This window comes from Mustela nigripes, chromosome 7, assembly GCF_022355385.1.
Source record: "Mustela nigripes isolate SB6536 chromosome 7, MUSNIG.SB6536, whole genome shotgun sequence".
Classification (NCBI taxonomy): Eukaryota; Metazoa; Chordata; class Mammalia; order Carnivora; family Mustelidae; genus Mustela; species Mustela nigripes.
In genome coordinates this window covers 91,192,881-91,264,969 of record NC_081563.1, presented here as the reverse complement: position 1 = coordinate 91,264,969, position 72,089 = coordinate 91,192,881, and the positions used below count along the sequence as shown (strand labels likewise).

Genomic DNA, 72,089 nt, shown 5'->3' with positions numbered 1-72,089 from the left:
TATCTGATATGTCGTTTGCAAATATCTTCTCCCATTCTGTCAGTTGTCTTTTGATTTTGTTAACTGTTTCCTTTGCTGTGCAAAAGCTTTTGATCTTGATGAAATCCCAGTAGTTCATTTTTTCCCTTGCTTCCCTTGCCTTTTGCGTTGTTCCTAGGAAGATGTTGCTGCGGCAGAGGTCGAAGAGGTTGCTGCCCGTGTTCTCCTCAAGGATTTTGATGGATTCCTTTCGTACATTGAGGTCCTTCATCCATTTTGAGTCTATTTTTGTGTGTGGTGTAAGGAAATGGTCCAATTTCATTTTTCTGCAGGTAAAGCTTTCTTAAGGAAAGAGAAAGAGAGGAAGAATTCCTTCATTCTCCTGTTTTTGCTTGTTAGGATCAGGTGCACATATCAGAAACCTTCTCCAGGAGGGAGGGGAGGAGGGATGAGGGTCGAGAAGTCCGGGGTGTGTGTGTGGGGGGGGGGAGTTGGAGGAGGTGTAAGGGCAAAGGATTGGTGTGGGAAGGATATTTGGGTTGGGAAAATGGGATTGGTGATGGAAGGGAGCGATGCTTCTGGCTGGATTCCTTATAATGCAAGGAACTTTAAGGTTTAAGAACTTTGGGTATTCAGTATTCGTTTCTATTCATAGTGTTTTCCCTCATTGGGCATTTCTTAACTAAATATTAAGTTGAACTCCATAAAATCGCTACTTTTGTAAGTCAAACAGGAAAGAACTATGGCAATTTCCTACAATTTGGCTCCAGTATCATTCTCTCCTATGGAAGGAAGGAGGGAATCCTGGTCCCACCAAGGCACCTGTGACCTCTTCACCCAGCCCTCTCCTGCCCTCTTTGATTCTTCTCCCTGAGATGCATCATGAAGTCTCCTGTCCCAACTGACAACTAGATCTCGTGCTTTATTTTCCAGAAAAGTTTGTTAAAGTGCTGAGTTTCCTCCTGCTTTTCCTCATGTCTTCATCTCATCTCTTCTAAGTTTTCTTAAGAATAAAATGTCACCTGAATGACTTTCCAGGATGAAAAATGATTATATTAACATTTGCCTGACATGTTGGCTTTATCTGTGGTTGTCCCTTTGTCACCATCCAGTTGGGCTCAAATGGCCCAGGGGTCAGAAGATGGATCAGAACAGAGAGGCCTCCTCACTACATGCCTTACTCCAAGACTGCAAACTAGCACAGGTAGATGTTACCTGTTAGGACCCCTTATGTCTGCTAGTGACCTTGAAAAGCCCCTGAGGTGGACACTGTTTAGAAAACGACCTTCCTCCTTTCTGGTAAAGTCATGATTTTACTTAAGTCCGCTCTTCATCCCCAGCTGCAGCAGGAATGGCTGATGGACCACGTTGATGTTCAGGCCCCATTTCCCTGGCTTTTGTCTGTTTCTGACCAATGATGTGCAAGAGGAAGTCAACAGGGAGTCCAGGGAATGGTCCCTCCTCCTAAAATGCTAACAGTGGGAAAAAATATCCCTTTCCTTCCTCTGGGCATTTTCATAAGTGCACTGCAGTCCTCAAGAGCACTGAGACAGTCTGCTCAGAAGTCAAGTCCAGGTCAGAGACTTGGGTCCTTGAATGGCCTGGTCAAGCCCCAGGGCAAGGAAGGGTTAACATTGTCACTTTCCTTTCTGAAAAAAAGGACACAGTAAATGTTTTTTTGTCTTGCCTGAAGAAAAACCAAGACAGTTTAATCAGAGTTAACTGAAAAAGCAAAAGGAAACTCAACAGATTGATGAGGATTTCTGGGATCCAACTACTGACTTCCTTTTATGTGAGATAATAAATTATCTTTCTCCTTAAGCCAATGTAAATTCACATTTTCAGTGACTTGCAGCCAAAGTCAATACAACTGAAAGTCCACTGATCCACACTTCTGCCATTAGCCAGACGTTCTTACAACCTCCAAGACCATGGAGAATCACCTCACTTTTAGAAGACCCTTTGGAATGGAACTCTACAATCAATTTCTACATCTCATTTCAATATTTAGGGGGATTTTTACACGTAGCCCAAACCTCCTGTGCTGCCATTCCAACCTGGCTCAGTTCTCAAAGTTAGGATCCTGGAGACAAGTTTATGTCCCTTCTGGCCAACTTTCCTGTACTTTTGAAACCCATTTGCTTCAAGCCATGAAACCTACCCTGGTTGTCAGACCAGTCTGTTCTACCATGTTATTTGCTTTCTTTTTTTCAAAGACATGTGCCTCAGCAACTGTTCTATTTCAAAGGATTTAAAACACCACTATTTTATGTACCGCTAAGTAAGAAATCCTTTACCAGGAAAGCTATGACATGCCATCAACTCTAAAGACTATCCTAATTCTGGAGAAGCTAAAATGTGTTTTTAAAACAAACTGAGGATGGCTGGAGGAGAGAGGGTTGGGGGAAAGGGGTAACTGGGTGGTGGGGATTAAGGAGAGCACATGATATAATGAACACTGGGTATTATATGCAACTGATGAGACACTGAATTCTACTTCTGAAACTAATAAAAAAATAAATAAAACAAAATAAGTTAAAGTTAAAAATAGAACTACCCTATGATCCAGCAATTGTACTACTAGGTATCTACCCACAGAATCCAAAAACAGTAAATCAAAGGGATACATGCACCCTGAGGTTTATATTAGCATTATCTCAATAGCCAAATTATGGAAACAGCCCAAGTGTCCATCACCTGATGACCTGATAAGTGGATGAAGATGTGATATATATATAGATATAGATATAGATATAGATATATACACACATACATACACACACACACACAAATAAACATACATACATATACATACACACACACAATGGAATATTAGTAATAAAATAATGAAATCTTTCCATTTGCAATAACATGGATGGAGCTAGAGAATATTATGTTAAGTGAAATAAGTCAGCCACAGAAAGACAAATAGCATATTTCACTCAGGTGAAATTTAAGAAACAAAGTCAACAAGCCAGGAACAAAAAGAGAAAGAGAGAGGAGCAAACCTATAGGTTTGCTATAGATCTATAGATCTTACTTATAGAGAATAAGCTATTGGTTACCCTAGGGGAGGTGGGTGGGGGGAATGGGTAAAATAGGTGAAGGTGGTTAAGGAGTGCACTTGTCATGATGAGCACAGCGTGATGTATGGAAGTGTTGAATTACTATATTGTACACCTGAAACTAATATCACACTGTATGTTTAACTGGATTTAAGTTAAAACTTCTAAAAATTAAAAAAGTTTTTTTAAAAAGTGCATCTCAAGAATCATTACAGAAATGATATTTTATATTTGCACAGATGCTTCCTTCCCCCCCCCCAAAAAAATCCACAAAGTATGTGGAGGAAGGATTTGCACCACATTGCTTCCTACGTCTTCCAGAGAACCCGGACCCAGTAAAATAACACTGTGTTGGGTGATGTGACATCTTTTTACCTTTGGTCATGGTCCTGAAGTTGAACATGCACTGAGCTTTTGCCTGGACCTCCTTGGGCCTATGACCACTGGAGGTCCCTGAATGCCTCTTCGGAATGTCATGATCCCAAGTGTGAGGATGTTCAAGAGGCAATGCAGAACGTCCAGGATAAGCTTTATGATGTAGCTATGTAGTTTCATGTTCCCAGCACCTCTCCTCCTCTGAAACTTTCCCTGTGCCCCTAACCCACCCCCTTTATCCATGTGTGTACACACGTGTGTGCGTATGTGTTACGTGTGTATGTGTTCACATGGGAGGGCATACAGGTCCAAGGCACTCAGCAGCCCTTGCCCCACAAAAATGGCTGGGCTCTCTGGGTGACTGAAGCTACAAGATGTAAAATATGCAGCACTCAGTGTTGAAAACTGGCTTCAGGAAGAAAAATGAAGCCAACATTCAAACAAAACAGGAAACTATATGGACACGAAGGACCGATGGAGCCTCTGTCTCCAGTTCCACTTCCATTTCATGAAGTGTGAAACCCAGCCACATTCCTGCACTCAGGTCCTGTGATACACTCCAAGATCCTTAAAATAAAACCCATGTTTTATTTTTATTTCAGTGGCTTCAGTGAGGATTCCATCTCTTACAACACAAATGTCTAAAAAGCATATCAACCATGTACCTGACCTGGTGGGCCAGTGTTCTATTGGGGCTCATAGATCCAAACTGCCAGAATTAGTCTCTGAACTTAATGCACCACACTTGAATTTTGAAGACCAACAGACTGGGCTTACATCCATGAGCTAGGGGACTCTGTTTCTCTGTTGCATCTCCAGTGCCTGGAACAGTGCCTGGCACAGAGCAGACACGCCATAGCAATTCACTGAATAATGAACCAGTGGAAAGAGCCACTTGTGCGGGAACAAGGTGTCTGCCTGCGATAAGTATGCAACATCAGGGGAGTATGTAAGCATACATCCCAGCTCTTCCACCCACTAGTGGAGAAAAGTTAGACAAGTCATCTCAGTCCCCACACAAAGGAGCTGAGGATGATGATGCCAGCTCTGGGACCATAAAGAAAGTCACAGCAGGTATTTCAAGAATTAGAAACAAAGAATAAATGCCCCCAAAGATAGATATGGGACAGGTTTTGGTTTGGGGAAAGTTTAGGGAGTAGGCATGATACTGTCACTAAGAAACGTCTTGAAAGGGTATTTTAATCAAATAACTGACTGGTAGAGCAAAGGCCTGAACTGGTGTTGTGAAGGCCGTGGTGTCTGTTACCATCTCACTGGGTAACCCATGAGTTCTTTACCGAGACTCTTTCTACTTCTGCTTTCCCAATGTAAGCAGAGAGGTTAAATGAACTCAGTGGTTTTCTAAAGTTTTTAATAGCAGAACTATGTTTTCAAACAATTCTGTGAACATATAAATGTTGAAATACCTAGGTAGTTTTTCTATGTGAACAGTCTATAGAAAATGCTCTTGTTGAGGTGAGGCTGGGGGCCCAGGACCAACTGTCCCCCAACCCACCCTCAGCCCAGCCTCGTTGGGGTTTCCTTCAGCACTCTGTAAAACATCAGACCCAGGGAACCCATCTGAAGTGGCTGAGCCAAACCGTCTCCCCAGTGGTGGCTTTGTGTTGCAGAAAAGCAGTAAGTGTGCCCCTAACCAGCCATTTCTCCATCTGCTCTTCTGTCCTGTGCCCCAGACATGGTCCAATGGTTCTTCAGAAATGTGCCTTTTACCGCCCTTGTTTGAGGGAGACAAGTTGAATGTATGTGTAAAATCAAAACTTAATAATTAAACCCTCTCCAGAAACCATCCTGCTTAATACGCAACAAGCCTTGGCTCAGTGATTGCAAAGAAAATTGTTGATTTTCATTGTTGAAATCACACATGGTGCAGCCACGGGAGCCCAAGGTGAGCCACTTCCCTCCTCCGAAACTAGTCCCGCCATCTGCTACCACCATCTGGCCATAAAGACTTCCCAGAACACACGGATGTTTAAGGCCGTCATCAACATGTGATAATACACTTTTTTTTTAAGATTTTATTTAATTATTTGACAGAGGGAGACACCGCAAAAGAGGGGATACAAGCAGGGGGAGTAGGAGAGGGAAAACAGGCTTTCTGAAGAACAGGGAGCCCAATGCAGGGGCTTGATCCCAGGACCCTGGGATCATGACCTGAGCTGAAGGCAGATGCTTAACAACTGAGCCAACCAGGCACCCCACGATAATGCATTTCTATTGGACAAGCCATTCTGTTGGTTCTGTTTGAGAGCATGTATATTTGCCAGCGTGGGTTGGCTTAGAAGAGATGGAGGATCCCTGCTTCTTTATGACTATTATTAAAGCTGTATCCACCTAAATCTTCCATGCCTACTATTGGATTATTTTCCCCAAGATTCAAAATATAAGTGTTAATCAACTCTAACTTGGAAAACATTTTCACAGTTGGCCATTACGGCAACAGTAGTTAGAAAAGAGAGGACCAGTCTCTTCAGGAGAAGACAATCTGAGTCAATTTTTTTACCCTGTTTCTGTGGTCAGAGATAGATATGACCCATGCAGGATGACATGGGACAAAACAGGTAACAGACAGCTTAGTAAGCCAGGACTAACTCCACCTTCCTGCACCAGCTTTTATCTACCAGAACTGGCCAAATCAGAGTCAGAAGAAACCTGGAAGAGCAGTTGGGAAACCGAGGCTCAGAAAGGGGGCATCTTGTGCCAGGTCACACAGCACACTCAGGCAAAACAGAAACAATCCAGGACCCCTGGGCTTGACCCCAGGTTAGATCTTCCATGGCCCTCTCTGTGCTCAGAAAACAAGCTACTATTTGAGGTTCAGAGTTTGACGCAGACCAGTAGTGTGATCATGAGGGTTTTTCAAACGAAGACCCCTGGGATTTCCAGCGCAGTAAGACCCTTGACCAAACATGGGACTCACTCTGCCCCTACTGCCAGGCACCCTCCCCACCCCAGCCCGCATTTCAACACATTAAAGCTGACTCTTATTTTCCCCGTACCTGCAGTCATGAGCTTTGGAGTCCAAAGGTCCAAGTTCAGATGCACAGTACTTCACTAACCAGGTATCAGGGTAACTCTGGACTCATTATCTAAATTTGCTGAGTCTCAGTTTCTTCATCTGTGAATTGGAGAAATGTGGCCATCTTGCAGGCCAAGTTCGCCATGGGATCAGCCACATACTGACCCGCCTCTCCTCTCCCTGCTGTCTCCTCCTCTCCCTGCAGGCTTCACCTGGCAGCTCTGCCTTAGAAATCACCTGTGTGTGACTCTTCATCTCAGTGTGTTTCCAGGGACTGCTCTGCCACATCAACTACTGAGGGTCAGTGTCTGTGGATTTAGTTTATGCAGTCCCTGACATTGTATCTGCCTTAGAGGGACTGCACCGTGGGCAGACACAGCTGTAATTCTCTCTGTCTCCTCCCTGTGGCCCTACTGGCCGTGGGCATAAGCTCTGCTGTCCAGCAGCACAGGAGCTGTGGTGTCGTCTCATAGGCCCCAGGAAATCCCCCTACTCCCCCTTCAGTGAGGGAGCTCCCCCATTCCCTCCAGGCCTCTGGAGACAATAAAGGAGCTTCCCCTAGCATTCAGAGGTGTGGGGATCAAGGCCCTGCATGCTGGGATTCTTTGGTTAAAAACTCTGCAGAGAGAAGAAAATTGAACATAGATGAGGATTTATGGGGCTCTCCCCCCAGTCCCCATCCCACCCCTCTGTCTTCTGGGGGCTTCTTTTAGTGCCATTTTCATTGTTAAAGTGTAAAATGATAAAGGACTGGGCTGCAAAATTCTGCACTGCCTCCCCCTGTCTTCCCTGCAAGGCCCTCCAAGAGATCAGCCACATCTTTCTCCCCTCACAGGGTGTGCCGTTCCTTATTTTAATCAGAGGGCTTTGACTTTTGCATCATTTGTACACCTCCACAGGCTGACACAAGATTCTGTGAAGTGCAGACACATGAAAAGTCTGGTCCTGCCGGATCCAAACAGGAAACAACCAGAATAGATGCCTCTTTGGTAAGATGAGTAAATGGGAGGGCATCCCTGGCTCATGCCACAGGTTCCTTCCTGGATGTGTTAGGCCTTGTGGTCACTCTGGTCTCGGAATGAAGACATGAGGCAGAGGCCTTAAAGAGTAGACAGTGTATCTCACAAAGCTGGAGAGATGTGAAAAGTCAACGGCCATCTCCCAAAGTAAGGACAGAAATCAGGGTGGCTGCAGGGCAAGAAACTTGGTTTACCAAGCAAATGATGCCTTACCTTATTTGGGTCTCAGGAGCAACCACCCTATACTGGGCTGCCACACCAGGGGGGTCTCACTGTCATCAAATCCCCCACTGGAGGCCAGGTTATAAGTTTCCCGGACCTCAGACAGTCATCCAGAGGTCTGGGATGGGCTCCCCAAAATCTGTGTTTCAGCAAGTGTCCAGGAGTTGCTGCTGCTGCTGCTGCTCCAGAGTCCCCACTTTGAGAAGTACCAGACTACTCCAGACATGCCCATCAACCACACCTGGCCCACCCTCTGGTCTGTCAGGCTCATCACAGCTCATGATTGCTCCTATTGACCTAATCATCAGTCCTCCTGACCTGATGAAAACTCTGTACATGTTTACATAGGTCTGGATCCTTGGAAGGTGACTCCACATGCAGTTGAATGAATGACCTCAACATCTGGGCACTGGGGGGTCGCATTCCAGCAGACAAACTCAGCACATAAAAAGAATGAATATTTACTGAGTGGTTATCAAGTGCCAAGCATGCCACATGAGCCATCTCTCTAAGTTCTCACAGCAATCCTATGCAGAACATATTACCAATATTCTGTTTCCACAGAAGAAGGAACTGTAGCTCAGAAAGATTAAGTAATTGGCTAAGATCATGCAGCCATGAAGGAGCAGAACTAGAAGTGATTCTCAGTATGACACCCAAGCTGGTGTTCATAACTCTTACATCTCTACAGACAAAAATTAAGGGACCCTCCACTCATTCTCTCCTCTCCATCCATGTATCCTTCTCCTGAGAAGACTTCTCTGAGCTCTATGCCACATACAGCCCAGGCAGATTTCACTGCCATCCCCTTCGATGGGAGTTTCAAAACCACAATGAGATATCACCTCATACCAGTCAGAATGGCTAAAATTAACAAGTCAGGAAATGACAGGTGCTGGTGAGGATGCAGAGAAAGGGGAACCCTCCTACACTGTTGATGGGAAGGGAGCTTCAAACTCTGTAAAAGAAGTAGAGTGATGGTGGAAAAAAGGCAAAGGAGATGGTGGAGGGAGGATTGATGATAGAGGGAAACAGAATGGTGGGGGGTGATTCAGGGGTCATGAAGAAGGGAGGTATAGATAGTGACAGAGGGAAACAGGAGTTATGACAGGGGGAAACAGCAGGGGTGATGATGGAGAGAGGGTTTATGATGGAGCAAGGCATGGGTAATCATGATGGGAGGCAGACATTGGCAATGTTGAAAACAGATAAAGGCTGAAGATGGGGAGAGAGGTAGGAGCAATGATGGAGAAATGCAGGCAGTGGATGGGTCTGAAAGAGCCTGGTAGTTTGTGTTATAACACTGGCACATTGGTCTGAATATCGGGTCTGCCATTATAGGGCTTCTAACATGGAAGCAGTATCAGACACATATTTTCAAGATTGCCTGAGCCTGAATTCTCCAAATGCAGTGTCTAAGTCAAGGTCATGTGGGACTGTGACCCCAGAAATAAGTGTGAGGGATGGGGAGTGAAACACGGAAAAGAAATATCCTATCAAGGGTGCATTAGGGTGGTCTCAGCTAATGCCCACTGTCATTCAGTCTAGGAACACTGAGGGAGAAACACCTGACACTCTTCAGGACACCCTCAGGAGGAACAAAAGAAGAAGCATTTACCCATTGACTCCTTTGAAGGGTGACTATCCTCTACACCCAGGTAGGACATGTAAGTGCCACATGGGATCCAGCTGTCCCACACCAAGACATCAGAGAAGGACCAAGTAAGAAACAAGAGAGGCAAGTCCATTTCAGGTTTTGTAAGGCTGGTGGAAGCCTGTGTGGGACTGGCATCACAGCTACAGCTGCAGTAAAAGAGGGAACCTAGAGGATTTGAGGGGTGCCCAAGACTGTCTGATACAGAAATCAGCATGGACATGGGGAGTGGACACAAAGGAAGAAAGGAAGGAGAAAGCCCAGCACCACCTCTCACCTGAAAGGACACTGAGTGCGTGGATGGACGAGTAGTGGATAGATTGATGCACTGGATGGATGGATGGATGGATGGGTGGATGGATGTCATGCAAGGATTTTTAGAAGCATCTAAAAGGATGTGTTTTTTTTTTTAAGATTTTATTTATTTATTTGACAGAGAGAAATCACAAGTAGACGGAGAGGCAGGCAGAGAGAGAGAGAGAGAGGGAAGCAGGCTCCCTGCCGAGCAGAGAGCCCGATGCGGGACTTGATCCCAGGACCCTGAGATCATGACCTGAGCCGAAGGCAGCAGCTTAACCACTGAGCCACCCATGTGCCCTAGAAGCATCTAAGAATAGCCACAGATTAAAGAGGAGAGAATAACTGCAGATAGGTCTTGAAAAAAAAAAATAACTGAAGACAAGGTACAAAGAGCACTAAGACTAAAATTTCTCCAACTCTTGGTACTAACATATTTCTCCAAACTTCTTGCTGTCAGTACAAATTCACCACTAATTTTAGAATTCTGAAATTCTATTCAAGGAGGAACAGAACCCACACTAGGATTAAATGTGGAAAAAAAAGTGGCCAATGAGCACCAGGAGAACCTCACTGTCATCGGTGATCAGGAAATGCAAATTAAAACCACAGGGAGATACCACCACATGCCACCAGAGCAGCAAAAAAATGAAACCTGGCATTGTCAAATGCTAGCAAAGGTCCAGATCAAGAACTCTTGTGTTAGTGGGCAGCATGGTGACAGAACTGTGCTGGAAACTATTTGTCACTTTCTCATAAATTCAAACCTATATCTCAGCTATGACCTAATGACTCCACATTTGGAGAAGTGAAAGCTCATGTCCACAAACAGACTGGAACCTTGGTTCACAGTGCTCACCCATAACCATGAAAGTTGGAAATAACCCAACCATGCATTCATCTTGTGATGAATAAATAGCTGGTCATCTGTTCAGACCTTGGACTATTACACAGTCCCAGAAATAAGGGGATTCTAAGATAGGTCCAAGCATGGATGAGTCAACAAAACATTATATGGAGCAAAAGGGGCCAGACACACACAAAAAGTACATGCTGTATGTGAAGTTAAACAACAGGCAACAGCAATCTGTGCTGAAAGATCAGAATGGGTTTCCTGTGTAGAGAGCAGGTTGGGGGGATTGAGTGTGAAGGGTCACAAAGGAAACTCCTAGAATAATGACAATGTCCTAAATCTGTCTGGATGATGGTTACACAGAGGTATAGAATTACCAGAACTCATCAAATGGAAACTTAAGCATCTGTGTGTTTTCTTCAGTGTAGCTTATATCTAAATAAAGAAACAATGTAAATGTGGACATCTGATTGATAATAATCACTCCCCTCCACAGGCACAGATATTCCCAGAGACCTTTGAATGTGTCTTTCTGACAAAGGAGATGCAGGCAGTGAATTTTGCCTTGGTGTTCATTGAGCTATCCCAGATCCTAGAAGAACACCTTGATTTGTTGTGTGAATAAATGAAGTCATGATCAAACACATTGCACAGATTCAGTCATGGAATATTTGCTATGAGCTCAGATGAGAGATTCTTCCACAATGCCAAAGCTCAGGTGTTGGGGACAAGCCTGACCTTACCACCCTCAGCTTCAGTTGCCAGAAGACTTCAGACAGCAGAAAAATTTTGGTCCCCTTTGTGATGACTTTCTGGAAATCCTGGACCTTCTACAATTGTTTTGGCAGTGTCCCCAACAAATCTTCTTATCTCTGGTCGTGAATGTCATTGAAATGCTAAACTGGGGTCCTAGGGACATCTGGCAGCTAAAATAGTCAAGCCTCCCCTCCATCCCAGGGCTGAATAAAACCCAGGGTCCTGGAACCTGGGAGTCAGTACCTCTGTTAAAAGACAAGGGACACAGACCAGGAACTTAGGTGTCCCTGTCACCTCTGAGCTCCATTCAGCTCACTGAAGTGCCTCCCAGCTTGTCTCTTCCAGCATCCAAGGAAGGTAGAAGGTACAGGTGATGCAAGGAAACAACCCTGCAGATGCAAACTGACCAAGGCACAGGGGACCGCACAGTCACCTATCCTGTGGCTCCAGCCAAGTCCCATGCCAACCCACAGGCACACTCCTGAAGCCCAGGTCTCTGCTGGATCCAGGTGCCATGGTCTCTGGACACTCCCTCCTAGCTGCTTGGAGCATCATGGGGACTGTCAGCCCTGCTCAGGTGCTTTGAGACCCCTCACCAGCGAGACAGAATAGAACTAGCCATGGTTCCTTCATCACACCCTTCTGAAGGGAGACATTGGCCAGGCCCAGACCCAGTCAGATCAATGACCCTGGGGAGACTTGGAAGTCCAAAATAGATCACAGCAGACCTGTGCTGAGCATCTTGTCCTATTAGATGATACTTGAAGGCAGATTTTCCATAAGTCAACTGCATTTTACAGAATTCATAGAAATGAGTATTATCATCTTTGTTTTGTTCTCCAAATCCTGTATGGGGGTTGCTGCCCACAGAATGGCACCAGAAAATTAACCACACAAGATGAAGCATGTCTGTGAGTCTGGAAAGAACACCTGTCATCAGGGCTTTTTCCCTGGAGTTGCCCTACACACCCTATTAACAGTGACTTGTGTCCTGAATACCTCAGGGAGCTGGAGCTACATCTGGGACACTGGGGTGGAGTCTCCACTACACGGGGAAAGAACAAAAAGCAGCCCTCACCCATCTGTTCATCTGCCCAAAGAACTCTTGTTGAGCACCTACTACGTGGTGTATTTAATCCTTAGGCCCAGGCAGGGCACCCACAGGGTTGATTAAGAAGGCCTCAACAAAAAAGGGAATCCTCCTACACTGTTGGTGGGAATGCAAGCTGGGGCAGCCACTCTGGGAAACAGTATGGAGGTTCCCCAAAAAGTCAAAAATAGAGCTACTCTATGACCCCAAAATCACACTATTGGGTATTTACCCTAAAGATACAAGTGTAGTGATCTGAAGGGGCACATGCACCTGAATGTTTATAGCAGCAATTTCCACAATAGCCAAACTATGGAAAGAACCTAGATGTCCATCAACAGATGAACGGATAAAGAAGATGTAGTATATATACACAATGGAATACTATGCAGCCATCAAAAGAAATGAAATCTTGCCATTTGCAACGATGTGGATGGAACTAGAGGATATTACGCTGAGTGAAATAAGTCAATCAGAGAAAGACAATTATCATATGATCTCTCTGTTATGAGGAATTTGAGAGGTTGGGTGGAGGGTTGTAGGGGGGTAGGGAAAGAAAAAATGAAACAAAACGGGATCGGGAGGGAGACAAACCATAAGAGACTCTTAATCTCAGGAAACAAATTGAGGGCTGCTGGCAGCAGAGGCAGGATAGAGTGGCTGTGATATGGACCCTGGGGAGGACATGTGCTATGGTGAGTGCTGTGAATTGTGTTAAGATTGGTGAATCACAGACCTGTACCCCTGAAACAAATAACACATTAAATTTTTTTTTAATTTTTATTATTTATAAAAATATATTTTTATCCCCAGGGGTACAGGTCTGTGAATCGCCAGGTTTACACACTTCACAGCACTCACCAAAGCACATACCCTCCCCAATGTCCATAACCCCACCCCCCTTCTCCTAACCCCCCTACCCCAGCAACCCTCAGTTTGTTTTGTGAGATTAAGAGTCCACATTAAATTTTAATTTTAAAAGAAGAAGCCCTCTTCAAGGGGGTGGCATAGGAGTGGACACTGGAGTTAGGAAGAAGAGTCAGTCATACAGAGAAACAGGGAAGAAGCAGAGGGAGGAAATAGTACGACTACCTCCAGTGTGAATTTCTTCAAGCACATGAAGAAAGAGCCAGTCCTGTGTGGCTGAGGCTGTAACTGGGATGGGAGGGAGCTGGGATGGGGCTGAGGGTAGGCAGACACTGATCATACAGGACCTGATGCTGCCAGTGAGACTAGGGTTGATCTGAGTGCAATGGGAGGCCATAAGAGGTGGGAACATAACAAGATAGTTAATCAACAGATTTGTGGTTTCATTAACTCAGTCTTGGCTGCAAAGGGAGGACTGGGAGCAGGGACAGGAATGTGGGTGTTAATTATAGCACCCTCAGGAAAGACCTAATGGCTTGGTTTCTGGGAAGGCAGTGGAGGAACCAGAGGAAGGATTAGCTGCATGAGGAATTCTGAAGGCAGCATTCAAGGAGATGCTTGTGGATTGGGAGAGTGGTAAGAACAATGTGAAAAAATAAAGGCTAACTCCCAGGCTTTTGATATGAAATACTAGATAATCAGTAGTATATCATATTGAGATAAGGAAGTCCATGGCAGGAGTAGGGCCGAGGGCTCTGGTTGGGGGGTGGCGGGAGGGTGAGGTGTCGCAAAGCATAGGTTCTGTTTTGGCCAAGTTTCAAGAAACTGGTCAGACCTCAAGCATGATGCTGAGCAAGGAGCAGAGGCAGGCTGACTCCAGGAATGGGGCCAACATGGTATGAGATCCACCAACATTCTGAGAATGTTCACAACAATGAAGCAGTTAGACCACCTGGAAGTTGAAGGAAGATAGGAGAGCTGAGGAGTGAGCCCCAGGGAGGAGCCATCAGAGGAAAGCAGCAAGAAGAGGCTGGGTAGGGAAGAAGGAATCCAAATTTTCAAGAAGAAAGGGGAGGGAAAACCACTGTGTTCAGGAATTGGGCAACAAGTCTTGGAGTATGGACTGCCGGGGATAATTGGAAGTGGAGACAGTGGGTGATTTGACCTAAGTGGTTTCTGCAGGGTGCGTTTGGGGGAAGAGGTAAAACCTGATTGCATGGTTCTAGGTAGGTTGTGAGGTGAAAAAGTGGACATGGGCAGAACAGACCGTGGTTGAAGAAGTTTTCTTGGAAAACAGAAAAACGGAGTCATGGGAGGTATAGGACTCAGAGAGTTATTTTCAATATGTGTGACGCTCAAGTTTGATAAGAATGATCCAGAATGGAAGGGGAACTGATGATATAAGAGGGAGGGGAACATAGGGGCACAAACCTTGAGGATTTGAGGAGGCCTGGGATTCAGTGAGCATAGCAGGGATGCTTGCAGTGGGGGTGAGGCAAGAGGGTCAAAGGTGAGGCTATCTGGGCAAGCTTAGAGTGTGGGTCAGGATGGTGCACAATGGACATGCAGCTAGAAAGGAGGCAGGCTGCACCAGCCAGGGAAGGGCAGGCATCAGAAAGTGGACGGGGGGGGGGTGTCTCAAATTTATCAGAAAGAGGGTTTCCTCAATTTCCATCCTTTCCTTTCTTCCTGCCTCTTGCCTTTGTTCCACTGGGGATGTGTAATAGATGCACTGCCTGATGTGTGATACAGGATAGACAACAAGAGATGACCTGCTTCCAAAGAGACCACTCACTTTGTAATAAGGAACAGAAGTTAGAAGACCCAGTTCTCAACTGCTCTCTCTTTGTCTGTCATAATAGACTGATGGTCTCATCAAAGCTACCATGATTTGCTGGCCACAGTTCACCAGCACATCCAAAATGACACCTCTCCCCAGCCAAATCCCTACTCTAATTTTGCAGTTATTTTTTCTTACTTCAAATTTAAATCATAGTCATTGTACAATGTTTATAAAATACAAACAAGACAAAAGAAGATCACAAAAATCCTATGTATTCCTATCACCGAGAGATATTCTTACCTATGCATATCTGTGACTGGTCTGGTTTATATCCATCACTTTTTATGCACACAGAGATGTTCTCTTTTTATAAAAATATAACAATACTATATATGTTGGTTCATAACATTTTAAAATATTTCCTATCTCTCAATTCAAATCACTAAGTACTCTTCAACATCATTTTTGATGGACTTGCCACTTAATGGATGCAACATCAAGAACTAGGAGAGGTGCTTGCATAGTAGTGAAGTTCTGGGGTTAGAAGGCACATTGCCTACGTTCTGCTACTTACTGCTGCCATCACTGCTCCAAGCCTCAGTATCTTCATCTGTAAGATGGGGATAATGATGGCACCTACTTCATAAGGTTGTTTGGCAGTTAAAAGGGAGAACTTGAGAACTGTCAGCTAGTAACTATTTCCTCCTTGTTGGACACTTATCTTCTTTCCACTTTTCTGTATACAAAGCTTCACTGAGTAACTGCCATTTTGCTTATTCTAAAATATTTCCCAAAGATGCATTATTAGAAGTGGAAAATTTCCCCACACAAGGAATTGTGCCTTCCAGAAAGTCTTCCAAGTTATGTTACAACCTGTAAGATGAGAAGTGTCTGTGGCCCATACCTGTGAAAAACTGCATGTGTGTGTTTACATTTTTTATAAAGCTTTCCAATCACCACTCCAAAAATACTGTCTCATTGTTATCTTCCTTCTTTCATTAAAGTGAGTATTTTCATCATGGATTGACTGTTTTCATCTACACTATACATTAGCCATTTGAGGCTTTACTCCACTTTTCAGTGTTAATTTATTTTCTTTTTAATATGTGAGCACTCTTATGTACTACAAATATTAACCATTCATAAGATAACCATGTAATTTATTGCCCAAACCAGGGAAACTTTGAAAGTGAAAGGGTTGTGATTGATAATTGGGCAAGACAAAGGGGGCAGAAGTCTCTGGTTACCATCTAACCATCCTCCACTCATTGTAAACCTTTTTCTTATTTTGCCTTTTGCCTTTCAATTTTAAGGGTCTTTTGATAGGCAGAGATTTGAATATTTATAGACTGAAACCTCTTTCTTTAAACCTTCTGCTTTTTATATGTTGTTGTGAAAGTTTTTGCTAAGGCAAGAAATTCAAGACTCTAACCTAGGTGCTCCCAAGGTAGTCTCTAGCCATTCCTGAAGGCCCACTTAGATCCATCTCAGGGTCCTAGAGTTTAGGTCCCACATGAGCAGGCAGGTAGCCTGAAAGAGCATGCCCTGTTTAGAGCCAGGTGGTGCCATGCTGGAAGGAGAGAGCCAGACTCCTAACCAAAATCTCTCAGCATCTCTGTTCGGCAACTCATTAAAGTTTTATAAATACATACATGCGTAAGTACATACACACACACACACACACATACTCTGTCAGGGGTTGGTGGGGAACCAGCAATGCAGAGCACCTGTGCAAACCACATTTGGCCCATGAGCTGCCAGGGAGGAACCACAATACTGCTGCTTCTTTGACACTTCCCCTAACTATCCTAACTTAGCCTCTGCTTTTTTACAGCAATTTTCCATGCTATCCTGAACCACTGAATATATTTCTCCTTTTAGTGATCACAGAAAACTGGGATTATTTTATTACAAACGGAGTCTGGCCATGAGCTTCACACCATGAGACATGGTTGACACCCAGACTATCGACTGTTGGTTCAAAACCTAAAACATGGCTATTATCAGCCTAGTGTTGAAGTCCTGGTGGTAGATAGGGAGCCCACATTTCTAACTAGCCACAGCAGCTCCTTGGGACATGGCTGGCTTGCTTTCACAAATCAGGCAGTGGTGCCAGTGGTATATGAGCAGACCAGAGCTTGTGAGAAGCAAAATCATCTCAGGAATGAAAACCATGGCCATCACATTGGTCCCTTGTTCTGGCCAGCTGAGGATTGCGGCTGTGCCATTCATAAATGGCTGAGTACCCTGATGTGCACCACAGTCTCCTGCACTGGAAGCTTTGGCTCTCCAGAAGTGGGTTGAAGAGAAGTGATGTTCCTTTGTGATGTCATCCAAGCCAAATGTGCCAACAACCAAGAAAAGATCCTCACTATATCACCCAAGCCGATTTCATGAGGTTTTGCAAAATGAACTATTGATTTACTGTCCACTGTCTCAAGCCAGTGTCTCAGAGACAGCAACTAGTGTCTGAGAGCTCATTCTATGGCTAGGAGAGCTCATTCTATGGAGAAATCCCTACCTGGCGGCTCGTAGAATGCTAATCTTTCATGGATTTCATCTCTTGCTCCCAGTGAAAACTCCAGCATGGTCATATTCATTCTCTCTCTCTCTCTCTCTCTCTCTCTCGTAGTTACAGCTTTCCAGAGTCATTCTCAGTACCAAACTCCAATGGCCAATCCAGACTCTGCTTCTATTCTCAATGAGTTTATACTTTTCCTCCAAAGTCCTTTCTCATAATGGCCTTCTGAGCCATGAAAGATAGAGCAGGTACATTGGGAGTGCCAGGGCCATGGGCCCCTGGGTAACCAAGCTGGGAAAAACCAGGTCCTCCTGCTCACAGGCCCCAGCTTGTTCAAGCCTGCCTTCTGTCGAGAACCCTCCCCTCTTCCCAGCACTGACACCACCCTCTCTGTACTGTCTGCTTGGCGTATGTGGCAAAGACTAAGTTACCTATTGTCCCAAATCCTTTGCAGTAATCTGTCACTGACGAGCATCAATATAATAGTGTCCGCTGGTAAAAAGGCATTCCATTTAACTGATGTCAGATGGTGAGATTTCAGAAGCCAGCAGAATTCCCTCTCAATCCCTACACACACCCTTCTGTGCATCTACTCTGTGAACTCATCTGGCAGCTGTCACCTGCTAGCTATCAAGGTACAAGGCAAGAAGCCAGAAAAGTAGTTCAGATCACCGTATCCTTCAAACAGGGCATGGGCCCTGGGGCAAATCCCACTCCATCTCCAAGCCTCAGTTTCCCCATCTATAAAATGGTAGTTTCAAGGCAGGAGGTCTTTGAGATGTTTCTGTGCTCCAGAGTTAAACATTGTGCCAGACCTGCTACTTCAAGTTCTGCTAGTTCAAGACCTGCTACTTCAAGTTAATTAGGCAAAACCACAACATGGAATATGGAGGAAATCATCATCTAGTGAACTTTTCTACTCAATTATCTCAGATGCCCATTTTTTTCACCTGACTGTAAGGATTCATTAGCTGATGTTCTAAAAGCACAAAGTTTGAGGTGGGATAACACATGAAACAGGAAAGCTCGGCTTCTGAGAAAAGATGCTTGAGATCACTATGCTAAAGAAATCAGAAATTCAAGAGAATAACCTGCGCCAGTCCGAGTGCATGTTCTGAAGCTTTCTGGTGCTATTGAGGTCTGGGTGCACCTTTCCTCCCTGCCCCCAGTCCCTCCTCCCAAAGCTGGGGTTTAAACACCAGTGAAGTGAGTGGCTACCCACTCCAGAAAGATCCCTCCCAAAATCCCTTCCTGCCTGCTGGCTGGAGCCAAAATGTCCATTGAGAGCTCAGTCATTCATGCTTCAGGTTCCAGCTCAGTGGGCAGCATCCGTGGCTTTGTTCAAGAGACTGCCACCATCACCATCCTCACCTTAGGAAGAAGGAAAAAGGACATGAACCTCGCCCAAGGAGGTGCAAAGTGGCCTTATCCCTCTGCCAGATCCCAGTAGACAGACCAAGGGTAGGTGACCAGAGAGTTGGGCCTGAGGGGCCACGTGCTTGGGTGTGGGTCCATCCCAGAGAGGACAGGCTGAGGATCCATACAAGCACACCTGCATCACATTTCTAACTAAATTTGTTTTTGGACTTTGTCTGCATATCATATGTCCCGCAGATGCACAGACAGAGGTATTCTTTAGTCCTGATTAATAGCTTTTTAAAAAACCTGCTAACTAACCACCAGATGGTCCTTGTCAATAAAAGTTGTTCTTGCCACTAGCTAAGGTAAAACACTTTGGCTGTTAAATACAGAAGGCAGTTTTATTTCCATAGCACTTCTTGGCTCTAGCAGGCCTGCTGGCCACGCAGGAGCTCTGAGCCAATTTCACCAGAGTTCCTCCCTGACCAGGGCAGAAAAACTCACAGTTCCTTGTTTTCTCCCATGTCAGGTAGGGGTTGGGGGAGGTGAGCTTTGTGAAGCATCATAATAATGCAGAACCCTCATGTACTACTGTGGAATTGCTCAAATTAGTACTCCCACACTATCCCTGCACACACTTTTCACCTTCTAATTTAGTACCAACATTTGAAAATGCAATGAAATAAAATATTTTAAACACTTTTATGATTTTTCTAAATTCCTCACCATCCTTCCACAAATAACAAAGGAATTGCCTTGTGAATTTGCTTTAGACATTCCCTCATAAAAAGAGGGGGTTTTCCTGCCCTGGTTCCTCTTTCCAAAGGAAATGGCCATCTTATCTTCCTTCCATCTTAGGAGTTCTCCAAGGGACAGGAAGTGGAAGAAAACCAGAGAGTAAGACTGGGTGCATCAAGTACAGCAAATGGCACACAAACTGTGACCACTGTTGACAAACTCATCAAGCAATGTCATGACAACTTGGACTTCCCCTTGAACAAGTGGCATCTTTGTGCCTTGGGGGAGAACTACATGGTGCTGAGATGAAGGGAGGTGAGTTCCCATGGGTAATGGCCTTACTCAGAGATGCAATAGGGCTCAACCCCGGCAGCCTGGAGGGGGACCACTCCAGCCTCACCCGCTCCTTATCCTGGTCCTGTTCCAGTCAACACTCATCAACACCCTGAAGGTAGTCAACAGCAAGAGACTCCACCATGGCACAGGGGCCACTGGGCTGGAAGAGACAATATAACACAGGACAGTAAATCAGACAGGCCCTCATAGGCTAGTTTTGGACAATATTTAACCAGATAGGAGCTTCTGACATTTGAACTCAAAGGATCAGTTATCCAGAAATGAGACGGAAGAGCCTTTCTTCCATCCTACTTTTTAGCTCCCCACAAGTTTACTATGAACAAACACTATGACATGGCTATTAGAAATATTAATTAAAAAGCTAGGACTTCAGGGCACCTGGGTGGCTCAGTCAGTTAAGAGTCTGCTTTCACCTCAGGTTGTGATCCCAGATTCCTGGGACTGAGCCCTGCATTTGACTCCCTGCTCAGCGGGGAGCCTGCTTCTCCCCGTGCTTCTACTCTCTATTTCTCACACACACACTCTCTCTTTTTCCGTCAAATAAATAAATAAATAAAATCTTTTTTTAGAAAATAAGCTAGGACCACTTCAGAGGGTATTCAAAGAATTTCTGTGGCTGTGTCCAGTTATTTCCATGTCCCTCCTGACCACCACCTCCACCTCCATGCTCCCGTCACCTCTGAGTCTCTGCTGCTCACACCACCTTCCTGAGCTTCAGACATATTTCCAACAATCTATGGACCCCTCCATCCAAACATCCCATGGAACCCTAAACTGAACACTGTTTTGACACCACCATCTACCTGCCACCCTCACGCCACACCCATCCTGCCTACAGCCCATTTTCTAGGTCTCCCAGTGGCCCCAGCATTAGACACTTGGTCCTTGTCTTACACCCTTCTCTCCCTCTTACACCCATCTCTCCCTCACCTTCTGCCAAAGCCACTTCCCAGAGAGTTTCCTCTGCTGATCTCTACACTGCCCACTTCAGCTCAGACCATCAGCACCTCCTGCCTGGACAACAACAGTTAACTTTCCACCTGATATCTTTTCCTCATTCATCAAAGAACCCAGAATGATACTTTAAAATGAAGTTTTGATTATCATCACATCCTTCTAACACTGTCTATCTCTTATAAAATAAAGCCCAAATCTTGTAGCAAGGCTTCTCAAGTCTTTCTGCCTGTCATTCCTATTCACATGGAGGACATCCTCTACATGCTCCACATTCATCCATAAGAGGCCCTCAGTAGGGGGCACCACCACATTCACAACTGGTGTGAATGTAAACTCTATGACAAGTTCCCTAAGAATCCTGCCCCCCACTCTAAATGCAATGCTCTCTTCTCCACTTGAATATATCTTATTACAGAATTTTCACACTATAAAATGAATTTCTATTTATTTATCAACTTTCTTTTTTTTACATGTTGAAATATTTTTCTCATTTAATCAAATGTTTTTTATTAACATATAATGTTTACCTCAACTTCAGCCATGAGACACCAAGCAATTTTAGGGCATGACCAGGTCTTGTCTTTGTAACATCAGCACCAAGTTCAGAGTCTTTGAATACTTTCTAAAGAAGAAAAGAGATTAATTAATGCTTAAATACATAGACAGATGAACCAATGAGTGGATTGATGGATGGATGGAAGGGTGTTTAGATGAATGGGTAGGTGGATAGATGGGTGGAAGAATGGTTGAAGGTTTGGGTAGAAGAGTGTTTGGATCCATGGATGGGCAAATGGGTTCCACATTCTATCCCTTTGCATATTACATTGTCCTCTCCTGCCCACTCTAAGTTTCTTTTCAGGCATCTTCTCCTGGTGTCATTTATAGCAGCAGGAACTGCCCTTCCAAAGCCAGCTCATGGCTCATCAATGTGCAAGCATATCTGTGAAAGGTTTCTAATAACATTCATGAAGCAGAGAAACTTCAAGAAACAGAAAGCCTGCCTCCTAACGAGCTGTTTCTGGAAGATACAGCACCGACTGCCAGAAGAAGAAGGGTGCTTTTTGGGATGGATAAGTGAGTCGCATATGAATTCCTCAAAGAAGTCCTCAAGCTCAGACAAAAACCATCATATCATCATCTCTTACAGGAAAAAAAAAGATGTGTTGGGGGAAATGGAATAAGAGACTGCCATCCAGAAGAGAAGTGGCAAACAAACTTCCTTGAACTTTTCATAGCCTGTGACTGGCAAGTAACTGCTGACATTTTAAACTATGCTGAATAATAAAGAGGTAGCAGTAACAGCTTGCAAATTCATTACAGTGAGAAATGGGAGGGAATCTTATTGACTTGTAATTAAAATCTTATCCCCTTTTAGAGAATCTAGCAATAGAAACAAAGGCATCCATTACATGTATAGGACTCCAAGATATATGGGCAATCAGTGCATTTTATCTTTTGAGGAACATTCAAAGGACAAGATACTTCAGTCTTGGGAAGATTCCAGTGATCTGAAGACATTCTAGCAGTGTTTAAATGCCAACATTCAGAACACCTTCAAAGAGCTGCATTTGTGTGGGTTGTCATTTTGTGCCATGCTATTTACTTATCTCTCATAATGACTCAAAGGCAAGAGTTACTTGAATTTTGTTTGAAGATTTATTACATCAGCTTCCAAGAGACATTTTTATGTTGAGGCCTTTTGTTTTGTTGTCTGCCCTCTCAGCAAATCAGGTAATAAGACAACAGCAGAACAAATCAAAAGGCAAAATGTTTTCAAAAAGTCATTTTTATATTATAAGTAGAGCTTTTACCTAATTTAATACACACTTCAAGATTTTCGGTGGCCTTTAGCATAATAGTTACTCTAAGAGAGGAAAAAAATTGATATAAATGAAGAGAGAAAGGGAAGGACAAGAAATATTTACTGCCATTAGGGTACTGATAAGTGGCTATTTTACAAATGAGGAAACGAGGTTTAGAGAACTTTTTAATTTTTATTTTTTTTTAAGATTTTTTATTTATTTATTTGATAGACAGAGAGAGATCACAAGTAGGCAGAGAGCAGGCAGAGAGAGAGGGAAGCAGGCTCCCCACTGAGCAGAGAGCCCAATGTGGGGCTCGATCCCAGGACCCTGAGATCATGACCTGAGCCGAAGGCAGAGGCCTAAACCACTGAGCCACCCAGGCGCCCCGAGAACTTTTTAAAACTATCTCAAAAACATGTATGGAGCCACAGAGCAAGAATGCAAGCCTGTACTTGCATGTCAGAGAAGCATGTCAGAGAAGAGTGAAGTTGCAAGAGTATCAGCTGCAAAGTTCCTGAGAGGAGAGGACAAGACTGCAGGGTCTGGCTGAGGTGGAAGGCTATCCACAGGCAGCTGTGGGGAAGGTAAGGGGCACAACCAACACCAGAAAGTACCCAACAACAAGACCAGGGGCTCCACCTCCTCGCAGGTGGAATTGAGGCATCTCTGATGCTAGAGAGAGATCTTAGAACTTTGAAAAATAAAGGAACCTCCCCTAAGAAGACAACATACTCAGTGATTTGGGGCCAGAAGTCACATGTCTCTGTTGTGGGACAATAAAAACTCAAAATCCAGGCAAAAGTAGACCTAAATTTGCATTTTCCAAGTCTCTGACAGAAGCAAACTTGTATCTTTTCTGGAGATATTTTAAACTCAGGTCACAAAGAAATCCCCATAGATAAACTTAAATCTTTAAAGAAAAAATCACTAAATATGTGAGGAAACAAGCCATTCCAATCTAGAGTCAATGAAAACAAAACAATACAGTGCTAGGAGAAAGCAAGGGTAAAGACCCTGAGCTCATTCACCTTCTTTGCCAGACATACCAAGTCTGCAAATACATATAAAGCAGTGTTCTCTGAGTGTACCCTAAAGATTAGTAGTACAGACTTTCTATGGCTATATACATAAATAAAACCCACATCAAGAAGAGTATACATACATATATATGTATGTATGTATGTATGTATGTATGTATAAAAAATGGAAATAACCAATTTACCTGGTAAGCAGTTCAAAGTGTCATAAAGATGCTCACCAAACTTGGGAGAAGAGTGGTTGAAATCAGTTGAAAACTTCAACAAAAGAATAGGAAACATAAAAAAAAAAGAAGAACTCAGAGCTAAAGAGCACAATAACTGAAATAAGAAATATACCAGGGCGCCTGGGTGGCTCAGTGGTTAAGCCGCTGCCTTCGGCTCAGGTCATGATCTCAGGGTCCTGGGATGGAGTCCCGCATCGGGCTCTCTGCTCAGCAGGGAGCCTGCTTCCTCCTCTCTCTCTCTCTCTCTGCCTGCCTCTCTGCCTACTTGTGATTTCTCTCTGTCAAATAAATAAATAAAATCTTTAAAGAAAAGAAATATACCAAAGGGAATCAACAGCAGTTTAGATGATAAAGAAAAACTGATCAGCAATCTGGAAGACAGTAATGGAAATCATCCATGCCTAACAGTAAAAATAGAAGAGTTTTTTTTTTAAATATATATAGGTCAAGCGACCTCTGGGACATCAATTATCCTAAATTTGCATTTAGGGATCCCAGAAGAAGAGAGAAAGGCACAGAAAATGTATTTGAAGAAATAAGCTGCAGCTGAAAACTACCCTAAGCTGGGAAAGGAAACAGACATCTGGGCCTAAGAAGCACAGAGAGCCCCAAACAAAATGAATCCAAAGAGTTTCACACCAAGAACATAATAATTAAAATGTCAAAAGTTAAAAATAATATCATATTAAAATTAGCAAGAGAAAAGCCACTAGTTACATAAGAGAATACCCATAAGACTATGAGTTGATTTTTCAGCAGAAACTTTACACGTCAGAAAGAGTACCATGATATATTCAAAATGCTGAAAAGAAAAAACCTACAGTCAAAAACACCCTACCCAGAAAAGCTATCATTCAGAAATGAAGGAAAGATAAGGAGTTTCCCAGACAAATAAAAGTTAAAGAAGTTCATCACCACTAAAGTTAACCTTAGGCCAGTTCAGTGGCAATGAACTTGCAAGACTTTTTAAGAGGTTCTACAAAACTTTGTAAGTTCACCACCACTAAAAAAGAAGTTTGTTTGTTTGTTTGTTTTTTAGATTTTTATTTATTTATTTGACAGAGAGAAAGAGAGAAAGTGAGAGAGGGAACACAAGCAGGGGAAGTGGGAGAGGGAGAAGCAGGCTTCCCACTGAGCAGGAAGCTTGATGCAGGGCTCTTTCCCAGGACCTGGGACCATGACCTGAGCTGGAGGCAGATACTTAACAACTGAGCCACCCAGGCACCCCAAAAGAAGTATGCTTCTTAAAGCAAAAAAAGAAAAAATCATAACTTGAAGTAGGAACTCTTCATAGCTAGAATTAAGAAAATTATGAAAAAAGATTTTAGATAAAAACATACACATAGGAAAAGTCATTTGTAAAACTAGTAAGAAGACTGAAAAATAAAAATACTAAAATCAATTGTATTTATAGAAATTATTTAAGAGATACACAAAATAAAAAAGATGTAAAATATAACATCAAATACATAAAACATGTGTAAGGGAAATAAAAATGTATTTTTAAAATGTGTTTCAACTGAAGCAACCATCAAATTAAAGGACTACTATATACATAAGGTGTTAGATATGAAATTCATGGTAACCAAAAACCAAAAATCTATAATAAATACAGAAAAAAAGAAAGAAAGGAATATGAACATAACATGAAAGAAGATAATTAAATCATAAGACAAAAGAGAAGAGAATAGAAGACAGAGAGAATAAAAAAAAGGAACAGAAAGAAACTATTAGAAATCAGAGGGGGAAAAAAAATGAGACTCCAGGAAAACTGAGGATTGCAGAAAGGAAGGTCAGTAGAGGATGGGGTAACAGGGTGATGGGCATTAAGGAGGGCACATGATGTGATGAGCACTGGATGTTATACACTAATGAATCACTGAACACTACACCAAAAACTAATGATGCACTATAGGTTGGCTAATGGATTTAAATTTTAAAAAAGAAAGAAACTACAAAAACGGAAAACAAATAACAAATTGGGAACAAGTACATACCTATCAATAATTATTTTAAATATAAATGGCCTCAATGCTTCACTCAAAAGACATAGGGTAAATGAATGGATAAAAAACACAAAACCCATATATATGCTGACTACAAGAGATTTATCTCTAACACACAGACTGAAATGGAAGGGGTAGAAAAAAATATCCAATGCATATGCAAATGTAAAAAGAGCTTACATCAGACAAAATAGACTTTAAAACAAAGACTGTAATGGGATAATGAAGGGAATTACATAATGATAAAGGGATCAATCCAACAAGAGACTACAAAAATTATAAATATCTATGCAACCAACATAGAAGCACTTAAATACATGAAGCAAATATTAATAGACATATAGGGAGAAATCGACAGTAATACAATAATAGTAGGGGGATTTAATGCTTCACCACTATCAATGGGTTATCTCTACAGGGAGAAAAAACAAACAGTGGCTTTGAATGACACATTAGAACATATTTGTTAAGTATAATAAATACATATGGAACAGTTCATCCAAATAGTTCATCAAAAAATAGCAGAATACATATGCTTCTTCAAATGCACATGAAGCCATCTCCATGATAGATCACATGTTAGGACACAAAATAAGTCTCAATAAATTTAAAAAGATTGAAATCATATCAAGCATAATCTTTTCTGGCTATGATGGTATAAATCTAGAAATCAATTACCAGGGGGACAAACCTGGAAAAAAAAACAAAAATATTGGGAGGCTAAACAACAGAATACTAAACAACCAATAGGTAAATGAAGAAATAAAAGAGGAAACCAAAAAAATAACTGGACACAAATGAAAATGAAACTCACCATTTCTAAATTTGAGGATTCAGCAAAAGCAGTTCTAAGAGAGAAATTAATATGAATAAATTAAATGATACAGGCCTATATCAAACAAAAATTTTAAGTAAGCAATCTAACCTTATGTCTAAAAGAACTAGGTAAAAAAGAACAATCAAAACTCAAAGTTAGTAGAAGGAAGAAAATAATAAAGACCAGTTTGGAATAAATGAAACAAAGATGAAGAAAAAAAAAATGATAGAGATGATTGATGAAACTAAGAAGTGGTTCTTTGAAAAAATAAACACAACTGATAAACTTTCAACCAGATTCAACATAGAAAAAAAAAAAAGGATGACTGAAATAAACAAAATCAGAAATGAAAGAGAAGAGACAACTGACACCACAGAAATACAAAGAAATATGAGACTATTAAGGAAAAATATACAATTCAATGCAATCCCTATCAAGATACCAACTTTTTTCACCAAACTAGAATAAAAAATCCTAGAAGTTGTATAAATGTACAAACGACCTCAAATAGCCAAAGCAATCTTGGAAAAAAAAAAAAAAAAGCTGGAGGTATTACAATCCCAGATTTCAAAATGTACTGCAAAATACCAAAACAGTATTATACCAATACAAAATAGACACATATATCATTGGAAAAGAGCAGAGAGCCCAAAAATAAACCCATGCATTAACGGTCAATTAATCTATGACAAAAGAGGCAAGAATATACAATGGATAAGATAGAGAGTCTTCAATATATGGTGTTAAGGGAACTGGACAGCTGCCTGCAATAGAAAGAAACGGAATCATTTCCTTACACTGAATACAAAAATAAACTCAAAATGGATTAGAGACCTAAGTATAAAACCTGAAACCATAAAACATCTAAAAGAAAACATAGGCAATAAACTCTTGGATATCAGTCTTAGCAATATGTTTTGGATCTGTCTCCTCAGGCAAGAGCAGCAAAAGCAAAAATAAACAATTGGAAGTACATCAAATTAAAAAGCTTTTGCACAGTAAAGGAAACCATCAATGAAATGAAAAGGCAACCTACAGAACAGGAGAAACATATTTGCAAATGATATATTCAGTAAGGGGTTAATATCCAAATATGTAAAGGACTTAAACAATGTAAGACCAAAAAATAATAATTATTATTACAATAATCCAATTTTAAAATGGGCAGAAGGTCTAAACAGACTTTTTTCCAAAGAAAACATACAGATGGCAAACAGACACTTGAAAAAATCCTCAACATCACTAAATACCAGAGAACTGCAAATCAAACTCATAATAAGCTACCACTTCACACTTGTCAGAGCGCCTAGTTTCAAAAAAGGTAAGAAATAATAAGGATTGACAGGCATGGGCGGAAAAAGGAACATTCATGCCCTCTTAATGGGCATGTAAACTGTTGTGGTCACTGTGGAAAATAGTATGAAGTTTCCTCAAAAAATTCAAAATAGAAATACCACATAATCCAACAATTCCACCTTTCAGCATTTCCCTGAAGAAAACAAAAACACTAATTTAAAAGGATATTTTCACCCCATGTTCACTGCAGCATTATTTACAACAGTCAAGATATGAATACAGCCTAACTTTCCATCAATAAATGAATAAAGAAGATGTGTATATACACACACACACACACACACACACACACACTGGAATATTACTCAGCCATAAAGAAAAACAAAATCTTGCCATTTGCAACTCCACAGATGAACTTAGAGGGTATTTTGCTAACTAAAATAAGTTGGACTAAGAAAAACAAATACCATATGATTTCACTTATATGTGGAATCTTAACAACGAAATGATAAACGAAACAAAATGGTAAAACACTCGTAAATACAGAGAATAAATGGTGGTTGCCAGAAAGGATACAAGTGGAAGGATGGGCAAAATAGGTGATGAGAATTAAGAGATTCCAACTTATGGTTATAAAATAAATAAATCATAGTCATGTAAAGTACAGCATAGGGAATATAGTCAATAATATTGTAACAATTTTGTATGGTGACAGATGGTAACTACTCTTGTGATGAGCATTTCATAATGTGTATATATTTGGAATCACTTTGTTGTACACCTGAAAGTAATTTATATTGTATGTCAACTATACTTCAATTTAAAAATAATATTAAGGAGGTATGTGTTGTAATGAGCACTGGGTATTATACACAAATAATGAATCATGGAATGCTACATCAAAGACTAATGATATACTCTATGGTGATTAACATAACATAATAAAAAATAAATATTTTTAATTTTAATTAAATTATTAAATAATAATAAAAGGAGAGAGAATTGTACTGCACACACTGAAGAGGTAGGAATTATCAAATTAAAAAATATAAGTATGCTTAATATGATTACAAAAATAAAAATTGAAGGAATAACAGATGATCAAATTTGATCATATAGTTTTAATAGAGAACTGAATGGAATTTCTGAAAATGAAACTAATGATATTGACATTTAAAACTCAGTGGCAGCTTAAATAAAAGAATAGACTTCACTGAAGAGAAAATTAGCCCCCTGGAAGGCAGAACTAGCAAAATTACAGAGTTCACACCTGAAAGAAACAGAAATTCAAAATAAGGAAAGCACTGAACATGGAAATTGTTACATTAGATAAAAAGATAAGGAAAAACATTCCTTGGGAATAGCAGTATGAGGAGCCCTGTGAACTGTTTCCCAGTGAAACAACCATAATTGATGAAAATAATATCAAGTTTCAATTTTTTAAAATATTAACCATTTTGAAGTCTCTGGAAATTTCCCCAAAGTCATAGAACAACTGATGGAATATTTGCTCAGAAAATTTACTAAATCTCAGTAAGAATTGTCATAACTTGTGGAACTGAAGCTATAACCAACTCTCTCCCTCTCCTGCCCTGCCTCAGCTTAATGGAAGCCCCACTCCAGAGGGTGTGGCCATAGAGATAGGATTCCCTATCACTTCATTTCCAATCAGTGGATATCATATCATATCAAAGAATATAGCATCACTGGGAGGGGAAGAAAACCAGCATTTCTCACCCTGTCCAACTTTGAGTTGCAGAGGCTAAATATCTGGTGAGTGTGGCTGAGAGTTCAGGAACTCCCTTCTTCCACATATCCTCCATTCCTAAGGTAAAGACCCTAACTTCAGAGTGGGAAGTTTAGAAAACTAGAGCCTTGACCACCCTTCCCCCAGACAACTCAGAGGTTGAAGGTTTCCTGCTCGGAGAGGTAAGCCAAGAAGACCAGAGAGTGAGGTTCTCACCCAACCTCCAGAGTAGTGACTCAGATACTATGCCCAGAAGGAGAGAGGATACAGAAGGACAGAGAGCTTCACATCAATTCCTAAAGGAAGTGACTGAATGTGAAACAAGAACCAAGTCTAAAGGTATTCTAGAAAACAATGGAGATTTTGGGTAGAAGTAATTAAGAGTAATTTGGTAGTATTCAAAATCAATAAGCTAAACCATAAGTCAGCTAGGTTACCAGACAGAGCTTGGAAAGACATCATAAAAGAGTCTGCTCAACCACTATCATTCTCAAGTGATCACACATGCCCAAGGGTGAACCCTGTGAGGAACAGCACCGAGGGTTTCACACTGAAGGAGAAATAGACTTCTAAACAGACTAGAAGAATCTAGATGAATCACTAAACAAATAAACAAACAATAGTAACAAAACAAACCCCAGAGAGGTAGAGGGGTATCAGTGTTGAGGGTTGCTACATTTACCTAATGCCCAGTTTTCAACAACAACTAAAATGTAATGGACAAAGAAAACAGGAAAGTGTGGTCCCTACATGGGGGCAAAATTAAGAACTGCCTAAGACAGGGCCCAGATACCAAATATAACAGACAAATACTTCAAAGCTGCTATTATAAATATGTTTAAAGAACTGAAGAAAATCATGCTTTAGAAATGAAGGAAGATATGGTGACAGAATGACAGAGCTCATCAAATAGAGAATATGAAGAGAGATAAAGATATTTTTAAAGAACAAAATAGTAATTATAGAGTAGGAAAAACACACAAACCAAAATGAGAAATTACCACAGAGCCTCAAGTGTAGATGTGAACTGTCAGAAGAAAGAATGAGTGAACTTATAGAATGACAGGAATTATGCAACCCAAAGAGCAGAAAAGAAAAAAAAAAAAAAAGAAGAAGAGAGCATTTGAGAAATGTGGAACACCATCAAGCATACCAACATGTACTTAACATGGGTACCTGAAGGAAAGGAAATAGAGGAAGGAGAAGAAAAGATGTCCAAAGAAACACAGCTGAAAACTTCTCAAATCTGATGAGGAACATTAATCTTAAGAAACTCAATTACTCCATAAGATAAATACAAAGAGAGTCATACCAAGACACATCATAGTAGACATGCTGAAATGTAGAAAAACTTTAAAGCAGCAAGAGAAATGACTCCTCATATCCAAGGACATCTCAGTAAGACTGAAGGCAGACTTCCAGACTCCCTTGGAGACAGGGGAGGCCAGAAAGCACTGGGACAATACATCCAAGGTGCTGAAAGAAAGAAAAAAAATCAACTAAGATTATTATATCCAGCAAAATTATCTTTCAAAACTGCAGGTGAAATAAAGACATGTCCAGATAAGCAAAAACATATGTTGTTAGCAAAGTCACTAAAAGGAAGTTCTTCAGGATAAAGGCAAGTGACCACAGACAGTGATTTCAAAGCACTTAAATAAGTAAATAGGCAAACAAGGAGCATCAGTAAAAAAACAATTTCAGCAAAGTGACCTTTAAGGCTACTAAGCAAGAAGAGAATAAGGGATTGAAAGCATCATGAACTAAAAGATATGATGAAGATGATGATGATGATGATGATAATGACAGAGCTTCACAAACTACTGACATAAGTCAGTTCACAAAGCGCTTGTGGTCGGGCACAAAGCTACAAGGCTTTTACCTTCACAGCCCTTCCAGCACTCCATCTATCTGCAGGATCACTGGATCAATCCCAGCTCTAGATTAACCAAACCGTTTGTTCCCTAGTGCTGCCAACACAGGAAAGTATTATCAAAGTCTGTAACATTATACGTTTATTACTTATAACAGTGAGTCTCAAATCTTCACACCTCAGAACCACCCAGAGGGCTTTTTAAATTCAAATTGCCACGTGCCACCCCAAAGATTATAGTTCATTAGGTCTGGGATAGACCCAAGAACATGCATCTGTAACAGTTCCCAGGTCAGGAACCATACTTAAAAACCCACTGGTTGACAAATGGGACAGCTGTCATCATTTTCTGACAGTCTATTGTCAGACACTGTGCTGAATGATTTCCACACAAGCTCTCAATTAATGTAGCCCTTGCATAAACTTTGAATTATATAATATTTTCCCCATTAAGAGGTGATGTCCTTAGAACATCACAGTGTTTCAGAGAAATAGTGCAAAGGGAGCCTGGGTGGTTCAGTTGGTTAAGTGTCTGACTCTTGGTTTCATCTCAGGTCATGATCTCGGGGTTGTGAAATCGAGTCCCTGGCTCAGGCTCTGAGCTCAGGACAGAGTTCTCCTTCTCCCTACACCTTTATCCCTCCCCACCCCACTCCCTGCTCCCTGGTGCACTCTCCTTCTCTCTCTCTAAAATAAATAAATAAAATCTTATTTTTTTTTTTTTAAATCATGTAAGCCTTGGCCAGAAGTCCCATGATGGTGTATCAGCCACACATCAAGCAAAGGAACTGCATACCTGCTTTCTCCCATCTCCCAAGTACGTATTTGTCATGGCAGTCATCAGCAAATATTTAGTGATTGAAACTAATCAAATAATTAGTGGAAGAATAAAATACAAAGGACACACTAAAATAGAAGACTGCTGAAAAGTTGAAACTGAGATGATAGAAGAAACTCATTAGGCAAATACTAACAGAAAGAAAGCTGGTACAGAAGTACTACTATCAGACTGGAGAAGTAGTACAGATAAGAGACATGCCAGGATGATCAAAGTTGCCCACCAAATGGAAAGTACAACAGTCCTACACTTCCAACACATAATAACATAGCCTCAAGACACATAAAGTAAAAATGGTTGGTACTGAAGAATAGAGAAATCCACAATCATAGAGAGAGATATTAAATTATCTTACACAATAACTGGTAGAATGAGCAGCACCCCCACCCAAAGTAAGTATGGACTTAGAAGACACAACACAATAAACAAACTTGACCTGATTCTCAATAACTGTAACATATGCGTTGTTTCCAAGTGCATATACAGTCTTTACAAAAACAAATCATGCAGGGGCACAAAGTGGGACTCAACCTCAACAAAGTTCAAAGGACTGAAATCAAATGGGGTACATCTACTTATGAAAGCAAGCTAGAAAAAAATCATTTAAAAATAAATAGAAAATTTCCATATGTTTGGAATTAAGTAATACGGTTTTAAATAACACAAGTCAATGAATTAGTTCAGATTGCCAAATTGTTCTTCCAAGCATTTGTAACATGTGTAAGAATTTCCATTTGCCTTTATCCTTGTCAATACTTTATATTAACCACTTATTTCTGCAAATCGGATGAGATGAATGTGCTTTTTGAGAGTTTATTGGCATTACCTGATGACTCACAAAGTCAACTACCTGTTCACATGTGTACTAGCTTTCCTCTTCCACGAGTCATCACTTCAAACCCACTGTCCATGTCTTTACGATATTGCCAATCTATTTTTTTCTAGCTTGTTAGAAGATTTATGTATGTTCGGAATGTGCATCATTATGTGTGATATGAATTGAAAAAAAAAAAGATATCCAAAACAGCGCCATATGTTTGGAAATTTTAAAATATCTTCTAAATGACTCATGGAAAAAGGAAGTAATAAATCAGTGCAAGAAGACATCATTATGGACCTAAAAAATCATTTCACATTGGAAAATAATGAAAACACTGCACAGCAAGTCCTGCAGCATGAAGGCAAAGTGACACTTATGAGAAACTTATACCTTAAATGTTTAGGGGGTTATTAGCTAAGTATCTCACTTAGGAAGTTGAGAGCAAAGGATAAATGCCCCCAAAATGGAAGGAAATAATAAAAATGAGAGAGTAAGTCAGTGAAATAAAAATAGATGGACAAGATACAGTCAATAATGCTGAAGTACTTGTACACTTTAAAATGGTGGAGATGATTTGTAAAAAGGGGATCGCACATCTTAAGTATATAAAGCTTATTATATGTCAGTTATATTTCAGTAAAGCTGGTTTGTTTGTTTTTTTAAAAGATGGGAGGGGGTTCCCTGGGTGGCTCAGAGGGTTAAGCATCTGACTCTCATTTTGGCTCAGGTCATGATCTCAGAGTGTTGGGCTCTGTGGTTGCTTGAGATTCTCTCTTTCTGTTCCACTTCCCCCCAGTTCTCTCTCTTAAAAAAAAAAAAAAGACAGGATTGACACTTATACAAACATGAAAGATTTAGATGGTGTGTTGTGAAGTGGAAAAAAGCAAATTGCAGAATATAATCTCATTTTTGTTGCCCAAAAAGAGGAGTTGGAGAGAAGGCAGGTTGAAAGATGTCTTTTCAGAGAAAGGTCATTTCTGGGAAAGGGACAAGTCATATGATTAGGACAGAGGAGAATGTGGGGACACGGGTCTGGGTGCAAAATCAGAAAAGAAAGACAGCCCTGACCTCTGCCACCTCTGGCTCCTTCTCCAGTGACTCCGTCTTCCTTCTTGGAAAGCACAGTGACACATGGAAGGCCTCAGACTGCTCCATTCAGTCTGGTGGTGATCCTCACTCATCTCATGGTCCCAGTAGCTTCTGTCCCTTCTTCAGGCAGACGCCTATAAATGGAACAGCTGCTAGCCCAGCTGCTAGCCCTGCTGGACCAGGGGCTTTGCGAAGCGACCTCACTGGGTGGCTGTCCCATGCTTCCCTAGAGTACCTTGAATGGTGGGTGAATTGGCAGATGAGAATAGAAGAGAATGGGAAGCACAGATGGAGGGAACAGCGTATGCAAAGGCTTAGAGGAGGGTATGGATTAGGTATATCTGTAGGTTAGCTAGTGCTGTGTAACGATTTTGCCCCAACATTAATGGCTTAACATATCACACATGTAGTATGTCACACCATTTCTGAGAGGCAGGAATCGAGAGTGGTTTAGTTGTGTATTCAGTTTCTGGAGTTTAGTTAATAGAGATGTACTGATGGACATGACGGTCTTAGTTTGAACCAATGTACCATGGCAATTTAAGATATTAACATTAGAGGTAACTGAGTGGGGAGTATAGAAATTCTCTGAACTATCTTTGCAATTCTTCTGTAATCTAAAATTGTTGCAAAAGAAAAGTTGTTCTTGCACACACGTCTGAAACAAGGGAAAAAATAGGACAAGATACATGAAATAGCTATTTGTAAGACTTGAGCATCAGGCAGCAAAAGACCCAGTGGCTGAGATAGGAAATAACTCTGTGCCAGGGGAGCCTGCAGACTGAAGCTCAGTGAGGAGAGAGCGGTGCAGAGGCCATCAGAGATCTGCAGAGTCCCTAGTCCTCAGGAGAGAGAAGCTGAGCAAATGCATGTGGGAAAACAACCCAAACCCAGAAAAGATGGGCCCAAAAGGCAGAGAGGGCGTCACAGGCACTGACACAGGAGAGCTATGCATGCTTCCACTAGCCATCCTGGGAACCTCATAATTCACAGTGCACCAGAGGGAGTGCTCAGAAGAACCTGGCCTCATTCACCAGGACCCCTAGCCCAAGAGTAAAGGCACTCTTATTCCCTTTAACAATGTTTGAAAGTGAAACCTAAATGGATCAAACACTTTCTAAATGACTTAATTGTATCCAAAGAAAACCTTAAAAGCATTTATAGAAATACAAAAATATCTGCACCCACCAAGGTAAAATTTGCAACACAGGACATCCAATCAAGAATTACCAAGCATGTAAAAAAGCAAGAAAATATAACCATATGGGTATCAAAAAATATGAAATACTTAGTGATAAGTCTGGGGGTGGGAGGAAAAGTGGCAATGACCCAGTCTCCACTCCTGGTATCCATGAGGAAACATGAGGGTGTTCCTCGAGGCATCATGATAGAATTCAGGGCAATCCGTCAGCCACCATCGCAGTGGGAAGAATTAACTGACCATCTTTAATGCACCTAAAAACAGCTGTACAAAGCAAGTTCAGATGTACAGGAAGTACTGTGGGTAGGTCTGAAGAACATTGTGTCAAGAGCAAAGGTAAGAAAAGGAAGATGGGGAGTACACTTCCAAATGTGCACATTAGAAACACATGAAACAATCTTGCCCACCCCCCAAGTTTTCATCAGAGTGGAAGTGTTGGGGGAGGTGGGGCTGGGGCCAGTGAAGGGGGAGGCAAAGCAGGTGGAGGTCAAGGACCACCGATAACAAAAAGCTGTGAACTCTGTAGTGTGGTCTCCACAACCCATAAAAGCCCTTCTTCTGCCATGAGATCATCACTGATCTGTCCACACAGTCCTCTCACCCTCCCTCCCTGCTCCACTGTTGAAAGAGAACCTAGAGAGAGACATTTAAGGTGAGATTATGAGTATCCCTCTGTCATAACAGCTAAATTTTAAATAAATCAGAATTATCCATGCAAAACAAACATGGGACTATCTGTGCCTGCAGGAGATAAAGGCAGCTCCCATCTTGCCTGCACTCGAGCTGTCCCTTCTCCAGGAGAAGCATCCACAGTCCTGTTTCCTGCAGAGACTCAGGGCTCTGCATTTCCTGCCCAGCACCTGCTCTTCCCATCTGCACTTTCTTTAGCCACGAGCTCACCTCCTGTGTGTAAGGCGCCCTTCCAGACCCTGCAGTGGGAAATGATTCAAGATCTGGTCCTGGCCTCTCAATACATGCAGTCTGGCTAGAGAGAACAGCTCAGGGCCTGTGGAATAGCTGAGGAGGGATCCAGCCATTGAAGCCGCTGCAGAAGGCCCCCACTTGCCTACTTACTCATGTCGAGGATAGCTGAGCCAGACATTGGGCTTGAAGCTGATTCAGTGAGGAACAGGATGACACATACCTTAGGGCAGGTAATATTTGCCCTGCACTTTGGATGACTTGGAATGACTCTGTAGATTGAACCATAGTCTGGGAGAAAAGTCAGCTGATCTTCAAGGGATTAGCACCAGCTGGGAGCTGCGCCCAACCTGGACATCATGGGCACAGCAGTCCCATCCCAGAGATGCAGTCTGAGCTCAAGTATCTTCCACAGGCAGCCTACCAGCTGGTCTCTCACTGATTCTCTGACCTGAGGCATCACCCCTTCCCAGCCCCTGGACCAGTCCTGTCCAGAGCAGGAAGAAAAACAATGAGCAGCCTCTGCCCAGCAGTCGGGAGTCAGGGGGTAAACCTGCAGTGGGCAGTTCTAGCAAGCCCAGAACTCAGTGACTTCAAGCATTGGTGTGATTACTCTGCAAGCTGATCTGGTTAGTGTCGGGTTTGGCCAGCAAACCCTAAAGCTGCAAATGAAAAGATCACTCCAGACAACTTAGTAGGAGAAAGGAGAGGGCCTAGGGACCCTAGGGGCAAAAGGTCCTGAGCCAGAATGTCTCCACGTTTATGGTGAATGTTATCATTTCAACAAGGCAATAAGAAAAACAAGAAGGAACGTGAAGCTGTAATAATCAAGGTGGTGGCATAGGGAGTACCATGTGGCTAGAGCAAGCTGTGCTCACGACAGGCGTGCAGAAAGGGAGCGTGAGGAGTGCATGACCTCCAAAGGTGAATGTTTCTCCTAAGTCAAGCATTTGCCGTCGGCTCAGTGCACTGAGACACAAAGGATCTGGCTGTTTCCAGCCAGAAACTGCGAAGGAAGCCCAGTTTTCTAGATACTCCTCCTTAGCTTTTGAACTAGTCTCATCCAGAGAGGCCTGTGTTTATTACATCTTCTCTAGCCAGGCACTGTGAATTTCCATAGGGCAGGCCTGCTGGCCTCCCCAGAGGTCACCTGTGTGGCTACCCTCGGCTGAAGGACCAGCTGGGAACTGGACTCAGCTGGATGTGGAGACGGCTGGACCTTGCTTCCTCCGACGGTCTCTGGGATCCTGAGCACAAATCTGAGGCTGTCAGGCCTCCTTGCAGTTAGGCCTGGAACTGGCACAGTGCTACTTCCTCTGCAGTTTATTAGTTAAACCAAGTCCCAGGGCAGGGGATTGCACAGGCCATGTATACCAGCAGGCTTGGTTCACTGGGGACCCCAACGTTATGGACTACCACAGATCATGTCCTCAAACCTGCAGCACTCCCCTTCCCTTCCTCTCCGTGGAAGGGATCCTCTCCATCCTGGTCCCCATCCAGCATTTCTACTCTCCTTTGGTTAGACGTTCTGTCCTCAGCTTCAGGCCACTCTGGGCTGCTAAAGCCCCACCTAGATCTTACCAACCTTGTTCTCCCAGGGCCTGGCTGCTGTGGCCAGACTGAACATCTCAATGGCTTCATTCATCTCTGCCCAGAGTGAGTCTCTTCTGACCGCAGGCTTCTGCTCCAATGCACCCTCCTGGCTCTACACAGCAACCCCTGCCCCGCAGTGCCCCGCACAGAGGAGTAGCTGCCAATCTCACCTGCCATGCTAGGCCTTTGCTAGGCCTCAGTTGCCAGAGGGCACGGCCACCGTGCCTTCAAAATCATCTCCTGTGGTAGGCCTAGGTGGCTCAGTCATGAAACATCTGCCTTCAGCTCCGGTCATGATCCTGGAGTCCGGGGATTGAGCCCTGCATAGGGCTCCTTGCTCACTGGGATGCCTACTTCCTCTCCCACTCCCCCTGCTTGTGTTCCCTCTCTCTCTCTCTCTCTCTAATAAATAAATCTTAAAAATAAACAAAACAACAACAACAACAAATAATCGCCAGCCTTGCAGGGCCTTGAGCTTTCCTGCTTTTCCCTACTCATCTCATCCTCTCCCTCACCCCAACCCAGCAGACGTGGCTAGGCAAACTGCTCCCAAGATCCATACCTGGTTCCAGAGGAAGGGTCAGCTTGGGCTGTTGGCAGAAGCTACACCTCCAGCTCCTCTTCCCACAGGCAGGCCCACATGCAGCTGGCAGCGGGCCATGCCCTGATCCATGGATATACCTGCAAAGTCTTCCTAGTAGAAAGGCATTGGATTCTAACACCTAGTTCATAAGCTAGATATCTCACAGCTTATTTTTTAAAAATATTTTTTCTGAAACAATTTTTTATGGAGTTATGATTCACGTTACATGAAATTCACTCCCTACAAGGCATCAGGACTGTCTGAGGCCCAGCAGAGACAGCTCCTACTGGAAGTGTGGAGGGGGGGGCAACTCCGTGTTATTGGAGGTAATTGCCTAGGCTTAGGTCACAGTATGGCCTGGGGAGCCCCATGAGAGGGGACAGCGTGGTGCCCTTGGCTCCTTTTGTCTGGTAGTGTACCCTGGAGGGTTGGTAATTAGTCCCAGTCATTCAGGCAAGAAGGAGGGACATCCTGCCTGGTGACCAGGCCATCCCTCCCAGCAGAAGGCACTTCTCCTCCAAGCCTATAGACTGCCCGCACAACCCTTCTCCTCCAGCCTTACTCACTCACTCTGCCCTCATTCCTGCTCTAGGACAGCAAAGAAGCCCCCACCAAGGATCCCAAGTGTTTGCCCATGGCTTTTGTAAAAAACCTCACTGTGAGGATCTAGCATGAGAATCATGTTACCTTTTGCTCTCTTGAACAAAGGGCTTGGGTGAAAACTTTTCTGGATGACATTTGCTTGTTAGAGTTCTAAACCTTCTGTGTTTCATCTCATAGAATCAATTTATGCATCAGTTGGGGACCTGGCAAGAAGAAAAAGAAAATGCCTTGATATCTGGTCAAAAGGTCCCCTAGAACACCCCCCCAAACACCGTGTCAACAGCTCCATTGCAAGGCTGTCCCCCAAGGTCCCACAGAGAACAGAGCCAGTTCCAGGTATCCTTTACAAGACAATCCTAGGTCTCATCTGCTGCTCTTGCATTGGGCACCACCCCCACCTCTCCGTGCTCCCAGTGCTCCCAGTGCTCTCCTCACTGTCCTCATGCTGATGCCTGCCTTCCTAGTCACATACAACTGGCCCTCTCTAGATCTCCATGTTCCAAAATGCCCTTTCAAGGACACCCTGAGCAGAATTCAAGCTAGAATGCAATGACTGCCTGCTTACTGACTCCCATGTATATTTGCCATTTAAGGGGGCTACTCCCATCCCAGGCTTACCATACACACTTGTTTCTCCTCCCTTCCAAGCCAGAAGATAAATTTAAAAGGGAATAAACCTGTTACCACAAAAAGAATTGGAAGCAGACTGTCAGCAAGCAGGCACGAGGTTTCAATCAATTTCTGGGAGACAGAAAGCAGATGGAAATGCGTTGGTAGATGCAACTGAGGGTGGGGAGCTGCATCCCAAAATACAGGCAGCTGGGGGCGAGCGTGCCTGGAAGGACCCAGAGAGGCCTGGGTCCAACCACAGGGAGGGGGTCAATCTGAAACAAGGCAACTGGAAAGAACTTCGCAGTCACACCCATAGCGGGAGGGGAGGCTGGCTTCCTGCCCCTTAACCAGGAACACCCATAAGGAACAGCTCTTATTGGGCCAGAACACACTGTATTTCATTTCCTTGGATGGAGCAGCCCCTGGGACAACAGAAAGCAGAGTGAAGCTTTTCCAAGTTGAGGTAACCGCTCTTACTTCCTTTGCCTCATTCTCTCTTCCTTGGGACCAATGAGCAGCAAAAGAGATTACACTATAAAGAAAGCAGCACTGACATCCAGAAAGAGTCCCACCAAACTGGGGCCATGGGGCAAAGGCCCCCCAATGGCTGGGGGTCAGGGCTGCAGCCATCCGAGGCAGCCTGCCACCCCCGGGGCTCAAGAGGGACAACCCAGCCCCACCCAGCTTCTTCCTCAGGCCACGTGTCCAGGACACACGAGATGCTGTAGGAGACACAGAGCATCCCACTCAAACCGTGGTTGTAGTACACTACAGTGTGACACGAACAAATAAAACCATGACAGCAGAGTACTTTACAGGGACCAGAACCTTTCACCCCATCAGCTCTTCCCCCACCACCATGGACCCAAACCCAACCTTGGGCAAAAGTGCCTGTGACGATAGCGATCCCTTATATGGCACACCAAACTCTCGCACGAGGTCTGCATGGCCACAAAAGTTCAATCCTCATTCCACTCCATGCAATAATGCCCACCACTCTCCTCTTACAGAAGAGGAATCCTGGGCACTCCAGGGTTGCCAAAATCACAAAGCTGGGAAGTCAGAAGCCTGGACTTGAACCTAGACAGTCCGCCTCCAGAGGTTGTTCTCACCCCTTGCTCTGCTGCCTCTCAACAGCACATCATTCACTCTTTTATGTCCATGGCTTATATTAACATACAGTGAAAGTCATGGTTTTGGATTACAATTCCATGAGTTTGGTCAACCACACACAGTCATGGAACCACCTCAACAATAAAAATTCAGAATAATCTCGTCACCCAAAGAACTTCCACATGCTGCCATTTTGGGGTCAGCCCCAGTCCCAGCCCCATCCCCTGGAAGCCACTGATTAGCGCTGTTTCGTCCTCACCACGTTTTTAAGGACAAACATGTTGGTATCCAGGACTTTACCCCATCCCCTAGCCTTGAGTCCTGGAGTCTGGGAGGTAACTTGAGTAGAGACAGAAAACATGTGGGTGACAAAACCTTAGAATAGGTTTTGACACATGACACACAACTGGAGTCAAACAAGGTGCTAGCCAAGCCCAGAATGGATAGAAAAACCTCACAAAGATTCACTAAGTGCCAGAGAATATGACTCCTCACATCTTCTCCTTCCTTCCTATCAAACGTGGACAGTGATATGTAAATGCCAGAGAATGAAGGGGACCCCTACCTCACACAATCTACAAAAATTAACTTAAAATGGATTCAGGACCCAAGTGCAAAACCTAAAACTATAAAATCCTTAGAAGAAAACATAAGGGGAAATCTTCATCACATTGGATTTCACAACAATGTCTTATATATGACCCCAAAGACAAAACAACAATAAGAACAACAATATAGCTAGGTTGGACTTAGTCAAAAATAAGTTTTCATGCATCAAAAGGCACGATCAACAAAATAAAGGGGCAACTCACAGAATGGGAGAAATATTTGCAAGTCACACACCTGATAAGAAATTAACATCCAAAATATATAAAGAACTCCTACAATTCAACAAGAAAAAAATTAAGATTTTATTTACTCATTTTAGAGAGAGCAAGCACATGAGAGAGCATGAGTGAGGGAGAGGCAGAGGGAGAGGAAGAAAGAGAGAATCTCAAGCAGACTCTGCATTAAGCAGAGAGCCCAATACCAGGTTGGATCTCAGGACTCTGAGATCTAGACCTGAGCCGAAATCAAGAATCAGATGCTCAACCAACGGAGCCACCCAGATGCTCCAGAAAAAAATAAAAATAAAATAATAATAATAATAATAATAATAATAATGAACAAAGTACTTGAATAGACATTGCTCCAAAGAAATCATACAGAGTCAATAAACAGAAAAGATAAAAAGATGTTTAACACTGCTAATCATTAGAGAAATGGAAATCAAAACCACAACAAGATATGACTTCATACCCATTGGGATGGCTATTATTAAATAATTAAAGAAACAGAAAACAACAAGTGTCAGTGAGAACATGGGAAAACTGGGGCCCTTGTGCACTGCTAGAGGCAATGTAAGATTGTGCAGCTGCCATGGAAAACAGTCTGGCCATTCCTCAAAAAATCAAAAGTAGAATTACATGTAACCCAACAATTCCATTGTAAGTATATGTGGAAAAGAACTGAAAACCTGGATTCAAGCAGATATTTGTGCCTCCATATTTATAGCAGCATCATTCACAGTAACTGAAAAATAGAAACAATTCTTCAGTAGAACAAAATGGTATTTACATGCAATGTAATATCATTGAGCCACAAAAAGGAGCAAGGTTCTGATCCATCCTGCAACATGTGTGTACCTCAAAAACACTATGCTAACTGAAATAAGCCAGACACAAAGGGACTAATATTTTCCAGACTCCACTTATACCATGGATCTGGAGTAGGCAGGTTTGTAGAGACAGAAAGTTAATGAAAAGTTGCCAGGGGCTCGGGGAAGAGAGCAGAGTCACTGCTGAGGAGTTACAGACTTTATGTTTGGGATGATGAAAGAATTGTAGGAATGGTGTAGAATTGTGAATGTGATTAATGCTGAATTGTACATTTAAAATGTTTAAAATGGTAAAATTTATGTTGTATAGATTTTACTAAAATTTTTAACAATGTAACATACCAAAAAAAAAAAAAAATTGAATTGTCAGTGAGTGAATTGTATGCTATATAAATGGCATCTCAATAAAGCTATTTTATAAGAGAGAATGAGAGAGGAAGGGAGAGACAGTGGGGAAAGAGAGGGGAGGGGAGAAAGAATCTTAGTGGTAACCACCACCTGACTAGAGACATGGAGGAGGCTGTTGCCCTTGCCCTTTAGTGCTGGACTTTGAGCATCTGAAGCCATCAACATCTGCCTGTTAATAATGAGACCCATAGCAAACTTTGAAGGTGCCAGTTTTTTGTAACCAGATATAAAAACAACAGTCCCTACCTTTCCTGCCCACAGCCTTGTTTACATGAGAGCCAAGATTTGTGAAGCCATGTTGATGCAGCATTCAAAGACCTAGGAAGGTCAGGGGCCAAGAGAACTCCTCAGGCTCCGATAGTGTGCTGCAAGGCCTCACTTGTAGGAAGAGTTACAAAGGATGGCAGCCAGCGTAAAGTTCTCTGTCCCACTCCTTGCCAGCTCTGTTTCATACTCAATGTAATACAAGTGGTCAACATTATAAATTAAGGTATGTATGCAAACTATCAACTTCATTATATTGTTACCAATCTACTTAAGGCATTACTTGTGATGGATTGGCTTTATGAAGAACAAAAGGACCTCATTTCTTTACATGCACATTCTCTGCTGGACATTATCAACATTGTTTATGCACAGAGGTCAAACTGAATGAAAAATCTGGACCTGATATTATAAGCGATAAGTTCCATGGTGGGTTCTTGATTAGAATTGTCAGTGGAGGGAAGTGGAAACAGGAGATTACTCTGATGGCCCTATGCAGCACCAGAGTCTGACCTAGCCCCAGCCCCATGTAGAAGGGAAACTATGCCCATAGGATTAATAAGGTTGACTAGCAGAAAGTTTAAAGCTTGTTTTTCAGAAAACTGTGTCTCCCTAGCTCTTGTTCTTTTCAGACCCCACTAACAAGCGTACTGGTTGTGTCTGCAGAAGCCTAGACTCAAGGTCAACTGATATGGTTCCAACCTAGGAACAAGCAAGAACCTGCATTCCTTACCTAGGTAATAAGCCCAAGACCCTATCCAATTTATACAAGCTTTCAGAACATGCCCGTAGCCCTGTCTCCTTGTTCTAAGATAACCTCCAGACACCAGGGCTGAATTTTGCCTCGTTCTGATGTTGTCTCCACCCAAAGTGAATATGGGATGTATGTTACATACATCTTTGCTCAATGTTCATTAAAAAATGGATTCTCTCCCCCTTCAGGCAGGCGGACTCAAAGTTTGCCTCCTGCCTCCTCATTTAGCTGCCTCTCTAATACACTATTTCCTTGCTGCAAACCCGATGTCTTGGTGACTGGCATTGTTGCACATCAGACAGATGGACTTGGGTTGTGTTATAGGAGAATTGCTATTGCTCATGTCTACCATGGGCCCTGGAGTTATCTGGAGGGACCCCATAGAAGCAACAGTGGCTGTAACTATTAATTGGACTATTTCTATATGCCACACCCAGCTTCCTCTCAGGTCAAACCGGGAAAACTGAACCTTGGGGAAACTGAAACTCCCAAAGCCACACCGTAGATAGAGGCTGCAAAGCTGGGGTGTCAAAATTAAGCCCCTCTGACCTGAAGACAGCACTTTCAATCACTGAGCTACACTACCTCCCCTGTGTACCCACTCTCTAACTTCATTTGTGACCACCAGAAGGTATCAAACATCTCCAAATAAAAGTGATGATGAGCAATAGAAGAGTGATGGGAACACAGAACCCCTAGAACTCTGTTATAGCTCAACAATACTTGGTAGTATTCTTCCCAACTTGTGTATAAACAGGTGACTATTCCTCTATCCTGCTGACGAGCATTTCTGTTATTGGAACAATCCAATCCATCATACTACCTTCCCCCCAGTAGCAAGAAAGAACAACCATGGCCTCACCTGCAACTTGAAGTTCCCCCACTGAAATGGGAAGGGTATTCCCCTGTCCCTTGCCTCTAATGTGGTTAATAGAATAAGGCAGAAGTGATGATAAGCTAGCTCCCAGTCAGGTGCCAAGAGGCCTATGTGTTTCCACCTGCCCTCCTGTGGTGCTGCCAGGGCCATGGGACCATGTCCAGGCCAGCCTGCTGGAGGATCTGAGACCTGTGGAGCAGGACTACCCTGGATTTAATCCACCAGCTCCCAGCTAGCTGCTCTTGCAGGTGATCTTTGGAGCACTGGTTACATGGCAACATCTGGCAGTCTCAGTGGTCTGCCTTAATTGAGATGGGCACTTGTGTCATGCTTCCATCTCACAGCTGAGGAGGCTGAGGCTCAGAGGTGCCCAAGGTCATATAAACAGCATGTGAAGGGGCTGGGGATTAAGTGTAGGTCATGGGACTTAAAGGACAGAGCACTTTGGCCTCTTCCTGCCATGCCAGAGTTCCTGAAAATACTTCTAACGCAATGGTTGTTTTTCTACTAGAACTTTCCCTTTCTGTTTCTTGGATTGTGTGCATCAAATCACCTGGTCCATTGAAAGACAACACAGATGTGAAAAGAAGGAAGTTTTGAAGACTAGATGGAGCTTTTCTTCAAAGGAGGGGACCATCAGTTCTGACTATCCAATTGGGATTAAATTGTACTCTCTGCATTAATAGGTCTTCGTGGACATCCAGTTACTTGTAGTCTCCAGCTTCCCACCTAAGCCTTGTTAACAAATATGTGAAAAATAGAACTAACCCTTTTAAGATTTAATACCAGCTGTAAGCTCAATATGAAAAGCTTATTAAGATTGATGGTCCAAATTTTCTCATAACAATTAAGGAAATTGAATAAAAAGTTAAAATCTTCCTAAGTAGAAAGCACTAGGCCCAGATGGCTTTGCAGTCAGGTGACAGATGAGATGACAGAATCAGATGCTAGATCTGCAATTATACTACCTCTCTAGAGCATGTAAGGAAGAGCTTGCTTCATGAATGTGGTAAAACCATGATACCAAACCCCAAGGACTTATAAGATAAGCTCACTCACAAACATAAATTTAAAATCCTATGCAAATTTTAGGAATTTGAATATAACACTTAAAAACTGAGATCTTGGTGGTACACATCACAGTCCCATAGATCTGTCTGTTGCTTCAACTGTGTTTGGACAGAACAGACCCAGGGATGCCCCTTTTACCACCTTCTAATACCCTCTAAACTTTTTTCCAGTTGCAACCATTGGAGCCACCATCTCCCTCCAGGACCAGCCAACACCCCATTTTGAGCTTAGCTCCTTATTATCAACCACGAGTTCTCAGATTCATTATAAATTATTCCACCAAGGTAGAGGTTCCCATCAATGGCCTGGTCAACATGCACCTGCAGGTTTCCTATAACTACCTCTCTATGGGCTTTTATTTCAACCATGACCATGTGGCTCTGTAGGGCATGGGCCTCTTCTTCTATGAGTTGGCTGAGGAGAAGCGTGAAGGCACTAAGTGTCTCTGGAAGATTCAAAACCAGCTTAGCAAGCAGTCAAACCCCCCTCCAGGATGTGCAGAAGCCATCCCAAGATGAGTGGGGTAAAACCCTAGACACCACAGGAAGCCACCCTGGTTCAGAAGAAGAACGTGAACCAGGTTTTTTTTGTTTGTTGTTTTTTTTGTTTTTGGCATCTGCATGCTCTGGGTTCTGCCTGTGCAGTCCCCCATCTCTGTGATGTCCTAGAGAATGACTTCTTAGTTGAGGTGAAACTCATCAAGATGGGCAATTACCTGACTAACCTCTGCAGGCTGACTGGGGAAATATTTCTTCAAAAGGCTGACCCTCAAGCATAACTAGGAGCCTCTGAAGCCCAGCAGCCCTTGAGGGGCCCCTCCAGCATCCTCCTGGGGCCAGGTCTTATGCCTGAGCCTCTCCCTACAGCCACTAGGCAGCTTTTTATCTACTCTGAGTCCTCTCCCAAGCCACGGGCCAAATGGAAACAATAAAGCTTTTTGCAGGAAACAACAACAACAACAAAAATCTGAAAACTTGATCAAGTAGGGTTTAATCTCAAAAATGTGGTTTATCACATAAAAGATAAAAAAAAGAAATATCAAGATCATCAAGAGATGCAGAAAAGGCATTGGGTAAAATTCAATACCTCATATAAGTTGAAACCTCTTAACAAACATTCTGGGTGGATGACAGAGTAGGAAGGACCAGGAATCTATATCCCCACGGAGACAGCAATTGCACTGGCAGAGTCCTCTGATGTAGCTATTTTGGAACTCTGGAGTCTATTGAAGGCTTGAAACTTCCAAGGGAAGGCTTGAGCAGTAAACTAGAGTTAATTTTAGTCAATTTCAGCTTTTAGCACAGTGGCAGCTACCCATCCTCCACCCCAGACACATGGCAAACAACTGTGCATGTGCTCCCTGCCCAGCTTGCACATACCTTGCATCAGCAAGAAAGGGCAAAAAGAACCTGGTCCTCCAGATATTAGGGATTGTGCTCTGATCACTTATGCTTCTGTTCCAGAAGTGCAGACAAAGAGGTAGGCAGTCTTGTTGCACCTTCCCCCACGTTATTGCAAGTTGTCCCCCTTCTGGCAGAAGTAACTTCTAGGAATTTTAAAGGGCCGACACATTTTCCCTGCCTTCATCTTTCTCTTTTTCTGTTTTTGAGAGTCACACATTAAAAATTAGGACATTCCAGGCGGCGCCTGGGTGGCTCAGTGGGTTAGAGCCTCTGCCTTCGGCTCAGGTCATGATCCCAGTGTCCTGGGATCGAGCCCCACATCGGGCTCTCTGCTCAGCAGGAAGCCTGCTTCCTCCTCTCTGCCTACTTGTGATCTCTGTCAAAAAAAAAAAAAAAAAAAAAATTAGGACATTCCAAAGCAACTGCTTATAAAGGGGAAATTGGAAAGTTACCGCACATGCCCAAAGGGAGGTGAAAGCTCAGAAAAGACCTGAAAATACCTTAAGTTTGCACCTCAGTCTGCATTTAAGCATGGTCAGGTTGATGAAGTTCTAGAACCTGTTGGGCTGGCAGGAAGGGGGCTACCAAAGATGGCGAAAGTTCCCGCCACAAGACCTGAGCTCGGACAGGAGAACAAAGGCCCAAGCAGGAATCTGAGACCCCTGCCCCGGGCTCCTGTGGACCAATGGGATCCCGATGAGCAGGCGGGATATCCAAATAAGGGAAACTTCCAAAAGACCCCTGAGCTTCCTCCGAGACCCCTTAAAAGCCCCCTCCTCCCTGCCTTGGGTGCGACTTCCGCCACTCTGCTTTCCAGAGTGGCGGAACCTCGCCCGAGGGTGCCCACCTCCTCCCGGCGCAACTTTCCTGGCTCCCCTTCTCATGAGCCCTGAAACTTCGACGGAGAGCATTTTTAATAAATCTTGCCGCGCGCCCACTTTGCCTGATGTTGTGTTTATCTCACCGGAAAAAACTTTACAGAACCTAGGTGAGGTTTGGTGGGCTGAGGTCCGGAGCCGATGACCAAGAAAGAATTCTTGAGACATCTTTGCTGCAAAATGGTGGTTTATTAAAGCACAGGGACAGGACCCGTGGGCAGGAAGAGCTGCTGCCCCGGGTTGTGAGGGATGGCAGGTTATGTACCCTGTGGTTGGGGGAAGGTGAGGGAAAGGGAGGTTTCTACGGTGTTTTCACATGCTAAAGAGGGCCTACTAGGATACCAAAGGCCTTGAGGCTTGATCAGTGTTGTCTTTAGGCCAGTCATTAACATCTAGATAGTTGGGAGATTCTTGGTGGGATGTCACAATCCTACTATCAATTGTCTTTTTTAGTGAGATTTAGGACATTTGTAAGCCAAGGGAGACTCTCGTCTTGCAGGATTGTGATCTCTGCAAGTTAACTATTTATCATTTATGGCAGTAAGGGGCGCTTGAGGAATGCCACACACATTACCAAGGGGAGAGGATGGAGAGGGTATGCAAGGTACCAGCTTTTGCTTTGTCTTCAGCCAGCCCCCTGCTCCCTCATCAAGGTGACAGATAGGGCAAAAGTTTAAAATGAAATAAACAAAAACAAAACACAGCAAACTCCGGCAGGGAGAGAATCCAATTTCTGGGCTTGCCACATTATTAGATTCAAATGTCCAGTTTTCAACAACAAAAAAAAAATCACAAGGCATAGAAAGAAACAGAAAATTGTGGATCAGTCAAAGGAAAAATAATAATAATAAACTAATAAAACTGTCCCTGAAGAAGACCTGTTGGCAGATCTACTTGACAATGACAACCATCTTAAAGATACTCAAAGAACTAAAGAAATATGTGGGCAAAGTCAAGAAAATAATGTGTTAACAAAGTGAAAATATCAATAAATAATAGAAAATCTAAAAAGATACCAAAAAAGAAATTCTGGAAATGAAAAATACAATACTTGAAATGAAAAATTTACTAGAATTTGAAAGCAGATTGAGCAGGCAGAAGAAAGAATCAAAGAATCAGTGAATAGGCATTATTAAATCTGAGAAAAAGATAGAAGAAAGATGAACAGAGCCTAAAGGACCTGTGGGCACCAGCAAGCAGACCAGCATATGCAATTTGGGGAGTGCAAGAAGGAGAAGAGAGAGAAAAAGGGGCAGAGAGAATCTTTGAAGAAATAATAGCCAAAAACTTAACAAATCTTATGAAAGACATAAATATAAATACCCAAGATGTTCAACAGACTTTGATAGATGAACAAAGAGACACGTACCTAGACATTATAATCAAACTTTCAAAAGACAACAAGAACATTTTGAAGGCAGGAAGAAAACTGTGACTCATCACAAAAAATGGGTCTTCAGTAGATTGCCAGCAGATTTCTCGTCAAAAACTTTGGAGACCAGAAGGTAGTGAACTGATATATTCAAAGTGCTAAAAGAAAAATGTGGTCAACCGAGGATCCTGTATCTGGCAAGACTGTCTTAGACCTGCTCTGCAAGAAACATTAATGAAATCCTGCAGATTAAAATGAAGGCACACTGAACAATAACTCAAAGTCACACATGAAGAAACAAAAGATCTCTGTAAAGGTATACCTGGGCAATTATAAAAGCCTGTATTATTTACAGTGGTGTATAACTCCAGTTTTTGGAGTCATACACAACAATTATTGTGTATTATTTTGGAGTTATACAAAAACAATTATTAGTCTAAAAACTAATATTATTTTAACTTTGTAACTGCATTTTTTTGTTTACTACATAATATAAGAAACTAATACATTAGAAATATACTACTTTACATTTTGGATACACAATATGTAAAGATACAATTTGGGGATATCAACAACTGAAAGAGTGAGGATGGAAATGCTAAAGGAACTCAGTGTTATTAAAGTTAAGTTTGTATGAATTCAAGTTAAATTGTTATAACTTTAAGATATTAAATGTAATCCCCATGGAAACCCCCAAGGTTGTTGCTAAAGAATATACACAAAAAAAACTGAAAAAAATATTTCTATAAGTCCCTACAAAATATCAGTAAATCACAAAAGAAAATAGTGATGTGGGAAATGAGAGACAAAAAAGCTACATATAGAAAACAAATAATAAAGTGACAGTAGTAAGTCCTTCCTAATCAATAATCATTTTAAATAAAAATGGGTTAAAACCCCCAATTAAAAGACAGAGACTGACAGAATAGATTTTTTTAACCTAATTACATGCTATCTACAAAAGACTCACTTTAGATCCATACACAAATAAGTTGAAAGTGAAGGGACAGAAAAAGATATTCCACAGAAATAGTCATGGAATGAGAGCAGAGATCACCATACAATGTCAAACAAACCTCACATGCCATGCAAAGTTGTTTTTTTTTTTTCAAATTCTCCTTTAAATTCAAAACACAACAAGAACAACTATGTACACAACTTCTATTCAAAATCAAGTGGAGGTGTTTTGCCTTTAAAAAAAAGAGTTTTTTAAATACATAAGAATTAGAAAGGAGAAAACAAATGTGTTATTTACAACTGATTTGTCTACATAGAAAACCCAAGCAAAAAGAGAAGTGACAAGCAAATTATTAGAATTCAAGTTTTGCATTTCTACAGCCCAGAAAAAAGTTAGAAAAAGTAATTTGAAAAATAACAGTTATAATGTTAGAAATTAGTTAAATTTTTTAAAGCTACATAGGAATAAGTCTAGCAAAAGATATATGAGAATTTATGGGTGGGAAAATGTACAAAACCGATTTCTACCTTAAGTAAGTGAAAAACTATACATTGGAAGACCCAGTCTTGTCATGATGTCAGTCTTTCACACGCATTATCTGATGCAATGCAATCCAATCAAAATCCCTATAAAATTGTTTGTGTAAAATGGCACATTGATCCTAAAATGTATACAGAAGTGCAAAGAACTTGGCAGAGCCCAGATGCTCCTAAGGCAAGCAGGCTCAGGAAAGGACTCACTCTTCTAGATATCAAACTTATCACAAACCTAGAATAGTTAGCACAGGATAAACAATAGGAAACAGAAGAGACTGGAACCCAGACACAAACTTCATGTACATACAGCTTAACACAGGGCAAAGACAACATTTCAGACCAGAGGAGAAAGGAGCCCAGAGCAACTGATGAGTACCATAGAAGAGTGAAAAATGGGTCACTACCTCATGGCATACACAAAACCAGATGGATGAAGATGTAAATGTAAACGTGATACCATTATGATTTTAGGAGCTGACATAAGAAATATTGTCATGGCTTTATAGAAAGTACAGTTCATTAAACAAGACATAAGATTTCGGGCTGGAACATTATGTTGTTATTTAAAACCATCCATCACCAGATGCCACACAGAGGTCAGAAAGGAGTCATACACCAGGAGAAGATTTGTAAGACAAAATTTTTAGACAAAAAGAATTTAAAGCCACAATGTATACAGAACTAGTAAAAAAAAAAAAAATACATGAAAAAATACAAACACCCTAATAGAAAAATAGAAAAAGACATAAATTTGCATTTAAACACAGGAAAATGTGTTTAACTTCATTATTAATTAGGGAAATGCAAACTAAAACCACAAGGAGTTATAATTCCACACCAACCATACTGATGGGAAAAAAACTTTTAAATCTAAAAATCCCAAGAATTGGCAGAAATGGGAAGCTAAGGGGATGCATGCTGGTGGGAACAGTAACTGGTACAACCAATTTGGTTATGCTTTCAGCTAAGTAGTCTATGTGTTCTCTTCCCTTTGACTAGAAACTCTGTTTCCCAAAAATGCTGTGCACTCAAAGTGCACACAACTGTGCACACAAAGACCTCACTTGAGCTCTGATTATGGAAACAGAAAACTGGAAACAGAAGCAAAACATCACATGGTCACACAAAGGGACTCTCCTTGGCTGCTAAGCTAACATGTATTAGTATGGATAGCTTTGAATATTTAATGATGAGTGAAAAACACTGCAGGAAATGATGGAAAGTATAGTATTTTCTATATAAACTATAAGCACCAAAAATCTATTTTCCCAATTCTTAATAGTTGTACCCACTTGAAGGGGAGGGGTAGGAACACACACAAACAACACTCAGCTGTACATATATTTCATTTTTTCTCTCTTTTTTATTGAAGTAGAGTTGACACACAATGTTCCAGGTGTACTACATGGTTACAGGACAAGTCTATATGTTGTGCTATGCTCACCACATATGAGCTACCATCTGTCACCATACAACACTATTACAATACCATCGAATATATTCCTTATACTACACCTTTTGTCCCCACGACTTGTACATTCAAAAATTGGAAGTACATGCTACTCCTCTTCACCAGTTTTACCCATCTCACCCCATCCTTCTCCCCCCACAGCAACCATCAATTTGTTCTCTGTCTGTTTCTGCTCTTTGTTTTTTGTTTATTCATTTGTTTTGTTAGATTCCACATGTAAGTGAAGTTATAATGGTGTTTGTCTTTCTGTTTGATTTATTTCACTTAGCCTAATATTCTCCAGGTACATCCATTTTGTTGCCAATGACATAATCTCCTTTTTATGGTTGAGTAATATTACATTCTGTATATATATGAATACATATACATACATATATAAATATATATGTGTCTGTGTGTATACATATATAAATATATATGTGTGTGTATATGTGTATATGTGTGTATGTATATATACATTTATAAATGTGTGTGTGTGTGTGTGTTTGTATGTGTGTGCCCCACATCTTATCTATTCATTAATGAATGGGCACTTGGATTGCTTTCATACCTTGGCTATTGTAAATAATGCTGAAATAAACACAGGGGTGCATATATCTTACCAAATTAGCATTTTCATTTACTTTGAATAAATACCCAGTAGCAGAATTACTGAATCAGATGGTAGTTCTGTTTTTAATTTTTTGAGGAACCTCCCAACTGTTTTCCAAAGTGGCTGCACCAGTTTGCATTTCTACTAACAGTGCGCAAGGGTTCCTTTTTTTCCACAGCCTCACCAACACTCGTTACTTCTTATATTATTTATTCTAGCCATTCTGACAAGTGTAAGGTGATGGCTTTTGTGGTTAGCATCCTTTCATGTGTCTGTTGGCCCCCTGTATTTCTTCTTTGGAAAAATATCTATTCGTGTCTTCTGCCCATTTTTTAATTGGATTACTATGCCCAACCCCTTATTGGACATATTATTTGCAAATATCTCCTCCCATCCTTTAGGTTGCCTTTTAGTTTTGTTGATGCTTTCTTTAGCTATGATGTTTTGTTTCTTTCAAAAATAAGCAATCTTAAACAAATAGGGTAAATGGTGTCCACTTGTTAAATCTGGGTGGAAGACATACGGATGCTTATCGGATTCTACTCCTTTTCTCTACACTTGAAATATTTCATAATCTTAAAAATTCATACCAGTTGTAAAGAATAAAATCTCAGTTAGGTTTGTAACCCCTCCAGAGTGTTTGATCGCTCTTCCCTAGAACCAAAGACTGTTTAAAAGGTTATGAGCAAGAAACAAAATCCCCGAAAAGGTGGCACCATGTCAGAATGAGGAAAAGCAGAAGTCTGCAGTGTAAAGCAGAATGACAGGAGGCAGGAGGGCACCTTAGGCCCAGCTCCCAGCAGACTTGTCAGTTTTTACTCAGCACTGAGAGTTAGGAACATGGTCAACCCTCCTAAATATACTGATGTAAAAGCAGATGCTAGGAAATCCAGAGGGGTGCATTCATGTGTTTCTTATTTATTGAAAGTGCTGATAAAATGATAAACATTGTTGGGGGGGGGTGCTTCTTACAAACTGAGGAGCAAAACACAATATCCTCCAGAAGGATCCCTGCTCTATCCCATCCTCTGAGGATGAGGAAAACATGGGGCTTGGCTCAGTTGGACTCTGAAATCTGACACTTCTGGAGTAAACTGCTGCCCCCTCTTGCTGGTCTCAGGCACTATATTCACTCAAGTCCCTATTTGGTGGTCCTGGCTGCAGCCCTGCAAGTCCTCACCTAGAGAGGTTACAAAGGTTGTCCAAGGTCACCGGGTCTGAAGATGAAGATTCCTGTGTTCAAATCCAGATACAACTGAAAACAAAACCCACCCTAAGCCTCTTTCACCTAGCAGCAGCCCAGAGTCTGGATTGGCCCGGAGCAGCCTCATTGACACAAGGTCCTTGAGGAAAGGAACTTGCTCCCCCAGACTGGGAGCAATATCTCAGGGGCAGATTCCCTCCCACACAGTCAGGAGTCACGCTCCCCCCACCAGTCTAAAAAAGGTCACCATTAAGCTACAGGAGGAAAGGTAGCCAAATCTCAAGCATGTCGCCTGCGATGAGAAAAGGGGCTCAGCCCGCTGAAAGCAAATATTAGCAACAAAATCACTCTATCTTCCCAGATTTAGGAGCTATTTAATAGCTGTGCAATTAAGCCATTTTGAATTCTCCAGATTTTTTTTTTTTTTTTTTTTTTTTTTTTTTTTTTTTTTAGATAAAACCAACTGCCTCATTCCATTTCGTGGCACTCTTATCCTCAAGCTGCCTGGAGTAGTTTTGGCAGCGTAATTATGTTTTCTGGGAAAATATATTTTGCTGCACGAAAAGACATTTTCTCCCTGTTTATGAAGCCGTCCTGCACTTCACCTCCCAGGAGCTCATTCTCCCACAGGAGCAACAGGAAGGTGTCCCCTATACCACCCCCCCCCCCCAGCCACCTGCCCTGCGGCTAGAGAGGTTGCTGAGGTGTCTACCCAGAGTGCTGAGGGGTCTGCCCAGGGTGTGCCCCTCGCTGGGGTTGAGGCCTTTTGTTCTGTCAGGCAACAGAGCCTGCCAACTCCCTTCCTGCCTTTCTAACTCTGAAAACCTCACTTCTCTTTTGCAAGCTCATTCTTTCCTCCTCCCTGAAGATCAGGGGCTATGGGAAGGCTTCCCGAGAAAGAAAGCAGATCTGCCTGCCCAGGAGGAAGTACAAGTGTGCTTCCTCCGGACAAATGGGAAAACAAGCACCCCAGAAGCTGAGAAGAGGGTTTAAGGTAAGAAGCCTGATATATTTATCCTTGACAAGGAAAAGATTTTCCTAGAGAGCCAGCATTCCAGTTTGAAAAGAGTTTAATTCCTCCATAGAACATTTTTCCTTATAAAATATAGTTTTGCAAGTTCTGTATTAAAAGGTCTAGAGTAGACATTTAGGCATGAACTCTCTCCCTATCTCCCACCACAGCACCACAAGAGCCTGCAGCACACAGCTCAGCTAGATTTTCTCGATTCTTCTCGAGTCCCTGGTACTCAACTGTGGTGAACAGACCAGCAGAGTGGGCCTCTCCCGGGGAGCTGGTTAGAAATGCACACTCTCAGGCCCAGCCCAGAGGCCAGAATCTGTATGTTAGCAAGTCCCCGGGGGGAGGTTACATCACAATGAGTGATTTTGTAACTCCCAAGGTTAAACATCCTCATACCCACAGCCGTGCACACCTTACTTTCTCCTTTACATTCAGGGTTGCTCTCCTCTTCCACATGCTAGGATGGCATTGTCTACTCCCACCAACCTCACGGAGTTGTTGCAAAGTAACTGAACTGTGTACAGTGTTCAATTTTGAAATAAGGACTAGGGGGATACATGGCAACATCTTAACAGGGATTTTTTTCCTGGGTGGTAAATGATTTCTCATTTCTTATTTGATCTAAAATGTAGTTTTAAATTTCATGCTCTGAACACTTTTCTTCTGTCACCACAGCAAAAAGGATAGTTTGTTTTAAAAGCAAGTAAGTGTGAACATCAACTAACAGAGCATGAAAATGGTAAATTCCTTGTGGATGACCTGTTGCATCCAGCACCTGTGCAAACAGCTGGACCCGGGAGCCATCTGCCCAGTTTCTCCAGCTGGTAAGTGGTGACCTGCTCCCAGCTCTGGGTTCTCTAGATCCCTGACGCACTGCTGTTCCCTGTGTTCTGGAACCCTTGAGCAGAGGCACGCCCAGGTACCCTGCTTCCATCAGCCCCGATGCTATAGTCAAGCCAGCCCTTCCACCCCTCAGAGAGACACAATTGGCCCAAACCACATGCTGGCTGCTGCAAAGGTGGTCCTTCCCTTACCATAGGAGAGCTACTCAGATGTTTTCACAAGTGCATGCCGAGAGTGGAGCCCAAGTGTTCACCCCACTTAAGCGCAAGAGCTACTCTGAGAAGGAAAGGAACCCCGTTCCCCAGCCTGTGTCGGGAAGAGCGAGCTGGCTGGGGATGGGATGTGAGCAAAGCTAGCTGAGAAAGGCTGAGCAGATTGCAAAACTCTAAAACAAATGCTGGTCTGAAGCCATAGGTCTCACGAGCATAGCTGCACATTAAATCAGCTGGGAGCTTAAAATCCTAGCAGCCAGGGCAGCCTCCAAGCCAACCAAACCAGGATCTCTGGGCTGCAGCCCTGGCTTCCATGGTTTTTTCACCATCCAGGTGACCCCAATGTTAGGCTGAGAACCAGAGCCAGCCATGTTTTTCAGTCAAGGAACAGATAATGGAGATTTCAGTATAGTGAGCCACATAGGCTCTATCACAACCACTCTGCAGTTGAAGAGTGAAAGTGGTAGCAGAGGACCATGAGTGAGCAGGTGTGGCTGTGACCCAGTAAAACTTTATTTACAAAACAGCCTTGGCCTGGGCGCCAGGTGGCTCAGTCAATTAAGTGTCTGACTCTTTTTTTTTTTTTTTTAAAGATTTTATTTCTTTATTTGACAGAGAGAGATCACAAGTAGGCAGAGAGGCAGGCAGAGAGAGAGGGGTAAGCAGGCTCCCTGCTGAGCAGAGAGCCCGATACGGGGCTCGATCCCAGGACCCTGGGATCATGATCTGAGCCGAAAGCAGAGGCTTTAACCCCCTGAACCACCCAGATATCCCAAGTGTCTGACTCTTGATTTCATCTCAGGTCATGATTTCACTGTTGTGAGATGGAGCCCACTCCATGTATGGCTCCACGATGGGCGTGGAGCTGCTTAATGGTCCCTCTCTCCCTCTCCTGCGCCTCTCCCCCTCCCTACTTTCTCTCTCCAGTCTCTTAAAGAAAGAAAGAAAGAAAGAAAAGCATCCTCGGCCAGATTTAACCCTAAGGGCCAGCCCATCCATGGCTTGCAGCAGAGGTTTTCAGATTGAGCAAGGATCATCAGCACCCCCCCCCCCCCCCCCCCCCCGCCCCCCCCCCCCCCCCCCCCCCCCAGAGAGCTGAGCCCACTCCCATCATGTCTGACAGAGTGGGTCTGGGGTAGGCCCAGAATTCGCATTTCTAACCAGCACCCTGAAGTTGCTGCTGCTGTTCAGAGAAGCAATGGTCAATAGTCCCTGTAAATCGTATTTATGCCATTCCATGATGGCGGAATGCCAACCACTCCCATAGTGCTTGCCTCAGGGGCTCACTTAGGAGGTGCTGGGGAGAGGGCTGCCCTACACAATCCATTCCAACTACCCCTCCGTCCAGCCGTCTGCCTCCACCAGTGCTGCTCCAGGCCAGCGACAGGCTTGGGAAGAGAAGAAAGCCCTGACAGCTCCCCTCGGCTGATGCCCAAGGTGTGTCCTGCACCAGCCCCAGGAAGAACTCGTTCCATGTCAGATGAGTTGGCTCTACCCTTTGACTCAAAACAGCCCGTTTCAGCCCTGTCTGCTGGAAGGTCCAGAGGGCAGACCTCCCTAGGCAGCAGTCCCCTGTCCTGAAATGCCTGCCAGCCAGACACCTAGAAATACCCATCTCTCCATACTTCACTCTCCAATACCTTCCAACATTTTCAGAAAACAGCTTCATCGTCACAGGCAGGAGTGAGAGGAAACACACCATGACGAGCTCACATAACATCGGCAACAGCCATAATTCAGTAGGAACCATACCCAGGGCTAGTGATCCAACAGGCTTTTCAAAGACTTTTTTTTTTTTTAAGTTATTTAAAGGTAGTATGTCTTTAAAGCAGCAAAATTGAAAGGGCAGAGTCTTCCAAACATGCCCTGCACCCACACATATACAATCTCCCTCACAAGGGGTCTGCACACGGTTCGCCCATAGTATTATACAGTCTCTGGTTTCGGACAAAGGTAAAATGACACAGACATCATTACAGCATCGTATGAAGTAGCTACATGGCCCTAAAAATCCTCTGTGGTCCTGCTATTCGTCTTCCTTCCCCCATCCCACCCTTGGCAACCATGGATTCTTTTACTGTCTCGGTAGTTTCACCTTTTCCAGAATGTCATAGAGTTGGAGTCACGCAGCATGTAGCCTTTCAGATTGATTTCTTTCACTAAATACGCATCTGAGCTTCCTCCATGTCTTTTCATGGCTTGATAGCTCATTTCTTTTTATTGCTGAGTAATATTCCACCATCTGAATTACCTTTTCACCTACTGAAGGACATCCTGGTTGTTTCTAAGTTTTTACAATGATGAATAAAGCTGCTCTAAGCATCCATGGGCAAGGTTTTGGGCAGACATAAGATTTTTGCTTCTTTGGGTAAATACCAAGAAGCACAATTGATCTTACGGTAAAAATATTTCTAGTTTTGCCAGAAACTGCCAAACTGTCTTCCAGTGTGGCTGAAGCATTTTGAATTCCTACCAGCAGTGAGTGAGAGTTCCTGTGTCTCTAGAGGACCCCTTGGAAGAAGGGCGTTCCCAGGGAGTCCCCCTGTCAGGAACCACATGCCTGCTGCTCTGAGGGCATGGGGTTTCTGGCACATTCTCATCTGCCTGCAGGTCAGCCACCCCCAGGTCCTGTGGGTCCATTGAGAACAGACTCTGGCACAGATAAGCCCTAGAGAAGTAACTGATAGGATCCCAGTGGTCTCCTATATTGTTACTATGTAGGGGCTGGCTTTCCAAATAGGGAAACTGAGGCTGACACACATCCAGAGTAGGTGGAAGCTCCAGGTTTCACCCATGCCTCCTGTGTGACTCTAGGCCTACTGATGCCCATCATTCTTTGGACCCCCAGTAGCTGCTCAGTAAACATTGGTAGAGCAGGTGGCCAAGGAATAGATGAAGCATGGTTGGCTTGACCCCAAAACCCACTTTCTACCAGTGAACATTGCTTCCAGCCAGCCCAGCTTCAGATCCTTGGGAGAGTGGACTCCCTGCTTGCTTCCCTGCCTTGTGGTCTGCTTCTTCCTTGTGTGTGGGAGCCAGTCTTTCCTGTGCAGTCTGCCAGGCTCTAAACAGGATGGCCCTCAACAGTCAGCTCTGTGGCACCAGTGCATCAGCACGAGGCTTGGTGTTGGGTCACACCAAGCCCTGCATTCCCAAAGAGGCTCTGCAACAAGACAGAAGTGTCAGAACAATCCCAAATGCCACAAGTCTCCAACAGTGTCAGCTATTTGGAGCAACTGTCCCCTCACATGACTTCAGCTGATCCATGATGACTCCAGGCAGTTGGTCCATCAAGGGCCACCAGAGTGTCACTTCTTCTCCCTGCAGAAGCATCTTCCCTTCTGACAGCTGGGCCTTCACTGTCTCAGGCCTGGTGCAGACCCAGGGACATCCCCTGCCTTGTGTGACCCAGTACAGACTCCCTTTTCCACTCTCATTAAGTTCACGGTTTGCCAGGACCTCATCCTTAAAGCGCCACCTGGAAGACAGTGCAGTTCATTTCATGGAGCCCTTCTCCAAGATCCCTGATGACCCCACAGCCCAGCAACAGCTTTCTGAGCTTGAGAAGACCTGAGCCAGCTGGGGCGGAGGGCAGAGAGGGAGGGGAGTGAATGGGCCACACAGAGAACAGAAGGGAGAAAGTGCAGCAGCCCCAGACTTCTTGCCCTCGGTGGCCCAGTTGTGGGATGTCCCACATGTCTGAGAGGGGGGTGGGGTGACCTCAGGGGTCTCTACACAGTTAGGATATAGCATACAGGAAGTAATGCCCCTGAGCAGCTATTTTGGACAAAACACTGTGTTTTCTTACCTAGAAGTATCAAAAGCAGGTGTCCTGTAGACTTCCTCCTAGCAGTGGTTCTGGACCTTGACTACACAGTGGGATCACCTGGCAAGCCCAGGCCCCCGCAGGGAGCCTGCTGTGGTTGATCTGGATGTAGCCCAGACTTGAAAGCCACTGGCACACAGCCCTCCCCCTGTGCCAGTGGGAATGCGCCTCCATGTGTAAGGGGTGGGGCAGGTCCACTAGTGAGGGCTTTGTGGGGAAATGATGGGGGGCCAAAGTACAGAAGGGAGAGGAGGTGAGGGAATGAAGATGTGTGCTGGAATGTGGGTCAGAAACAGAAACTGGAAAGGCTGGGGATTGCTGCATGATCCCCACTCATGTGGAAAATAATAGCATATCTTAGGCTGTGTAGATGAGTCCTCTGACTCTAAGATCCTACAGGTGGAAATGGCCAGACAAGCACTTCCCAGACCTACCTACCCATGGACTAAAACAAGAACCTCAAGATAAAATGCAACATCAATCACCAATGGCACTAGGAAGCCACCCGGTGCAGGTAGACGTCAGCTGGACACTGACAGTTGGAGGAAGAGAGGCACACGGCAGCCTTCCATGCCCACAGCTGCCGTTGGACCAGGCTCCTCCCGTACGAGGAGCGACCGCAACTACAACAAGGGCACCAAAGGCCAGGGGACAGTGTCAGTGCACCCACAATCCCAGAAGTTTCAGAAAGGAGAGGGCCAGAAGGCAGAGCCCGGTTCCATGCATAGCACCTGATACCCCTGAGCCTGAACCTCAGCTCCCATCTCTGCTTCTTGGGTCTTCCTGTCCATAAACCGCCATCTTTGTTCTCCTTCATAGGCATGCACATGCTGACATATGTGCACATACAGTAATACTATACACAAAACATGCACAGATGCAAGCATGCTACATGCATTCACACACACCATACACGTCAGACTCTACACACACCACACAAAAGCACAGATACAGACAGACATACTCCCCAAGGCCCCTGTGTCTATCGCTGACTCTACTAATGTTGTAGAGCAAAGGAGAGAACTTACATTTCAGAGCCAGGGGACTTGGTTCTTCACGGCAGGAAAGCACTCAGGGCTTCACCCAGCTCTGCCTCCTGCCTTGCTCAGTTGGCACCACTCTCTCTAACCCCCTGCCCCTTCCAGGGTCACAGCCATTCCTTGTGCAGTATGGTTTATTACCACTACATCTTCCCTTTCCAACCCACATGTTGGAGCTTTCACTTTCACCTCAGAGTCCTCCCAGCCCTCCTTCCCCAGAAAAGGAACCACATCCACCCAGCACTGGGAAGGGGCACATAGAGCACCTCCACAAGCCTTTCTCAGTGCACTCAGGTTCCCATACTGGGTACACTGCAGAGGGAGCCCCCAGAGAGGCCACACAGGGAAAGAGGCAGTATACTGGCTAGCCCTGCTGCTCCCTCCAGCTCCATCCCACTAGGTCTCAGAGTGGCTTGGGGCCAGACTCACATCCCCGAGCCCACCCAGGGCCTGAGAGGGAAGAGCAGAGGGTGATGGTCACTGTTTGGATCACTACAGTCAGGATGGTGGGTTACACTGCACTAGGTCATCTCAGAACCTGCAACCGGTTCCAGGACTCCATGGCCCCACATGGATGTCCCTGGGAGCATGGGCAATGCTTCCTTTGACTTTATATGTCTAGGAAACAGTCAACAGCAGAAAGAAAGGGAGGGAGAGGGGAAGGAAGGGATGGAAGGACTGAGGCAAGCAGGCAGTCAGGCAAAAAGAGAAGAGAAAGTTCACTGAACTGGAAAAATTCCCAGTCACTTGCATTTGGGAAGACCTCGTCTAAAACCCAGCCATGTCTTAAGCCTATCTCCCCTTCAGGTACCCAAAGGGCTCAAGGGCCCAATCCAAGCCAAGTGCCCCTCCTCATCATCCATTTTTGAACAGCTCCGTCCTAGGGAAATAAAGGTCAGCGGGAGGTCAGGGTCTTGCTTAGGTCCCAAACCCACCACCTCAGACTGATGGTACTGTCCCTTTTGACCACCAGAACAGGACATGATTGCCCAGATATCTATAGCAGAACTTCCCAGTCACCTGCAGCAGCATCCTCTGCTCTGCCGACCATCTCTGTTTCCTGGGTCTTCCCATCTAAGTCCTGCCATCTTTGTTCTCATTCACAGGCACACAGAGCGGGGGGAGGCTGCAGCCTGAGATATGGGTCACTGCTCCACTGAGGCATAGCTCTTTATCCGTGTGTCCCCTTCACAAATGATGTAAGCCAAATCCTGCAGAAGTGGCACATGAACGTTTTTGTATAAAGGTCCCAGGTCCTGAGAACCCCAAAGCAAAAATACAGTAGTGCCTATTCTCATCTGTAATGTATATTTGATCAAAACCCATTCACCCAAGATGCACCCAAAGATTTGTGCACAGAGATGTTCACCACAGAACTATTTATCTGTAAGAAAACTTACAAACAACGGGCTGTACAAATGAGTTACATGCAAGAAATTACTTTACAATATAAAAATGATGCATTCCATGAAGAATCATTGAAGCTACATAGTATACATATAGTATATGCATTCTTCTGGGTATACTATACTTCAAAAAAATTAAACTTTTAAAGAATACTTCATGACATGGATAATTAGTAACAGTATAATGATAAGAAACAATTGCATATACAATGTGAGGCAAATTTTAAATATCTATAAAATGCTTAAATATATATATATATACACACATACACACACACACACATACATATGTGTGTGTGTGTCTTTATTACTGAAAGAAAACCATGGAAATATTACGAGAGAACTGTGGGTAGTGAGACTATACACAAGTTTTCTTATATTAATTATACTCTGTAGTATAACAATTCAGATTTTCTACATAAAATATTATCACTTGTATAGATAATTAAGAGAAAGAGAGGGAGAGAGAGAGAGCAGATTGATAACTAGATGATATACACAGGATGGAATTCTATTCAACCTTAAAAAGAATGGAATTCTGCCATTTGTGACAGAGTAGGTGGATCCTGCATTCACTGGGTGGCTCAGTCAGTTAAGCATCTGCTTTCGGCTCAGGTCATGATCCCAGTGTCCTGGGATCCAGTCCCACATCAGGCTCAGTGGGGAGCCTCTTCACTCAGTGGGGACTCTGTCTGCCGCCCTGCCCCTGCTTGTTTTCACTCTCTCTCTCTGACAAATAAATAAAATCTTAAGGGAAAAAAAAAAGTGTGGGTGGACCTGAGAGTTCTAAACTGAATGAAATGAATCAGAGAAAGACAAACACTACATGATTTCACTTGTATGTGGAGTTTAAAAAACAAAAACAAAAACAAAAAAAACACACACAAAAAACCCTCATACAAAAAGAGATCAGACGTGTGGTTTCCAGAGGCGGGGGCAGTGGGGAAACAGATGAAGGGGGTCAGAGGTACAAATTTCCAGAAGAAGATATGTAAATATTGTGGATATAACGTACAACATGAGGACTATAGTTAACACTGCTGTTGGTATATTTGAAAGTGACTAAGGTTGCAAATTCTAAAAGTACTCATCAAAAGAAAAATACATTTCTTCTTGTTCTTTTTTTTTCTTTCATTTTCTCTTATTTATTTATTTATTTATTTATTTATTTATTTTGCATCTGTAGGAGATGATAGGTGTTAACTAAACTTATCATGGTCATCACTTCACAACACATGTGCACCTTACATTTGCACAGTGCTGCATGTCAACTACATCTCAGTAACACTGAAAGAAAAACAAGCTAACAAACAAAAATCTGTGGTTTGGTTTTCTCTGAAGTTCTTCAACAGTTCTCCACTCAGAAGGGCCGAGCCTCCTGTCTTCAGACCTCCACTTGCCTTTGGCCAGGCTGTGTTCGCTCACAGTCTGCTTGCTTCTCTCTCCGTGACCTGGGTGGTGTAGCCCTGCCCTGCACACCTGCCTGCTGTGTTCTAAGGACGAGTTACCCCCGCCAGGCTCCAGCTCAGAGACCCTGCTGGTAGCTGGCTGGAATTGCACGGTGCTGGGGTGGGCTGTGTGCTTCCATAGGGGGCCAGGAGCTGGCTCTCCAGCAGCTAATCCAGCCATGAGGCCCAGCAACCAGTTCAGTCTCCAGGCAGGAAGGTTCAGATTCAATCAAGATGTATTTGATCCCTGCTAGGATCAGTTCTCGAAGAAGAAAATGCATTCAGAATACTTGGACCCCAGTCCTACAAAACGGGCTCTGATAACAATTTTCTCTAGAAACTCTTGATGCTGAATCTCCAGGGAACTCACCCGTTGGCACGGTGCACGGTAAACAGGGCTCGAAGCCTGGAGGATATCACACATGAAAAGTAAGTAATTGAGGGGAGGGAGACAAACCATAAGTGACTCTTAATCTCACAAAACAAACTGAGGGTTGCTGGGGGGAGGGTTTGAGAGAAGGGGGGTGGGGTTATGGACATTGGGGAGGGTATGTGCTTTGGTGAGTGCTGTGAAGAGTGTAAACCTGGCAATTCACAGACCTGTACCCCTGGGGATAAAAATATATGTTTATAAAAAATAAAAATTTAAAAAAAAGAAAAAAGGAAAGTAAGTAATTGAGAACAGAGGATCTCCTGAGAGTTGTTTGAAACACATCTGAAACATGTCATTTAAGAAATGACAAGGTGCTGGGCGCCTGGGTGGCTCAGTGGGTTGAGCCGCTGCCTTCGGCTCAGGTCATGATCTCGGGATCCTGGGATGGAGTCCCGCATCGGGATCTCTGCTCGGCGGGGATCCTGTTTCCCTCTCTCTCTCTCTGCCTGCCTCTCTGTCTACTGTGAACTCTCTCTGTCAAATAAATAAATTAAAAAATCTTTAAAAAAAAAAAAAAAAAGAAATGACAAGGTGCAGAGCAAGAGAGAACACTGGAGAGAAAAGGGGAAGAATTAAAAAAAAAATTCTGAACAGTAAAAAAAAAGTCATGCAGATAAATTTTAAAACTCCGTTTTTAAAATGAGTTAGTAGAAAAGCATGGTTGGGCTGCAGTGAGATAAGAGTATTACTACCCATGAGGCTGAAAAACGAGTTAAGCAACAGCATCCAGGGCTTGCAGACACAAGGACACAGACACTCACCCATGGCTTGTGAATTCCTACAGCTTTGTGAGGAAGAAATCTGCAGTTGCTGTTAAGTTTTGAAATACACGTACTCCGTGACCCAACTATCTCACCGTTGGAATTTATCCCACAGGAAAACAGCAACAGACTTCCCAGACAGAGCTATAGGCTCAGTATTGTCCTTGGCTTGCTGGTGTGCTTGTTTCAAGCATCGTTTGAGGCAGCTAGACTCTGGAAACAACCTGAATGTCCAGCGGGAAGCAGAAGTGAAACTCATTAAAAAGAGAGGTGGTTGAATCAGTGGTGGCATATTCATTCTCTGGAATATTAAGTAGCAACCAAAGAAAAAGGCTCAGATCTCTGCCTACGGCCTCTGTGGATCCACTCACATTGTTTTGTTTTTGTTTTTTTGTTTTTGTTTTTGTTTTGCAACACTTTATTTTGTCCTTAATTTCCATTTCGTAAGTCTGTGTTAAAATATAGACTTATATATATTTCTAAAGAGGCACAGCCTGCATATAATTTTAAAATGGCATAACAAAATGGTCTGAGGAAAAAAAAAAAACAACAACATGGTTTTGTTTTTGATATTTTTGTGTAGGGGCCATTCCTGGAACTGATTCGACATGCAGGGATCCTCTGGGGTCCTGGTAGTGTCCATGCTCAGCCTGAGGTCAGTCTTACTTGTGTAAGTGCTGACTGCGGTTTCAACCGTCATGTAGGGCACATGTATTAGATGTTCTTCAAGAGTGCATGTCAAATCTAATAAGTGAGTTTTGGCACTGCATGTGAAATCAGTTTCCCAAATCACAAGATATTGTTCCTAAATCATAATCATAATTCGGTTTTTCCTGGTAAAGTGTAAAAAAAAAAAAATCAAAATAGGGAAAAGTAAAACATCATCTGGTGGAGAAATCTACCAAACATTTGGGCCCCCAGCAACCCTTTCAGTTCTGTGATACCTATGCTAGCCTTAGCCTTTCTTTTTTCAGTTTTTATCACTTTTACCCATTTCTCTCACCCATCCCTCACCCCTGGCAACTTACCAATCTCTTCTCTGCATCTATGAGCCTTGTTTTCCTTTTAGATTTTATATATAGGTGAAATCAGACACTATTTGTTTTCTCTGCCTTATTCTTTTAGCATTACAGTCCATCCATGTTGTTGTCAATAGCGAGATTTCACTTCTTCTTCATGGCTATATTCCATCATAGATATGACCACATCTTCCTTATCCATTCATCTGTCAATGCACATGGGTTGCTTCCATGTCTTGGCTATTATGAATAATGCCACAGTGAGCATGGAAGGGCAGATATTTTTTTGAGTTAGTGTTTTCATTTTCTTCAGGTAAATAGCCAGAAGTGGAATTACAGAGTCAAATCGTAGTTCTATTTTTAATTTTTTGAGGCACCTCAATAGTGGTGCACCAGTTTACAGTCCCACCAACAGTGTGCAGGATTATCTTTGCTTCACATCCTCACCAACACTTGTTATATCTTGTCTTTTTTATAATAGTCATTCTGACAGGTCTTTTCATGTACCTGTTGGTCAATTTATGTTAAACGAAAAGAATAGTTTCTGGAGTCCATAGCGGGGTACCCTTTAAGTAAAATTAAAAAAAAAAAATCTCGTGCATATGTATATGTTTGTAAGAGCATGGAAAGAGATGTGGGAAGATGTATAGCAAGCTACCAACACAGGTTACCTTGGGGTGAGGAGTGTCTGCATACTTGTGTGTGTGTGTGTGTGTGTGTGTGTGTGTGTGTGTGTGATGAGACTAATTTAAAATCCTCAAGTTAAAATGTCAGCTTGAAGAGTCTAACTACACCTCAATCACAAAAGTAGAATGCAATCATCAAAATTTTTTAAAAATTAGCTTATGAAGACAGCACTTAGATAATGAAGAGACAAACCACAGACTAGGAAAAACTATGTATGATGCATACATGATAAATGATATATATCCAGAATATATAAAGAAATACAGATCAATCATAAAAAGATAATCCAATTTTAAATTGAGCAAAAAACATGAAAAAATGTTTCACAAAATAAGATGCATGGAATAAGTATATGAAAAGATGCTCAACATCATTAGTTATCAGAAAAATGCAAATTCTAACCACAGTGAGATGCTCTTCTGCACCCACCAGAATGGCTAAAATTAAAAGACTGACAGTGTCAAGTGCTGACAAGGATGTGGAGCACCAAGAACCCAGGCACCCCACTTAGGAGTGAATAATGGCACAGCCACTTTGGAAAACAGCCTGGCAGTTTTTTATGAACGTAAACATAGTTACCCAATGATTCCACAGTGCCCGACCAAGGGAAATGAAAACGTAAGTCTGCACAATGAACACATTATACAAGAACATCTATAGCAGCATTTTTCATGACAACAAAACCTGGGAAAATGTCTTTGTACATCAACAAGTAAATGAACAAACAAAAGGTGGTCTATTCATAGGATGGAATACTCCCCCCAAAAAATGAATGCACAAGCCATGCACGTACCTGCCTTCAACCTCAAGAATATTATGACACACAAGAAGTGGGCTTGGAGTATCACCTCTATGATTCGGCTGACGTGAAGTTGACGAGCCTGTGGTGAGGAACCAGAATGCTGGGGGCCTAGGGAGTGGGCACACACCATAGAGGGTGAAATGCTGTCTCCACTGGCTGCTGATTACCCAAATGCTTGAATTTGTCAAAGATCATGAAACTGTCCACTGATGGCCTTACATTCAAGTCACCCACAGGAATTTTGTCTCAATCAAATCAAACATCATCATTTGGATTAATCTGGATGGAGCCAAGGCAAAGCCAAGGGCCCGGGTCTATAGCCAGAGCAGGCCAAGGCACACATCCCCCCGCCCCCGCACCCCCATGCCGGCCTTTTCTGCAGGGCTTCATCACCTGGGTTCTCAGCATTGTGTATTCCAGGTCTGGATTTTCAGCGCATTACTCAATATTTCTTTTCTCATTTCTCCATAGCCTCCCACCCCTGCTCCTAGGGCACCATGTGCTAGAGGCTCTTCTGTTTCATGTTTTCCCACCCCCAACCCACTACTGACACCTTTGTCTGTCATAAATTTCCCCAGAGCAGGTGTCGAAAGGCAGTTTCCAGGGAGCATGATCAGGATGTGAGGCCAGGAGGAGAGGCTAAGATGGGAGGCAGGCTGGTAGCCACCACAGGGCACTGGGCTCCATGCACTGGGGCTCTGAGACTGGGAAAGTGCACCTCTGAAGGCTGTTGCCCCCCAGCCCTTCCAACCTTGTAGACAGAGACACAAAGAGCTGTGAGTGCCTCGCAGGATGTGGCCCCTGGAGGGGCTGCATGCTGAGGCATCCACCACCCCATGACAGCCGGCTTCCTGTCCTACCCCAGAGGCCAGACCTGCACAGACTTCAGCCCATCAAACCAATGGAAGCCAGCTCTGGCCAAAAAGATGCCCCCCACACCTGGCCTCCTCAGCAGCAGGATTCCTGCCCACACTTTCAAAAGGAGGAAAGGGGGTTCCTGAAACAGGGGTGGACATATGCTGCACCCAGCTTCCGAGTGATGGTTGGGACCTGAATTCAAGTCCTGGACACCATGTCCGTGCTCTTGAAGGCCACCACCAAGGTCATAGATCCAAGCTCAGACCCCTCACTTTTTTTTTTTTTAAGATTTTTTTTTTTAATGTATTTGTCAGAGAGAGAGAGAGAGAGAGCACAGGCAGACAGAGTGGCAGACAGAGTCAGAGGGAGAAGCAGGCTCCCTGCCGAGCAAGGAGCCCAATGCGGGACTCGATCCCAGGATGCTGGGATCATGACCTGAGCCGAAGGCAACCGCTTAAACAACTGAGCCACCCAGGCATCCCAGACCCCTCACTTTTCTGGTGCAGCGAAACTGACTAAAACTTCAATGTGCCCTCCTGTATGGAACATGCTGGATCACTAGTTGGTGCAAACACATCCTGAATGGCCTTGTTAATCACTATCTGGGGAATGTAGAGATCTTGCCCTCCCTCTATGTGCCCATCAAGCAAAATGTGCAGAAGAATTTGTTGTTTTTTTTTTTCAGCATTCAAGGATACGGGCTCTGAAGGACGGCCAACCTGGAATGTAGACTTTAATCTCCTTGGAGAGCTGGCCCTACAAGGAGGGAGCGGCTGCAGACAGCCACTAGGCTCAGTTGCTGGACTATACAAGCTTGCTGCATGTAGATCCCAGCAGCAGATGCTCTGTCCAGCTGGGCTCTCTGTAAGTTCCCTCACCACCTACATCTTGATTACTGTCTCCCGGTCTTTTCTCTGGCCTCACGGGAGCATCACCTACTCTAGCCTTAGAGTCTGCTGGGGTGCACACCCCCACCCAGAGAAGAACAACCCTCTATTATCACCTCTGATGGAGAGGAACTGCCCTCCAGCTGGAGCCCATAACATGATTTAATTCACTTCGGTGTCTGCGCAGAGCTTCTGCCTTCATTACCTCGGCCCCAAACATCAGAGTAAATTAGCCACGGGGGAAGGCTGCAGGCTGCAGAAGGTAATAAAACATATTGACACTGGCAAGAGTTAATTAAAGCTTTCACAAGAGTTCGCTCAAGAAGGCCCCTTGAGTTCAAGCCAAACCCCAAAAGCATGGGGAAATTGATGAAATTCACACCTATCCCCAGCCTGGCCATCTAGGTGAGTACTAATAAGCCATTGACAATTAACGCAAGTTTACTCCTTCTTAAATAACTTAATTTGCAAAAGCACAGTGTGAAAGACAGCATCCCCATTCTGCAGACAGAGGCAAAGGCAGTCTTAGAGATACACGCTTGTTTTTTTAGAGAACACTTTAGCTTTGGGCAGAGAGGAAATAAATAAAACAAAAGGTCACCTGGTGCACCCGTTCATTCAGGTTGAATGATGATGCTTCTCTTTGGGGGCATGGCCAGGACAGTCAGTAGAGCCAATGGACACCAGGTTGAGAGGAGAAACCAGGAAGCCACTGGGAGAATGTGAGCCACACCTGCAGGCACGCAACGCACAAGGGAACCACACACAGGACAGGAGCAAGTTGCCACAGGGAAAGCACCTGCCGTACCCCACAGCCACTGGCTGTACTTGGGGCCACCAGGAGAGGGGTGGGAAAGACTGGGAAACTTCAGAACAGAACCATGTTTCCAAACCCATTACAAAAGGACATCAAGACTCTGTCTACCTGGTTATTTTAGGGATTAACTATACCTCTAAGTTGCTGTGTAAGCTTAAACCAGCAATTCTCAAAGTGGGGACCTAGATGAGCTGTGTCAGACATACTTGGGAGTTGGTTAGAAGTGCACATGCTCGGACCCTGCCAGCCACCTTCCAAATGGAAAGCCCTGAAGGAGTGCCTAGCCACCAGGCTCCAACAACTCCAGGGAGTGCTGACTGTCTGTTCTTCTCAGTGCCTTTCTTTTGAACAGTCACACTGAGGAGGGCCCGAAATTGGGTCCCTGGCATAGAAGGGAACTTGGTGACAGCTAGAGTAGATGTAATGGGGAATCGTAGCAGGTAGTGAGTTTTCCATCTCCAAGGGAGTTTAAACAGAGACCAGTCATTGGGCAGAGAGGAATCCCCAGGATTCAACATCCGCTGAAGCATGGCTTACTTTGTGTTGCACAGACACAGTAAGACAAACTGATGGATGGACAGATGGATCCTAAAGCAAATGTAAAAAAAAAAAAGTTACGTGTGGAATGAATGAGGGGGTGGGCATATGAGTGTCCATTGAACAATCTGTTCAACATTTCTGAAAAATTTTACAATAAAGTGTGGGAAGAAATCAAATGAAGAACTTAATGTAATAACCATCTTTTGATCCTGGGCTGTGGTTCTCAAACACTAAGTCCTGTAAATGCAGTCAGCCACAGGGTTGGATCCCAGAGGTTTTGGTGGCGGGGGGCAGTAAAACACCTCAGCAGATTACTCTGCAAGAATAAAGATCACTAAAGATGGGACAAAGGTGAGGGAAGTGGTAAAAACCAACCCCTAAATTCTCCCACACAGAGGGGCTTGTTCAGGAAGGACCAAATTAGAATCCAGGAATTGCAATCTGGAGATTTTTTTACAAGAACCACGGAAAGTAATGGTAGAAGGAAAGCCACTGATATGTTATCTGTGGTTCCACGTCAGCATCAAGCCAAATGAATGACACCTGAGAGCTACAGATGCCGGAGAGAAGATACACCCAGGGCACATAATTAATGCAGTAGTACACGAATCACTAGATGCAGAGGGTGACTGTGGCAGAGACGCCATCTCCATCCATCCATTTAAGTCAGCAATTATTCCATGACAAATGCAGAGAGTAAAAAGGAGGCCAATCAGGACCATGGGGCAAGTATGTCTAGTGGGTGGTCAGCCTGAGAACTGCACCACTGTGCGTGAGGGTTTACCTGGATCCCCAGGAGCTTTGCTCATTCTCTTGGGGCTCCTGGGTAGCTCACTCGGTTAAGCATCTGACTTTGGTTTGGGTCATGATCTCAGGGTGCTGGGATCGAGCCCTGTATCAGGCTCCCTGCTTGCTGGGAAGCCTGCTTCTCCCT

General features: G+C 43.3%; 1 long non-coding RNA gene and 1 pseudogene across 1 annotated transcript; both read left to right on the top strand.

Moving 5' to 3' along the window:
* The first annotated feature begins 18,791 nt into the window (after positions 1 to 18,791).
* On the top strand, positions 18,792 to 46,923 carry LOC132022392 (ferritin light chain-like; annotated as a pseudogene).
* An 8,543-nt stretch (positions 46,924 to 55,466) lies between these two features.
* LOC132022631 (uncharacterized) lies at positions 55,467 to 65,853 on the top strand. Its single transcript, XR_009405654.1, has 4 exons — positions 55,467 to 55,549; positions 56,252 to 56,400; positions 64,689 to 64,780; positions 65,661 to 65,853. It is a non-coding gene; the product is annotated as an uncharacterized LOC132022631 (long non-coding RNA).
* The last annotated feature ends 6,236 nt before the right edge of the window (positions 65,854 to 72,089 follow it).